The sequence below is a fragment of the Phyllobates terribilis genome, unplaced genomic scaffold (assembly GCF_046119375.1).
Source record: "Phyllobates terribilis strain yellow unplaced genomic scaffold, ASM4611937v1 Scaffold_1__5_contigs__length_1240528914, whole genome shotgun sequence".
NCBI lineage: Eukaryota > Metazoa > Chordata > Amphibia > Anura > Dendrobatidae > Phyllobates > Phyllobates terribilis.
In genome coordinates this window covers 202,352,960-202,418,418 of record NW_027362761.1, presented here as the reverse complement: position 1 = coordinate 202,418,418, position 65,459 = coordinate 202,352,960, and the positions used below count along the sequence as shown (strand labels likewise).

The 65,459-nt window shown below is 44.2% G+C and overlaps 1 protein-coding gene across 1 annotated transcript; it reads left to right on the top strand.

Annotated features, from left to right (window-relative positions):
• Nucleotides 1–21,570: 21,570 nt before the first annotated feature.
• On the top strand, nt 21,571–62,150 carry UBQLN1 (ubiquilin 1). Its single transcript, XM_073670917.1, has 11 exons — nt 21,571–22,080; nt 39,027–39,178; nt 39,266–39,387; nt 41,011–41,273; nt 42,749–42,907; nt 43,822–44,062; nt 44,523–44,665; nt 54,731–54,814; nt 56,203–56,318; nt 57,031–57,196; nt 60,986–62,150. The coding sequence occupies exons 1-11, from the start codon at nt 21,961–21,963 to the stop codon at nt 61,130–61,132; spliced, it is 1,713 nt and encodes a 570-aa protein (XP_073527018.1). The 5' UTR covers nt 21,571–21,960; the 3' UTR covers nt 61,133–62,150.
• Nucleotides 62,151–65,459: the final 3,309 nt, after the last annotated feature.

The window sequence follows — 65,459 nt, the reverse complement described above, 5'->3', positions numbered from 1 at the left end:
GTTTGCCATCACTGATCTAGGGACTCGCAGAAAAAAAGTACCTTGTTAGACAAATCTTAAAAAAAAAAAATTTAATAGATATTTTTTAAAAAATATATAATTATGATATCTTTAAAACAACAAACCAAATTATCAGTGCACAATTCAAAGATGAAGGGGATTATGTCTGGCCCTATTATGACACTTCCTTACCCTACCTTTACCGTGGAGGTTGGCACCCTATATCCTGCGCAATGGTGCCCCTGCTTTTCATCAGCTAGCCCTCCTCACCTTGTAGTGACAAAAAAAATTCTAGGGGTCTATTAAAGTGAAAAGAGTGCAAAAAATTGAGGTAGAGGCATACTAATTTTCAATGGTAATGGTAGGAAAAATACATACATCAGCAGCCCTGATCAGTGCAATTTAGCTGCAGATGCAACAGTAAAAAGAAAAAAACAGTGCTGAACAATTTAGGAATAATCCTTTATAAGATTCATAAAATATATCAAACCAGTAGCATGGTATATATCAAGCTTATAGCAAAAAAATATAGAAAAGTCATATTATTCACTGGATTGCAAGATGTCAGAATCATATCCAATCAATGACATAACTCTTAGCCATTGTTAAAGTGCATTGCCTAACCAACTCATATTACAACTTGACGCGTTTCTCCTTTCACAAGGTTCATCAGGAGTAGTCAATCAGGCAGAGTTGATATTTATATATCAAGTTACTTATCTGAATCCTTCACTTGTTATGACCCATATGCATCTTAGACCCCGTCCCGTGGTAGCGCTCTCCTGGAGTCTGAGGAGAATATCTGAGGAGATATCTGCCTATTGGGAATGCGGGGGATTCTCCTCAGACTCCTGGAGAGCTCTACTATGGGACGGGGTCTAAGATGCATATGGGTCATAACAAGTGAAGGATCCAGATAAGTAACTTTTGATATATAAACCTCAACTCTGCCTGATTGACTACTCCCGATGAACCTTGTGAAAGTAGCTCCAGCGCTGTGTCCTGTCTGCTAGCAGCTTATGTCAGCATCTGAGGTGCAGTGTGCGCTCTCAGACGCTGATGTGAGCTGCCGGCATATTCACTCATCTCCATGCCGGGATTATGGGCGTAGAGAAGAATGAATATGCATTATCTTTAGTAGCGGGCACTGTCATCAGGAGTCGCTGCTCAGCGCTCCTCCGTGCCAGCTACTAAAGAGAATGAATATTCCCTCTTCTCCACGCCCATGGGAGTGGAGAAGGCTGAATATTCATGTCCCTTTAGCAGCGGGCACACAAGGTAGCTGCAGCAGCGGCTACTGCGTGTGCACCGCTGCTCCGCCGCTGCAACCTCCCTCCCCCCCAATACTCGCCTATCCTCCTCGTTCCCCCGCTGCTTCGGGGCCCTCCCGGTTCACGGGCCCCATAGCAGTGGTGTGGCCTGCCTTCATTGGCGATACGCCACTGCCTCTCCCTTCACTGCTAATTTAATTTCTCCTTCCCCCATGACGGCACCACGGGGAGAGAGGGGATCTGCCCTTCAAGGACAGGAAACCTACAGATAAAAGGGCGGTACCTCTCTCCCGCATCAGTTGGTTTCCTGTCCTTGACGGGATCCTACAGTCCGGAGGAGGCATACCTGCGGGGTGCCAGAAGATGGACGTCGTGGGATGCCAGGCCCGGCCAGTCCGATCCAGGCAGCAGGAGTCCCCTGCCTCGGCTGGTGCGGTGTCATGATGCGCCACCGCTGGGGTCAGTGGGCCCTTAGGGTGTGCGGAGGAGGGTCCGGACGAAGAGGCAGGGCCTGTCGGGGCCGTCGAGGACTGTGCTGGACCCCCCTGGTTGCGGAGGTGAGAGCGCGGCGCAGCCCGGCGGCGTGCATTTCAACTTCTGGGTCTGCGCAGGGCGCCCCTGGATGACGCGGCGCCGCAATGCATGACTGGGTAGCCAGTCTGCGCAGGAGCGGGCGTCCCTCCCCCCGCTCGCGCGCCGGGCGCCCCTGAATGATGCAACGTTGCAATGCATGACTGGGCAGCCAGACTGCGCAGGAGGGGGCGTCTGGTCACCACAGGATGGGAGGGACTCCCAGTGCCTTAAAAAGACAGCGAAGGATGCCAGTAGTTGCTCATCAGAGCTCTGGCACGCTGTGTAAAAAGAAAAAAAAAGTATATATTCATATATATTTAATAATGACTGACCAGGAGCTACCTGAGGAGCAAGAGCTACCTCCTCAGTCGCCACCACCACCGCCAACCCAACGAAAGAAGAGACGGGACACCAGGACCGGAACAGTGGAAGCGCGCGCTCCGGCAGATCGTCGCAGCGCAGCAAGGACTCCACCTCGGCATCTTCCAGGAGGACTCCGTCTACAAAGATGGCTCCACCTCCTGAACCGGTACCCGCTCTTCCGTCTGGTTGGTAAGTGAGCTTCGTGAAAGTCCACTTTGTAACTAGGGGCCCTTGCTCTCTCTCTCTTTTGTCTCCTATAGGGAAAAAAGAGTATAGGGAAAACAAAAAATAGGACTTGTGCACTATGCACTGAAACCTTGCCCACTACGTGGGATAAGAGACTCTGCCGCTCCTGCATTGAGCAGACTATATGCGAGGGAACCCCGAGATTTGCCTCTGAACTTAGAGACCTGATTAAATCGCAGGTCGAAAACACCATTAAATCTTTTCAGGGGGGCAAAAGGTTAAGGAAAACTAAAAACATATCCCCCGAGTCCGGGTCTAGCAGTTCTGAGGATGGCGGAGATTCGGACACTTCCACCTCTTCCTCCTCCTCATCTACAGATAGGGAAACAGCTCTGTCCTCCTCTATCGAGGAAACAGCCTCTTCAAGGCTGTCAGATCTACCATGGGATTAACAGATCCCCGGCCCAAAAAATCCATACAAGACGTGATGTTCAGTGGTCTAGAACAAAAAAAAAAAAGAGATCTTTTCCACTCAACGAACATGTTCACTAGCTGATTAAGAAAGAGTGGAAAAGACCGGAGAGGAAGGGCTTCCTTTCCCCTAAACGAAAGTACCCGTTTGAGGACCCAGTATGTTCCTTTTGGGAGAAAGCACCAAAACTAGATGTCGCCATAGCCAAGGCCTCAAAGAAATACTCCCTTCCATTTGAGGACATGGGCTTCTTAAAAGACCCCATGGATAAAAAGGCAGACACCTTCCTAAAGGGTTCCTGGGAAGCTGCTGGGGGGGAGGTTAAAACCTGCGATAGCTGCCACGTGTACAGCCAGGTCACTAATGGTCTGGCTGGATCAGCTTGAATCACAACTGAGGCAAAAAACATCGAGAGACACAATCCTTGAATCTATCCCGATAATGAAAGGGGCAGCGGCCTTCCTGGCTGACGCCTCGGCTAACTTCGTCAGGTTAGGTGCTGGAGCAGCAGGGCTTGCTAACGCGGCTAGACGAGCCCTCTGGCTCAAATGTTGGCCCGGGGATGTGCAGACTAAGTCTAGGTTGTGCTCCATCCCCTGTGAGGGCGAGTTTCTATTTGGGCCCGCCCTTGATTATATCTTGGATAAGGCAGGGGACAATAAGAAGCGGTTTCCTATCCTGTCTAACACTACTTACAGGAAACCTTTTCGGAGTAGAAGGTTTATACGTAGGAAGCCCCCTAAAGAACAGGATAGGTGGGAAGACAGGAGAAGGAAGACCAAGGGATTCCTATTTAACAAGCTCTCCAGTGAGAACAGAAAGGCCCCCCAATGAAGATTTGCCCCGGGTGGGGGGAAGGCTATCAAGTTTTCTCCCGGCCTGGGAGCTAATATCCAACAGCTCATGGATTCTGAGCCTAATACAATCGGGCCGGAAACTCCAGTTCCTCAAATTCCCTCAGCAAAACTTTGTTATAACCACCGAAAGGTCTTCAAACGAGGAGCAACTGGCCTTGGAGCAGGAAATCCAGGGACTGGTAGGGAAGGCAGTCCTTAAGGAGGTCCCGGGGGGGGGGGGGGGGCATGGGCTTCTATTCTCCATTTATTCCTGAGAAAAAAACCAGATGGGACATACAGGACGATTGTGAATCTAAAAAAACTGAACAAACTGTTGAAGGTGGAAGCCTTCAAAATGGAAACAATAAAATCTTCAGTAAGAATGCTGTTTCCCGGTTGTTTCATGGCCGTCCTGGACTTAAAAGACGCTTATTATCACGTCCCGATACGCAAAGACTACCGGAAGTTTCTAAGGGTAGCAGTTCCTATGGGTGGAGTGGTCAAACACTACCAATATACAGCCCTCCCATTCGGCATCGCCATAGCCCCAAGGGTCTTCACCAAAATTGTTGCAGAGGTGATGGCTCATCTAAGGGAACAGAACACCCTGGTCGTCCCATACCTAGACGACTTCCTGATAATAGGCAGCTCCTTCCTAGACTGTAAATCCCATCTGAAAAAGGTCATGGATTCCTTGACTCGCTTAGGATGGCTTTTGAATCTAGAAAAATCCAAAACCAAACCATGCCAAATACAGGAATATCTAGGCATCTTGCTGGATTCAAAAGATCAGGAGTGTCATCTCCCCGAAGGGAAAATTCAAAAAATCTTAGGCCAGATATCGCGGGCAAAGTCCCACCCGTCTATATCCCTTCGGAAAGCCATGTCCCTGCTAGGTTCCCTGACAGTATGCTTTCCGTCCGTCCAATGGGCTCAAATACATACCAGGACCCTTCAGTGGGAAATCCTAGAGGCAGAAAAAGCCCTAAAAGGGCGTTTAGAAGGGCTTTTAACGCTATCTGCAAAAACCACACTTTCCCTAGAGTGGTGGGGGAACATAGACAATCTAGCCCGGGGGATTCCTTGGACAATCCCAACACCGCAAATCTTGACCACAGATACAAGTCCCAGTGGCTGAGGGGCTCATCTCAACAATCTGGTAGCTCAGAGGGTCTGGACAGAACGCCTAAAACTAATGTCCTCAAACATGAAGGAGATCCTAGCAGTAGAGCGGGCACTCCGGGAATTCATGCATGCACTACAGGGACATCACATGAGGGTCTTTTCAGACAACCAAGTATTAGTGGCATACCTGAACCACCAGGGGGGTACACGGTCCCATTCCCTAATGCAGACAACAGAGGTCATCTTTCACTTAGCCGAGGAGAACTTACAATCCCTATCCGCTCTACACATAAAAGGGATAGAAAATCGCACCGCAGACTTTCTGAGTCGGACACAGCTGAAGCAGGGCGAGTGGGAATTAAGTCAAGCAGTTTTTTGGCAGATTGTAGAAAGGTGGGGCCGGCCCTCCATAGATCTGTTCGCCAACAATCAGAACAAAAAAACACGCTCTTTTCGCTCCCTAGATCCCAAAGGGAACTCCGTAGCCGTGGATGCCTTCATGATCCCATGGAATTACCCTGTAGCTTACGCTTTTCCTCCGACCGCTCTGATTCCAGCTGTTCTGGGGAAAATCAGAGAAGAGGAAGCGAGGGTAATCTTGATAGCCCCCTTTTGGCCAAAGAGGGCATGGTTTTCATGGCTGAGGAGGTTATCAATCTCTGACCCATGGGTTCTTCCGGAGCTCCCGGACCTTCTTTCTCAGGGTCCGGTCCTCCATCCTCGGGCGTCAAGCTTACACTTGACAGCCTGGAATTTGAGAGGGCTCTTCTGAAAGACAAAGGTTTCTCCCCAAATCTTATCACCACACTACTTCAAAGTAGAAAACCAGTCACCACCAAACTGTATGGGAAAACCTGGAAGAAATTACTTTCAGTCTCAGGTTCCAGGTTGGGTGGGGAGGTTCCATTGACGGCCATCCTGGAATTTTTACAGAGGGGGTTGGAGCAGGGCCTGGCCACAAGTACCTTAAAAGTTCAAGTTGCGGCCCTGGGAGCGCTCTATAATTTTGACCTGGCTAGGGATAGATGGGTATCTAGGTTTATTAAGGCATCAGCTAGATCCCGACCCATCCCATCCCGAAATACTACACCCTGGGACTTAAACTTGGTCCTTTCAGCTTTAACAGAGGCCCCCTGTGAACCCCTGTCGGAAGCATCCCTAAAAATTCTGTCCCTAAAGACAGCACTCTTGGTAGCTCTCACATCCGCACGTAGAGTTAGTGATATTCAGGCTCTATCGGCAGGCTCCCCCTTCACACAAATCTTGGAGGATAGGGTTATTCCGAAAACCGACCCTGCCTATCTACCAAAAGTGGCGTCAAGATTTCACAGGTCCCAGGAAATCACCCTTCCTTCTTTCTGCCCTAACCCTAGGAACACGAAAGAGAAGGTCTTGCATACACTAGACGTCAGAAGATGCCTAATCCAATATCTAGAGGCGACACAAGAGTGTAGGCAGGATAGTTCTCTTTGTTTGCTTTCAGGGCCCTCGTAAGGGGAAGAAAGCTTCTAAGGGCACGCTGGCCAGATGGATAAGGGAGGCCATCACACTATCTTACTGCTCACAGGGAGTAGCTGGCCCAGAGAAACTGAAGGCCCACTCAACAAGAGCGGTGGCAACCTCCTGGGCGGAGAAGGCCGGTGCTACGATAGAGCAGATATGTAGAGCAGCAACCTGGTCTTCCCCCTCTACCTTCTTTAATCACTACCGGCTAGACTTAACCTCTTCTTCGGACCTTACTTTCGGGAGACTGGTTCTGGAAGCTGTGGTCCCCCCTAATGAGTCACTTCTCTGTAATTCTCTCCGTGGTGCCGTCATGGGGGAAGGAGAAAGACGTAATTACTTACCGGTAACGGGATTTCTCAGAGCCCATGACGGCACCCGTACATTCCCTCCCTTCACGTGTGGGTGCGCACACTTATTAGTTACTTGTTGTAGCCACGTGGTGTGTCTGACGAGGTCTTAATTTGTAAAATCAAGAAGATGCTATTCACCAGAGGAGACATACGCTTTTCTTGCCTCCAACCCAGATTCAGGCAGTGAGGAAACTCGAGCATTTTTCAGGCTGCGCCCCCCCCCCCCGGCGGTCTGCAAAGGGCCTAACAATTTCCCAAATCAATGGGAACAGTGCTCAAATGGCATGGGGACAGTATGGGTAAGACCCCTGGAAGCATTTCTGACTCCCAGGTCACTGCTGCCAACAATGGTGTCAGAGGTATTACGCCACTTTTACGGACTCACAATAAAACCTACCAAAACGAAACCAAAATGGATTTTCCTGGGAAATATGTTAAGGAACATCCTTTCCAGGGTAATGACTTGCATATAAGGCAAAATAAATATACAAAAACAAAAATGATCCTCCACACCTTGGGCTATGTTCACACGTAGAATTTTTGATGCGTTTTTGCACTTTTGTATTGCTTTCAACTGTGACAAATGCATTCACTGGGAAATGTCATTTTAACATTTTACAACCTTATCTGGCCATGTGGTGTATGAGACATGATCAGACACATCCTGTTTCATTATGAAGGAGGGACTCTGAAAGTCACAAAGCCTATTTTTATAGGGCCATCAGGCGAACTTTACTATTCTTAAAGGGCCAGCAGTCGGCTATACTTTGCTGTTCCCATTACTAAAGATTGGGTCTCTTATACTGTTATTGCGTATGCAGTGAGTGGCAGGTCTGCCCAAAATTTGGACGCACCCCAATACCCATTTGAAAATTTGGACACACCCCAATACCCCTTTGAAAATTTGGATGCACCCCAATACCCCTTTGAAGAGACTTAGAGAAGGGCCTCCTGAAAACAATGTTCCCATTATTAGGAAGTGGGTCTCCCATTGTGTTTGCCTATTCAGTGAATGCAAGGGTTGCCAAAAATGGGGAGGCACTCCAATGCCCCTTGGAAGAGACGAGAAGGTCAGAGGGCCTCCTGAAAACAATGTTCCCATTATTAGGAAGTGGGTCTCCCATTGTGTTTGCCTATTCAGTGAATGCAAGGGTTGCCAAAAATGGGAAGGCACTCCAATGCCCCTTGGAAGAGACGTAGAGGGCCTCATGAAAAAATGTTCTCATTATTATGTAGTGCGTCTCCCATTGTGTTGGCCTATGCAGTGAATGAAAGGGCTGCCAATAAATGGGAGGCACTCCAGTGCCCCTTGGAAGAGACGTGGAGGAGGGCCTGATAAAAAAAAATGTTCCCATTAGAAAGGAGAGGGTCTCCTATACTTGTAATGCCCATGCACTAAGTGTATGGGCTGACAAACATTTACCCCTGGGGGGTATACATGAACATACTGTATAAAAAAATTTTTTTACGGGCATCATAAAGACCCTTTAAATAAATTATGCGGGTGTTGCATCACAGACCATGGTCACCCTGGTGATATGGTGGTGGAGGATGAGGAGAAGGAGGAGGACAAGAGCAAATAGCCAAAATCAGGAAGCGTATACCTATGTGTGGGTGTGAAAAGGTGCATGGGAAATACACTTCCCAAAAAAAAGACACTGGATTTGAGTTTGTTACGCTGCTATCATTCGGTGGTGTTGAGCAGTCTGGCCCAATCCAGCCCTTGTTCATTTTTATAAGAGTCAGCCTGTCAGCATTTTCAGTTGACAGGCGGATGCGCTTATCAGTTATAACTGCAGCACCAGCAGCACTAAAAACCCGCTCTGATAAAACGCTAGCGGCAGGGCAGGCCAGGATCTCCAAGGCGTAGAGAGCCAGTTCATTCCACATATCCAGCTTGGACACCCAATAATTATAAGGCACAGAGGAATCACGGAGGACGTTGGTACGGTCGGCAAGATACTCCCTCAGCATCTTCCCAAACTTTGCACTCCTTGTGCGAGTACCCCGTGCCTCAGGGCCTGTGCGATGGGAGGGGCTGAGAAAATTCTCCCAGAACTTTGACAGTGTTCCCTTGCCTCTGCTGGATTGGAGTTCTCTCTCTCGCCTGTAGTCCTAGGTTGTCCAATGAATTGTGACCTCTGCCGCCAGCATTTTCAGATGGGAATTTTTTTAATTGTTCCGCAACAAGGGCCTTCTGGTACTGCCCCATTTTTGTAGACCTGTCCGCCTCAGGAATAAGAGATAGAAAGTTCTCCTTGTAGCGTGGGTCTAGAAGTATCACCAACCAGTAATGACTGTAACCCAAAATTTTGAGAACGCGAGGGTCATGGAAAAGGCAGCGCAACATAAACTCAGCCATGCGTGCCATACTGCTAACAGGCAAGACTTCCGTGTCCTCACCAAGAGGACGAGTGACCATGCTCTCCTCTTCCTCCTCTCTGTCCTCAGGCCATCCACGCAGAACAGATGGTATGACAGTTGTGCAGGTAGTACCGGCTATAGCGCATGAAACTAGCTCCTGTTCTTCCTCCTCCTCCTCTTCCTCATTGTCACCCAATCCACATTGGGAAGAGATGAGGCTGGGCTTTGTGTAATCACCCTGTATGGTTCCTTGCTCCATCTCATCGTGCTCCGCCTGCAATGAGTCCTCTTTGTGAGCAGAGAGCGTTTTAGAAGACAGAGAAGCGGTATGGTGAGGCTAATTATGGCGTCATCGCCACTCACCATCTTGGTGGAGTCCTCAAAGTTTTGGAGGATGGTACATATGTCTGACATCCATGTCCACTCCTGAGGTCTTATGTGTGGAGTCTGAACTGAATACCGACGGTTTTGTTGATGCTGGTACTCAATAACTGCCCTCTTCTGCTCACAAATCCTTCCCAACATCTGCAGTGTAGAGATCCAACGCGTGGGGACATCACACACCAGTCTGTGAGCCGGAATCTGCAAACGCTGCTGAAACATGGCAAGGGCGGCGAAAGCTGTAGGTGAATTTCTAAAATGGGCACACAGGCAGCGTACTTTAACAAGCAGATCCGGCAGCTCCGGGTAGCATTTGAGAAACCGCTGAACCACGAGGTTAAGCACATGGGCCAGGCATGGTACGTGTGTGAGCTAGCCTTGACTCAGAGCCACCACCAGGTTCCGGCCATTGTCACACACGACCATGCCTGGCTGTAGGTTCAGCAGTGTGAGCCACAGATCTGCCTGCTCTTTCAGAGCTGTCCACAACTCTTCAGCATTGTGCGGTTTGTCACCTAAGCATATGAGCTTCAGCACAGCCTGTTGCCGCTTGGCTGAGGCAGTGCTTCCAGCTTGTGACTGATGTGGTCATTTCAGCGATGGATGCTGAAGAGGAGGAGGTGCCGAAGCTGTAGACTGTGGGGGCAACCCTGATTTATCTAGGGCCTGCAATCCTTGGCGTCAGGAGGACGTGTTCCGTCCCAAGGTCCGACTGGGTCCCAGCTTCCACTATGTTAACCCAGTGTGCCGTCGGCAAGATGTACCGTCCCTGCCCACAAGCACTTGTCCACGTGTCCATGGTTAGGTGGACTTTCCCGGTAACTGCGTTGTTGAGGGCAGGGCTAATGTTTTGGGACACGTGCTTGTGTAATGCGGGGACGGCACATAGGGAGAAATAGTGGCGGCTGGGAACCAAGTACCGAGGGACGGCTGCCGCCATCAGGTTGTGGAATGCTTCCGTCTCACCGAGCCTAAAAGGCAACATTTTGAGCGCAAGGAGTCGCGAAATGTGGGAATTTAGTAGTGTGGCTTGTGGGGCGTTGGCTGCGTATTTGCGCTTGCGTTTGAAGGACTTGGGTATGGACAACTGAACGCTGCGCTGGGACGTGGACGTGCTTCCTGATGCTGCTGCGAGAGTGTGCAATGGCAGGTGCAGGGCAGGAGGCATCTTTGCATGCACCATGGACCATGGCATGCTTCTTTGCATGCACAACAGCAGAAGAAGCATTGGTGCCACCCGCAGACACTGTTCCTGGACCCTGGGGTTCAGCCCACAAAGTCGGGTGCTTTGCTGCCATGTGCCTGATCATGCTGGTGGTGGTCAGGCTGGTAGTTTTGCTACCCCTGCTGATGCTGGCCTGGCAGGTGGTGCAAATGACCTTTTTGGGTTATCGGCAGAATCTTTAAAAAACAACCTGACTCGGGAAGACCTAACAGTTGTACTGGTAACTTCCTTTGTGTTGGTGTTACGGGGAACGGTTGCCTGCCTTCTGTCTGTGGCCACCACACTGCTTTTTCCTGCCTGTTGGGGTGCTCTGCCTCCCTCCCCCTGTGTGCTGCTGTCCTCGCTCTGCATGTCCTCCTGCCAGGTTGGGTCAGTTACTATATCATCCACCACCTCGTCTTCCACTTCCGCACCCTGGTCCTCCTCCTGACTTTCTCGCAATTGTGTCTCATCATTGTCCACCTCTTGTGATACTTTCCCACCGTCGCCTTCATGTGATCCTGGCTACTCAAATATTTGGGTATCGCTACATGCGATTTCCTCTTGCCCCGCTTCAAGTGGACCAGGCGAAGGGCCCGAATCTACACACCTTGGTCAAAATTGTTGGTACCCTTCGTTTAATTAAAGAAAAACCCATAATGGTCACAGAAATAACTTGAATCTGACAAAAGTAATAATAAATTAAAAATCTATGAAAAGGAACAAATTAAAGTCAGTCATTGCTTTTCAACCCTGCTTCCACAGAATTTAAAAAAAAATTAAACTCATGAAATGGGCTTGGCCAGAAATAATGGTACCCCTGAAAATAATGTGACAAAAGGGACATGTTTCATCAAGTTGTGTCCACTAATTAGCATCACAGGTGTCTACAATCTTGTAGTCAGTGGGCCTGTAGATAGGGCTACAGATACTCACTGTGCTGTTTGGTGACACGGTGTGTACCACACTCAACATGGACCAGAGGACGCAAAGGAAAGAGTCTCAGGAGATTAGAAAGAAAATTATACACAATCATGTTAAAGGTAAAGGTTATAAGACCATCTCCAAGCAGCTTGATGTTCCTGTGACTACAGTTGCACATATTATTCAGAAATTTAAGATCCATGGGACTGTAGCCAACCTCCCTGGACGTGGCCGCAGGAGGAAAATTGAAGACAAATCAAAGAGATGGATAATACGAATGGTAACAAAAGAGCCCAGGATAACTTCTGAAGAGATTAAAGGTGAACTTCAAGCTCCAGCAACATCAGTGTCAGATCGCACCATCCGTCGTTGTTTGGTCCAAAGTGGACTTCATGGGAGACGGCCAAGGAGAACACCATTGTTGAAAAAAAATCATAAAAAAGCCACACTGGAATTTGCCAAACTATATGTTGACAAGCCACAAAGCTTCTGGTAGAATGTTCTATGGACAGATGAGACAAAAATGGAAGTTTTTGGCAAGGCACATCAGCTCTATGTTCACAGACGGAAAAATGAAGCATATCAAGAAAAGAACACTGTCCTTACTGTGAAACATGGAGGAGGCTCTGTTATGTTCTGGGGCTGCTTTGCTGCATCTGGCACAGGGTGTCTTTAATCTGTGCAGGGTACAATGAAATCTCAAGACTATCAAGGGATTCTAGAGAAAAATGTGCTGCCCAGTGTCAGAAAGCTTGGTCAGTCGTAAGTCATGGGTCTTGCAACAGGATAATGACCCAAAACACACAGCTAAAAACACCCAAGAATGGCTAAGAGGAAAACATTGGACTATTCTGAAGTGGCCTTCTATGAGCCCTGACCTAAATCCTATTGAGCATCTTTGGAAAGAGTAGAAACGTGCCGTCTGGAAAAGGCAACCTTCAAACATGAGACAACTGGAGCAGTTTGCTCATGAGGAGTGGGCCAAAATACCTGTCGAGAGGTGGAGAAGTCTTATTGACAGTTACAGGAATCGTTTGATTGCAGTGATTGCCACAAAAGGTTGTTTAACAAAATATTAAGTTAAGGGTACCATCATTTCTGTCCAGGCTATTTCATGAGTTTAATTGTTTTAAAAATTCTGTGGAAGCAGGGTTGAAAAGCAATGTCTGACTTTCATTTGTTCATTTTCATAGATTTTTAATTTATTACTTTTGTCAGATTCAAGTTATTTCTGTGACCATTGTGGGTTTTTCTTTCATTAAATGAGGGGTACCAACAATTTTGACCACGTGTGTATAAATGGAAAAGTGAACAGCTCTTCAGAGTGCCCAAGTGTGGGATCAGTTGTCTCTGGGTACTCGGCATGGTGGGAGGAAGGAGGTTCAGGGTGAGGAATATGCGGTCCAGACTCGCGGCTTCTGAGACTTGACCGTGTGGAAAACTGGGTGGTGGTGGTGGCGGCTAAGTGACTGGAAGCATTATCTGCTATCCAACCAATAACCTTTTCACACTGCTCTGTATTCAATAGTGGTGTTCTGCGGTCCCCTATTAATTGGCACAGGAAGGTTGAGCGAGAAAATGTGGGTGCTTGTTGTGGCACAATTTCAGCTCTCCCGCGGCCTCAGCCTCTGCATGCACCATCACCATCAAGTCCAGTTCCCTGGCCCTTGCATCGTGCCTTGCCCATTTTAAATGGAGGACAATATCTTCCACGCTCACTACAAATGGATGAATTTGGAGCAAACGTATATGTGATCCGTGTGATGGACAAACCACAGTTTTAAATAGCTGGATTTCTAGCGCTCTACTATGGAAAGGACCTGGCTGTATTCTGCAGTGCCAACAAGCAAATGACGCAGAAAAACGGTGTTCTCTGGATTGCTTTTTAAGCAAATAATGAGGATTAAGATCCAAAAAATAATTATTCCTGCCCTCTGAGACCTGGGCCTATTTCTAGAAATATCTAATAGCAGCAGCAGACAAAACTGGAATGGAGCCTCTTGTGCTATATGCACTGCAGTCTGCTATATACCCTGCCTGCCTGCCTATATACACAGCCTGCCTGATATCTCTGCAGATGGATTAGTCCTCAGAAGGACTGTTTGTTGAGATGGATATGTGTCTCTAATATAGTTTGGTACACCTACACTAACTAGAAACAAGCAAATCTCTCCCTAGCTCAGCAGCACCTCTCCCTACACTGTCTGATTCCGGAGTGACTGTGACGTGCATGGCGGCGCCAGGTCTGATATAGACCTGATGATGCTGTGCGGCCAGCCAATCAATGTAATGCCACAACCAACATGGCTACGGCATTACAGTGTGTGACAGGAAATCCCTGCATTTTCATTGGCTCTGTAAAAAGCGCCAAACATGCAGGGAGGAGACCTGAGCAACCCCGGAAATACTCGGCGAGCGCCGAGCATCTCGAGCAGTGAGATGCTCGGGCGAGCACCGAGCAGAAGAGAGCATGCTCGCTCATCACTATTGACAATATTTTAATCATCTGGACGGAGTCTGAGCAACAGCTGAAGACGTTCCATGAACACTTTAATCAATTTCATCCCATCATCAACCTAACACCAAACTACTGCTGTATTGAAATTAACTTTTTGGACACCATCATTAAGCTACAAAACAATGCAATAGACACGTCCCTGTAGCAGAAACCGATTTATAGTCCAACATACCTTAAATGGGACAGTTTTCATCTAAAACACATAAACTCTTGTTTATAGCCAAGCCATCCGATATAATCGGATATGTTCCAACCTAGTGGATAGAGACAAACACCTTGGTGGCCTCAGAAAGACCATTTTTGAACCAAACCTGATTACAATAGCCACCAGAATATCAAGGAATCATCTTTTACATTAAAAAACTAAACAAGAAAGCAACTAGGTGCCTCTAGTAGTCACCTACAATCCAAACCTGGAAGCGGTAAGTGGAGCAGCACGGAAACTACAACCCTTACTACAAAAAGATGCCTGATTACAATTCATATTTCCAGAACCCCCACTTTTGTGTTTGAGACTATGTGCCCACGATGCAGAAATGCTCCGGATTTTTCCTGAGCGTTTCTGCATCTCCCTGGCAGAAAAAAATGCATGCGGATTGTATATGCGGATTGTACATGCGGATTGTAAATGCGTTTTTCCTGCCAGGGACATGTGGATGTGAAGCGTTCTTCACTTGCGTTTCCGCATGCGGGTTGTCAAGCGCTTTCCAAGCAATTTTAGCATCAGTTGGAAAGTGCTTGAAAACTTGGTCACACTATATAAATCCATGCAAACGGCACGGATTTATATACTGTGACCGAAAGAATGTTTAAAAATAAAAAATAAATCTATACTTACCTTCCGATGGCCCCCGCAGTCTTGCTTCGCTCGGTCCTGGCTGCCGGCAGATCGCGGTACACTACACTGAAGGACCTGCCGACGTCAGCGTCGCTTGACCTGTCACATGACTATGACGTCAGCGCAGGTCCTCCAGTCCATCGCGATCTGCCGGCAAGTGTAGACAAGGAGACCGGGGGCCATCAGACTGTAAATATAATATTTATTTTTTATTTTATTTATTTTTTTACAGTTTTTATGGTACCCGGGTGCGGAGGAGAGTCTGCTGTCCTCCCCACCCGGGTATCATCCACACATTGAACGCATGGATTCCGCATGTGCTTATCTAGTAAAGCGGAATCCATGCATTCTAATGCAAGTCAATGGCGGCGAAAACGACGCGCTTCTGCAAAATAATTGGTAGTGCTGCGTTTTTTTACGCAATGATAATCCGCAGTGGAAATTTCCGCAGCATGTGCACAGCACATGTGGCTTATCATTGGGGAACATGGCAGGCCTTCTACCATGCGTTAAGTGTTTCTGCAGCGTTTTTGCCGCTGCGGAAATGCTTAAAAAACGCATCGTGGGCACACAGCCTTAGGCAGCCCCAAAATCTAAGAAGCATCATTGTCAGAAGCTCCCTGTCATCTCCACCAGCTACAGGAACCCTTCCCTGCAACCAGAAAAAGTGTAAAACCTGATCATTCATAATGACCATGGACAAGATAAAGATCCCCAACTGCCATCAGGACAAGATCCCAGGTACTTTCAGCTGCATCACATCTAATGTGGTGTACTTAATTATATGTACCAAATGTCCAGGTGGGGGTCTGTATGTAGGGGAGACAGGGCAAAAACTTAGAACAAGGATGAATTCTTATCGCCACACAATAAAAGAAAAAAGACTAGATCTACCTGAAGCCAAGCATTTTTGTATCCCTAATCACAGCATCATGGACCTGAATTTACTGGTATTAAAAGGTCATTTCAAATCCCAGAGAAACAGAAAAATTTGGGAATACAAACTCATTACAACCTTTGCCACTCTTAGTGCAGGAATGAATGTGTCGCATGGATATATGTCATTCTACATCAACTAAGGAATGTGCTCCTCAGACCTGTGGGGTCATCACAACCATGGGCAAGACTTCAATCACAAGACAATAAAACTTTCACACTCCTTATCTATGAACTGCTCCAAAATTTACGGCCACAACTCTTTCTCCCCCCTCCCATACTCATATCTGCTTTACGTCACTTGTCTCATCTATTGCATTATTCTCATGCCCTGCTGTGTATAAATATGTGATTCTTCAGCTTTTGTATTATTCTATGCCTGAAAAAGAGACCTGAGTAGTCTCAAAAGCTTGCAATTTGTTACCATCTTTTCAGTTAGCCATTAAAAGGTATCAACCACTGAGTACTCTTAAATCTTAATATTTTAAAACCTCATATACAAATTATAATACATAGTATCGTGAATGGGTCCCAAGGCAAGACATAAAGTGCATATAGGGCTTTTAATGAGATAACTATCAAGATAAATACATTTGGTTATAAATTTTGTTTTGTTAGGGAAGATTTATTAAGATTTGATTGAGAATTTGTATAGGTAGTAATGTCAGTCATTACATGTCTCACACTAGTAATGTCCCTTTTGTTTAAAATAAGCTCTGGAAGCAGATTATCAGGGAGATCTGTGTTTAGCTCATTTACATTGTATATACTGTGTGTGTGTGTGTGTATATATATATATATATATATATATATATATATATATATATATATATATATATATATATATATATATATATATATATATATAATATAATATAAATATATATATATAATATATATATATACACACACACTGCTCAAAAAAATAAAGGGAGCACTTAAACAACAGAATATAACTCCAAGTAAATCAAACTTCTGTGAAATCAAACTGTCCACTTAGGAAGCAACACTGATTGACAATCAATTTCACATGCTGTTGTGCAAATGGAATAGACAATAGATGGAAATTATTGGCAATTATCAAGACACACTCAATAAAGGAGTGGTTCTGCAGTTGGGGACCACAGACCACATCTCAGTACCAATGCGTTCTGGCTGATGTTTTGGTCACTTTTGAATGTTGGTTGTGCTTTCACACTCGTGGTAGCATGAGACGGACTCTACAACCCACAGAAGTTGTTCAGGTAGTGCAGCTCATCCAGGATGGCACATCAATGCGACCTGTGGCAAGAAGGTTTGCTGTGTCTGTCAGCGTAGTGTCCAGGGGCTGGAGGCGCTACCAGGAGACAGGTCAGTACACCAGGAGACGTGGAGGGGGCCGTAGGAGGGCAACAACCCAGCAGCAGGACCGATACCTCTGCCTTTGTGCAAGGAGGAACAGGAGGAGCACTGCCAGAGCCCTGCAAAATTACCTCCAGCAGGCCACAAATGTGCATGTGTCTGCACAAACAGTTATAAACTGACTCCATGAGAGTGGTATGAGGGCCTGACGTCAACAGATGGGGGTTGTGCTCACAGCCCAACATCGTGCAGGACGCTTGGCATTTGCCACAGAACACCAGGATTGGCAAAGTCGCCACTGGTGCCCTGTGCGCTTCACAGATGAAAGCAGGTTCACACTGAGCACATGTGACAGAGTCTGGAGACGCCATGGAGAGCGATCTGCTGCCTGCAACATCCTTCAGCATGACCGGTTTGGCAGTCGGTCAGTAATGGTGTGGGGTGGCATTTCTTTGGAGGGCCGCACAGTCCTCCATGTGCTCGCCAGAGGTAGCCTGACTGTCATTAGGTACCGAGGTGAGATCCTCAGACCCCTTGTGAGACCATATGCTGGTGCGGTTGGCCCTGGGTTCCTCCTAATGCAGGACAATGCCAGACCTCATGTGGCTGGAGTGTGTCAGCAGTTCCTGCAAGATGAAGGCATTGAAGCTATGGACTGGCCCGCCCGTTCCCCAGACCTGAATTCGATTGCGCACATCTGGGACATCATGTCTCGCTCCATCCACCAACGTCACATTGCTCCACAGACTGTCCAGGAGTTGGCAGATGCTTTAGTCCAGGTCTGGGAGAAGATCCCACAGGAGACCATCCGCAACCTCATCAGGAGCATGCCCAGGCGTTGTAGGGAGGTCATACAGGCACATGGAGGCCACACACAACACTGAGCCTCATTTTGACTTGTTTTAAGGACATTACATCAAAGTTGGATCAGCCTGTAGACATAATTTTATCATATCATCAGATGTCAAAGTATCATTTTATTTGGCTCTCTATGGCGGCTTATGAGGGCTGATCCTACTGAGAGATTCCCTTTAATTTCTTTATTTTTGAATGGTCAAAAGGGGTGGATTTAAACTTTTTTTTTTAAAACATTGTTTTTTGAATTTTTTTTTTAGTCCTTTTAGAGGACTTCACTCTGCATTTGTTTGATGCTTGTAAAATATAACGCAGTACTACTCCTACGAAGTCCAGCATGTCGCTAAGCTTCGCATAAGGACTAAGATGGCAGCCAAAAGGCTTTCAGCAGGCCTCTGCTTGCCATGGTAGCCAATCGGCTTTCCGCGATTGTGTCACGGGGGGTGGGGGTGGCGATGGGAGTCAGTGCACAAGCTCACCTGCAATCATCCCAATTACAAAACAGCTGTCAGTGATGGAGTTACAAGGCAGATGCCGGCAATGTAACACAGGCAACAGTATGAAGCGGACTCGGCCCTCTTCAAGCTGTGGTGAACATGTTACAGGTTGTTAAGGGGTGAGAAGTCTGGCTTATCCCTTTAAGAAAGGTTTAAAGGGGTTTTCTAGGATAACGCTGCCGATCTGGCCAATTATTTCAAAGAAAAAATTGACCATATACGACATCAAATTTTCTCCCAATCCCCAAACGTTATGCATGCTCTCTCCCGCCACACTGTATCTTGCTCACTTTCTGACTTCGAACCAGTCACGGAAGATGAAGTGATCAGGCTCCTTGCATCTTCTCGCCCTACCACCTGCACCAGTGACCCTATTCCCTCATCTCCTTCAGTCCCTTGCTCCAGCTGTCACCACTGACCTAGCTAAAATTTTCAACCTCTCCCTCTCATCTGGTATCTTTCCCTCTTCTTTTAAACATGCCAGCATACATCCATTACTTAAAAAACCATCCCTTGACCAGAACTGCACGGCCAACTACAGACCTATTTCCAATCTTCCCTTTATCTCTAAACTCCTGGAACGCCTGGTCCATTCCCATCTAATCCGCTATCTTTCAGACAACTCTCTTCTTGACCCTTTACAATCTGGTTTCCGCTCTTTACATTCTACTGAAACTGCCCTCACTAAAGTCTCTAATGATCTACTAACAGCTAAATCTAATGGTCACTGCTCCCTGCTGATTCTCCTGGATCTCTCTGCAGCATTCGACACTGTGGATCACCAGCTCCTCCTCACTATGCTCCGCACTATTGGCCTCAAGGACACTGTTCTCTCCTGGTTCTCCTATCTCTCTGACCGCTCCTTCACTGTGTCTTTCGCGGGCTCCTCCTCCTCTCTCCTTCCCCTTACTGTCGGGGTTCCTCAAGGATCAGTCCTTGGCACCCTTCTTTTCTCCTTATACACCGCTCCCATTGGACAAACAATCAGCAGATTCGGTTTCCAGTACCATCTCTATGCTGATGACACTCAATTATACACCTCTGCTCTGGACATCACCCCTGCATTACTACAAAAGACCAGTGATTGTCTTTCTGCTGTGTCTAACATTATGTCCTCCCTCTGCCTAAAACTGAATCTGTCAAAAACTGAACTACTCGTCTTTCCTCCCTCCACTACCCTACCTGTGCCCGATATTGCCATTTCCGTTTGTGGCTCAACCATTACTCCCCACCAACAAGCCCGCTGTCTTGGGGTCATTTTTGACTCAGATCTTTCTTTTACTCCTCACATCAAATCACTCGCTCGTTCATGTCATCTACACCTCAAAAATATCTCAAGAATCAGGACTTTTCTCACCTTTGACTCGGCAAAAACTCTTACCGTAGCTCTTATTCATTCCTGTCTGGAGTACTGCAACTCTCTACTTATCGGGCTCCCTCTTACTAAACTCTCGCCTCTCCAATCCGTCCTTAATGCAGCAGCCAGGATCATATTCCTCGCCAACCGCTACTCCGATGCCTCTTCCATGTGCCAGTCATTGCATTGGTTACCCATCCAATATAGAATTCAATTTAAACTTATCACGCTTACCCACAAAGCGCTCCATGCTTCAGTACCCCCCTACATCTCCTCCCTTGTCTCAGTCTACCACCCTACACTTGCCCTCCGTTCTGCCAGTGACTTAAAACTAAAATCCTCCATAATCCGAACTTCCCACTCCCGTCTCTAAGATTTCTCGCGTGCTGCGCCAATTCTTTGGAATGCACTACCCAGGACAATTTGATTAATTCCCCATACCCACAGTTTCAAGCGGACCCTAAAAACCCATTTCTTTAGACTGGCGTATCGCCTCTACACACTACCTGTCCATCCCAGTTGTCCGTCCCAGTTTTCCCCCATATTAAAATCTTCAATTTCAGGTTCATACCAACCATGTACTTAATAGCCTCGGTCAGGACTGTACAAATACTGGCTGGCGACCAGTCCATGTATTATTTATCCTATTTAGTATATTAAGGCTGCATCATACAATATATGTACATTCTACCTTTTGTGTCTCCCCCCATTTCCTCATAGACTGTAAGCTTGCGAGCAGGGCCCTCACTCCTTTCGATATGAGATATGCTTATTTTGTATGGTCTGTATAAGTCCCCCTTAAAAATTTGTAAAGTGCTGCGGAATATGTTGGCGCTATAAAAATAAACATTATTATTATTTGTGGAAAGGCTTGTATAAAATAACAAAATACAGCCATTATTCAACCTCCCCAGGTCCAGTGACAGCTCCCCATTGCTGGTTCAGTTTTTATTTACAGGCTGCAAGGGTGTTGTCAGAACTACAGAGCATACGACCACTGCAGCCAATCACTAGGCTCTGCTTGTACCATCTACATCAGGGTTCCCCAACTCCAGTCCTCAAGGCCCACCAACAGGTCATGTTTTCAGGATTTCCTTAGTATTGCACAGGTGATGGAATTATTGCCTGTGCAGGTGATGGAATTATCACCTGTGTAATACTAAGGAAATCCTGAAAACATGACCTGTTGGTGGGCCTTGAGGACTGGAGTTGGGGAACCCTGATCTACATAGTCCCTAAGATCAGTGATTGGCTGCAGCGGTGACGTAGCTGTAGTCGTGATGTCACCACTAAATACTGAGCCAGGGGTACTGACATGTGACATGAGGAGGATGCATCCCAGCAGTGTCTTTCACAGGCCTTTCCTCACATAAACATGTACACTGGAAACCCCCTCTAAACTGTAGCACTTAGGTCAGGCATATACGTCACGTTCTGTTTTAGCTCTCATAGGTAGGGCTGGTGCTCTCCACACTAACTACAGCCTGCAGGCATATTATACTGCAGCTGTTACTAAATGAGAACAGAAAATTAACTTTTTCCATATTGTATACTTTTTTTTTTTACAACCAACAAAATGGCCGCGGCATCCCTGAGCGGCGACACATCAGGCAGTGTGAGCAGAGAACCCTCCAGTGCTGCTGGAGCTGAGCCGTTGTGTTCTAGCAGTTTCTAAGGCAGTGCTTACGTCATCAAAGCGCGCCAGAGAGCGGTCAGCTTTTACTCGGAGAATATGGCAGCGTAACGTTAGTGCGTCGTCAGGACTGCCGTGCTTACCGCTCACCGCTCGGAGAGTGCCCTGAGAGCCCGTATCACGGAGCACACCTGCCAGCTGCTCACCGGCTCCCAGAGTTCCCGGCGGTGACGTCGCAGTGACGCTGTGGTATGAGGAAGCGCTCTTAGTGCGGCCTGAGTTTCGCCAGCAGCACCGCCCGAGAGCCGGTGAGGATCCTCACACATGTACAGCAGCTGAGCCCCGCACCGCCAGGCTCCTTCTCCCGCCTCGTACATAGCGCTGTGTGCGCGGCTCTTCTACATTCTCGCTCTACAGTCCTATTGACGCCATGTCGGACCCCCCGACTTCTTCCACCTCTTCTGACTCCCCCCGGATCATTAAAGTGACCGTAAAGACCCCTAAGGAGAAGGAAGAGTTCGCTGTCCCGGAGACCAGCAGTGTCCGAGAGGTAAGGGATCAGTGATGGTGGATCCCACCTGGTAGTGGTTGGATCGGTGACGGTGGATCCCACCTGGTAGTGGTTGGATCGGTGACGGTGGATCCCACCTGGTAGTGGTTGGATCGGTGACGGTGGATCCCACCTGGTAGTGGTTGGATCGGTGACGGCGGATCCCACCTGGTAGTGGTTGGATCGGTGACGGCGGATCCCTCCTGGTAGTGGTTGGGTCAGCGGCGGCGGCGGGTCCCACCTGGCGGCGGTTGGGTCGGCGACGGCAGATCTGATGCCTACAATGATTGGAGCTCTTAACTCATACTTTATATTTATTATTTGTTTTTTATAACCCTTTATCAGACATGTTACAAAATCCAGGTTGAAAGTGCTTGTTATACATATTAGGTAGTCGATGAGCTGGACAACATTGTCATCCCCATTACTCAGTTTATAAGTAAAGGGATTTGTAATCTTTGAACTGTGACCTCGCTGATAGGAAGCAGTGTTAACATTGGTGTAAATTATGTAAGTCACCTGATATGCACTGACTGCTGTCTCCACCAGAGACTTTGTCAGTTTATTAAAATGATTTTTTCATACAAGGATTGGTGATTTCTGACCATGGCAGCCAATCGGCCTGTACGATCAGCATGGCGCACAATGCTTGGCATAAGACTTTATGGACAGGACTGTAAACACAGGACTGCAGCAGCTGGGACCTGGAATTGGGGAAATGTATGTAATTGTTGTCCAATGTTTTAACTCCAGGGACAGATCTTCATGGGTGCAAAATTTAGAAATAAAATGATCTAAATTTTCCATGATGGTGGCACTTTGACGTTCCATCCGAATGACAGAACGGTGATAGGCAGTCACACAACCTATTGTCACATTCACTTGTGATTAGACAGGATCAGGGAGCAATCGTGTCGCAGTGGAGCAGAATTAACATTTGCCAAGAATCGAGTATTCTCTAAATAACAAAATAAGCATTACTTAAAGAAGCTCTCTGGGATTTGTCCTCTTTGCTAACATAGGTACTTCTCATCCATAGTCTCTTATTTTATTTCATCTCACCTCCATTATATCTCTACATTCCCACTTCATCATAACAAGTTGGGTCATGTGATCTCCAATCTCACAACCAGTCCAGTATATGCGCTAATTTAAAGGCAAGATGCCAGTCTGTGACTTACCGAATAATATAATCGCCTATCAAATCTCTCCTGGCAGCTCTCAGACTCCACCACCCTCTCTGTCCCTCAGGATGTCCCCATGCAGCTAAAGATATGGGTGAACACAGTATTGTGTGTGGCCTCCACGTGCCTCTATGACCTCCCTACAATGCCCGGGCATGCTCCGGATGATTGTTGCGGATGGTCTACTGTGGGATCTCCTCCAGGATGGCACATCAATGCGAGCTGTAGCAAGAAGGTTTGCTGTGTCTGTCAGCGTAGTGTCCAGAGGCTGGAGGCGCTACCAGGAGACAGGCCAGTACACCAGGAGACGTGGAGGGGGCCGTAGGATGGCAACAACCCAGCAGCAGGACTGCATTGATGTGCCATCCTGGAGGAGATCCCACAGGAGACCATCCGCAACCTCATCAGGAGCATGCCCAGGCGTTGTAGGGAGGTCATACAGGCACGTGGAGGCCACACACAATACTGAGCCTCATTTTGACTTGTTTTAAGGACATTATATCAAAGTTAGATCAGCCTGTAGTGTGTTTTTCCACTTTAATTTTGGGGGTGACTCCAAATCCAGGCCTCCATTGGTTAATAAATTTGACACGCACGCACACACACACACTGAGCTACTTTCGGATTATAAGACACACCCACTCAGCCCCCCCCCCCAAATTTGGGGGAAAAAAAGTTTGTCATAATTGAAAAATACCGTAAGTATCTCCAGGTCGCACCAAAATGGCTTCCTACTGCACATGCTCAGAGGCATCTAACTGAGGACAGGTTTCTGTTAGTGTAACAAGGCTGCGGCCATTTTAATTCTGTAGTTATTACCTCTATAGACAAAACGATTGTGCTTTGCTAATTACATGTATTTAGAACCTGATTTATAAATTAGGAGGGCACCATCCAAAGTTTGGGATCTACATGCAGCATGTCCCTAAAGAACCATAAAGTAAAAGAGAGAAGAGGACATGCATGACAGCAGTGATCACCACCAATAATCAAAGTTCAAATAATGTTTACAAAATATCAAAAATTTTTATTCGACACATGGACATACCCACAGAACATGTCCATGTGTCGAATAAAAATTTTTGATATTTTGTAAACATTATTTGAACTTTGATTATTGGTGGTGATCACTGCTGTCATGCATGTCCTCTTCTCTCTTTTACTTCATGTATTTAGAACCTGTTTATAATGACATTTCCTTCAATAATTTTTTTTTTCTATTCCCAGTGAACCCCTTTTAATGGTGGTGCATATATCTGGTATGCTGTATCAGTTGTGCCTAGTTTTACCAATCATACTGACTTGTATAAACCTTGAACATCCGGTCAGTGTGTACTGTGTTACTAAGGCCCATGTCGCCAACACAGTCCTATGATGATGTGACTGTCCACACACAGGGTTGCTTCTGGTGTCACTGAAAACTAAAATATTCAGAACATACTGTTATATGAGTAAAGAGTGCTGATGTGCTGTCAGTTATCTAATGTGTATGGACCCATTAGATCAGGCTTGTTGCCCAATAGCAACTATCAGGTGCCTCACAGTTCGAGAAGCACTGCTTTAGATTAACACTGGTTTTAGAACCCTTTTCTGGGTGCTTATATGTATGAGGAAGGTGTATGGTTCTTGTTCCACTGGGCTTTCAGAGATTTGTCTCTGGGGGCGTGTACTTCTTCCCCTGCATGAGATTGCCCAATCATAAGCAGGCAGCAACACACAGGGGGGAAAAAGAACACGCCCTCCTCTCTTCACTGAACAGCAGAACTGAGTTATCTTTCATTACCAAAACTCCCTTTATAACCAAGCCATATTAAAACTTTTACTATTAATTTCTCCTTAAAAGACACAAGATTGTATATAATATAGTGTAGCTTTTTTGATAAGATGCACAAATAAAAACACGCCAAACCTCTAATTTGTCCTAAATTATAGGATTGTTGAAAATAGAGGGGTTTTGCCTGCTCTGGCCCCTGCTTGTAATGTGTGATGTCATCCAGCGGTGACTTGCTCATACTGACTGTATACAATGGGTAATCCAGTAAGTTCATACTGCTTTACCTTTGCTGAGGCTGACGCACATTGGCCTAGCCTCTTTGGAGTTCTAGATTGGCTACTACCTGGGAGTTGAGGTGATGAGGTGGGCATGACGTCAGGGAGGGGATCGCTTGTTCAGCCATTTTATTTTACATTAGCCTCGTTACCCCGGTGAAGCTCGTAAGGGTGAAACATGTTTGGGAGGCTCCTTTCAAATTTGAAATAGCGCTTAGATAAAAGTATTAATAATCACTGGATGTCAATTGTTATTTAGAAAGATTGGACTGCTGCTATTTTTGTTTGACGACAACAGTCATCCATTAGCTTATTATTGAGGATATGAAGGGTGATCTTTAAAGTACAATTTTTTGGATCATTTATGCAGGTGCAGAATTGGCTGTGTAATCCCTTCACAGTTATGTCATATGTTGGTTGCCTGACTTTGATGCAGGCTCGCAAGCCGAGCCCACATCTTTTCTGGTAGATGATGGCTGAATTATTCAGCCTTCATCTGCTTCTAACTGCCGGCATTTAATAAGCACCGTCAAGGGGGTGCGTCATTCCTTGCGCCCGACGGCATGGCCGCAAAGTGATCGCAGGGCGCCGATGGGTTGTCATGACATCCGAGGATCTGCTGAAGACCCCTGTATCTGTCATTATCGTACTTCTGTGAAAGCCGGCCTGTTGCTGGCATTCATAGGAGACCCTGATTTTTGCAGTAGACAGCAGTACTGTAGTATTGGTGTGTATAGAACAAGCAATCGGATGATCACAGGTTCAAGTCCCCTAAGGGGACTAACAAATACAGTGAATTCTTAAAAATCTGAAAAAATATATAAAAGTTCAAATCACCTCCTTCATAACTGTGCTCAGATGCATCTCTATACAGTAGTTTTAGAGATCGGTGAGAAGATGAAGGCGTTTGATTTTGCACATTTGTTTTGCTGCCTGCTTATGATTGATCATGCTCATGTAGGAGAAGGCCCCAGTGGCTGCTACCTTTGTACTCCTATAAAGCCCAGCATAGGGAATAGTCATTTTGTCCAGGGCGTCTAAAAAAAATTAAATCAATGAACCTAAATGATAAACACCATAAAGAGAAAAGAAAAATCGAACTCTTGAATTGTTTTTTCTTTTCTTTTCTTTCTTTTTTTTTTTTTGTATAAATTGTATGATAAAGCGAGTGGTGTCGTTCAAAACAACAATTCATCCTGCAAAAAACAAATCCTCATGATTTTCAATGAAAAAATAAAAATGTCTACGCTGGACTGCCTCTGAGCACTAACTGACCGGCTGCGGTGTCTACGCTGGACTGCCTCTGAGCACTAACTGACCGGCTGCGGTGTCTACTCTGGACTGCCTCTGAGCGCTAACTGACCGGCTGCGGTGTCTACAGTCGTAGGAGTGAGCGGTACCATGAGTTCTGTGTCAAGTCAACAGTTAAGCATCCTGAGACTATTCATTTAAGGGGTTGCTTTTCCATCCAAGGAAGTGGGCTCACGCACCAATTTTGTCTAAGAACACTGCCCTGAATAAACAAAAGGAATCATCCAAGAGCAACTTCTGCCAACCATCCAGGAGCCATTTGGTGATGGCCAATGCTTTTACCAGCATGATGGAAACCACAAGGTTAAAGTGATAACTAATAGGCTTTATGAACAAAAAATTAAAATTTTGAGTCCCTGGCCAGGTATCTCCCCAGATCTCAATCCCATTGAGAACCTGTGGTCACTCCTCAAAAAGCGGGTGTAAAAAACCCCACAGATAATCTCCAAGCACTGATTAGGCAAGAATGGGTTGCCATCAGTCAGGAATTTCCACAGAAATTGATCTGCAATTTGCCCTTGCATGCAAGTCTTGAAAAATAAGGGTCAACACTATAAATATTTAGTCCTTGTATAAACCTGGTATAATTATCAATAAAAGTTATGAAATGCTTATTATACTCCAGTAACCATAAAAACATCTGACAAGATCTAAATCACTAAACCAGCAAACTGTGGAAACCAGAAGTTGTCAGTTGGAAAATCTTTTGGCCGCAACTGTATACTGGGCTGTCTCTGTGCCGTGGCTGACCCGCTGCGGCGTCTACACTGGGCTGTCTCTGTGCCGTGGCTGACCCGCTGCGGCGTCTACACTGGGCTGTGTCTGTGCCGTGGCTGACCCGCTGCGGCGTCTACACTGGGCTGTGTCTGTGCCGTGGCTGACCCGCTGCGGCGTCTACACTGGGCTGTGTCTGTGCCATGGCTGACCCGCTGCGACGTCTACACTGGGCTGTGTCTGTGCCGTGGCTGACCCGCTGCGGCGTCTACACTGGGCTGTCTCTGTGCCGTGGCTGACCCGCTGCGGCGTCTACACTGGACTGCGATTTTTCTTTAAATATGCTGTAAAATCTCCATGTTTTTAACACTTTTTGGTAAATTGCAGCAAAAAAACACATCGTAAGAACAAAGAGGTTGTACTGCCAAAGTAAAAGTTATTTGGATGTGCTTCAGTCTGATATGAAAATTGAATTGCCTAGCTAGTATTCTTAAAAACACAACCACATCTAAAGCTTTTAGATGTGACGTGTCTCAATTCTGTAAACAGTGATTCATCCATACGTAACTTGCTGAAATGAATGCCATTCACCCTGCTCTCAGTAGTGTCATGTGCTTCTCTGGAAGTTGTTCAAACTGTCAGCTTATGTTGCATGACTTAGACTTTGTCCTCATCGGGTAATTTTTGTCATGCTTAATACTTACATCACCCGTTGTGTGTATACCGTATTTTGCGGACTATAAAACGCACCGGACCATTTTGGAGAGGAAGATAGGAAAGACCTTTTTCCAATAAAATGGTGGTGTATCTTATAATCCCGTTTTACAGTAGGGGCTGCGGTGGAGTGGGGTCACAGGAGGCAGGGTCGCTGCTGCGGAATCTGGCGGCGGCAGGAGTGGGACGATGCTGTGTGGCCCGGGCTGGGAGGAGAGGGTGTCCCGGCACTGCGGGCCTTGGATTTTCAGAAAATGTCGGCGTTGAGCTTAGTCCCTGCACTTTCCTATTGATTTCCCTGCAGTGGGCTTTGGGAAAATGGCCACCAAAGGCATGTGCAGATTGTGATCTCGGCTCTACACAGGCAGAGAAATCGAACCATAGATATCCATAAATTTAAGTTGTGTAATAATGAGAAATGACAAAGGGAAAAGGTATTGAACACATGTAGAAAGAGGTGCAAAAAGCCATTGAAAGTCATGACACCAGCTAAAATCTATCAGGAATTAGAAAGCAAACCTACCACTTAGTGAAAGGTGCCACACGAGACATCTCCTTATGGGTAAAACCAGTGAGCTGTCTCAAGACCTTCGCAACATTATTGTTGCAAAAACATACGGATAGCATTGGTTTCAGAAGAATTTGTAAATTACTGAAGATTCCAGTGAGCACTTTTAGGCTATGTGCCCACGAAGCAGAAATGCTCCGGATTATCATTGGGGAACATGGCAGGCCTTCTACCATGCGTTTTTTTTTAAGCGTTTCTGCAGCGTTTTTGCACACAGCCTTAGGGCCTTATTTCGGAAGTGGAAAGAACATTTAAACCAGCTATGACCAGGTGATTTCCCCCCCCCCCTCAAGATTTCAGACAGAGGAGTGAAAAGAATTATCAGAGTTATTCAAGTGCCAAGGACCACCTGTGGAGAAAGACCTGGAATCAGCAGGTACCGTTACTTCAAAGAAAACCATAAATAATGCACTCCACCTTCATGGCCTGTATGCACGCTCACCACTCAAGACTCCATTGCTGAACAAAAAGCATGTTCAATCGTGTTTGCGCAATAACATTTAGACAAGCATGTGAAATACTGGGAAAATTGGATGGGTTATTGACATTTGGTGAGAATTTCATGTCCCTAGCACCTCTGGAAATAGATTTACTTAGAAAACTGGTGTTGTGTTCAATGCTTCTCACCTGGTATGTGTATTGGAACAACACCAAAAAACAGATAAAAGGCAAACATGGGCCAGACAAAATGTGGTGCTTCTACAAACTCCACGGTGGCAAGTAACAGGTGTGGGCAATATGAAAATCACACCTGAAACCAGATGAAATGGGGAGAAGTTGACAATAATTGCATTGTGTATCTGTGTGTGCCACACTAAGCATGGAGAACAGAAAGTGGAGAAAATAACTGTCTGAGGACTTGTTACCTTGGGATTTTGGTTCTCAAGTCCATTTCCAGAGATCTTGATGTTCGTTTGTCCACTGTGCGCAACATAATCTATAAGTTTTACACTGTAGCTAACTTCCCTGGATGTGGACAGCAGAGAAAAATTTATGAAGGGTTGCAATGCAGGATAGTCCAGATTGTGGAAAAGCAGCCCCAATCAAGCTCCAAAGAAATTCAAGCTGTCTTGTAGGCTCAGGTGGCATCAGTATCAGCGCAAACTATCCGTTGACATTGGAATGAAATGAAACACTATGGCTGGAGACGCAGGAGGACCCCACTGCTGACACAGACATAAAAAAGCTAGACTGCAGTTTGCCAAAATGTATGTAAGTAAGCGAAAATCGTTCTTTTTGGTAAAGCGCACATCATTCTACAGTTTGCCGAAAACGTAATGAGGTCTACAAAGAAAAGAACACATTACCTACAGTCGTCAAATATGCTGGAGGTTCAAAGATGTTTTGGGGTTGTTTTTCTGTCTCTGACTCTAGGTGCCTTGACTGTGCACGGCATCAAAAAATCTGAAGATTACCAAAGGATTTTAGGTCGCAATTTAGTGCCCAGAAAGCTGGGTTTGCTTCTTAGGTCATCGGTCTTCCAGCAGGACAACAACCCCAAACATACTTCAAGAAGCACCTAGAAATGGATGGAAACATAGCTCTGGAGAGTTCTGAAGTGGCCAGCACGGAGTCCGGATCTAAATCCCATTAAACACCCATGGAGAGATCTTAAAATTGCTGTTGGGAGAAGGCGACCTTCAAATATGAGAGACCTGGAGCAGTTTGCAAAAGAAGAGTGGTCCAAAATTTCAGTTGTGAGGTGTAAGAAGCTTGTTGATGGTTATAGGAAATTACATAGTTACATAGTTAGTAAAGCCAAATAAAGACTTGCGTCCATTAAGTTTGACCTGTTAGTTCTGTAATTGCTAAAGTTGATCCAGAGGAGGGCAAAAACCCCAAATGATTTAGCCAATCTTCACCTGAGGAAAAATTCCCTCCCGACTCTGAAACCAGCAGTCAGAATAAATCCCTGTATCAACCTACTATTTTATTTTTAAGTATACGCTGAAATCTGCCTGGTATCTAGAAATGTATCCAGTCCCCGCTTGAACTGGTTTAGTGAATCCGACATTACCGTCTCCTCACTCAGTGAATTCCATATTCTCACTGCTCTTACCGTAAAGAACCCCTTCCTATGCTGGTGCTGAAACCTTTTCTCTTCCAGTCTTAGTGAATGCCCTCTTGTTACCGTAATATCCCTCCTTTTGAACAAATCCCGGGCAAGGTCTCTATACTGTCCCCTAACATATTTGTACACATTTATTATGTCCCCCCTCAACCTTCTCTTTTCCAGGCTGAATAGTCCTAGTTTTGCCAACCTCTCTGGGTATTGCAGTCCCTCCATTCCCCTTATTAATTTTGTTGCCCTCCTTTGTACCTTTTCAAGCTCATTTATATCCTTTCTATATATTGGGGCCCATAACTGAGCACAGTATTCCAAGTGTGGTCTGACCAGTGCTTTGTACAGTGGAAGAACAATGTTCTCATCCTTTGCAGCTATACCTCTTCTGATACATCCCATTACCGTGTTTGCCCTTACAGCAGCGGCCTGACTTTGGGCACTCCAATTTAGTTTGCTATCAATCAAGATGCCCAAGTCCTTCTCCATCTCTGAATTCCCCAATGATTTCCCATTCAGTGAGTACTGGTGTCTTCCATTTTTCCTTCCCATATGTATGACCTTACATTTCTCCTCGTTAAACCTCATTTGCCATTTAATGCTCCACCTACCCAGCTTATCCAAATCCCTCTGTAGGTCTGCACTGTCCTCTTTTGTATTAATTGTTTTACATAACTTTGTGTCATCTGCAAATATTGATATTTTACTATTTATCCCGTTGACTATGTCGTTAATAAAGATATTAAATAACATTGGGCCTAGTACAGACCCCTGTGGTACCCCACTAGTGACGCTTACCCAATCTGAGTATATTCCATTTATAACCACCCTCTGCCTTCTATCCTTTAGCCAGTTAGCTACCCACTTGCAGACATTTTCCCCCAGCCCCATCATTCTCATTTTGTATACCAACCTATTATGTGGCACGCTATCGAACGCTTTTGAGAAGTCGAGATACACGACATCCACTGGTTCCCCCTGATCTACTCGAGAGCTAACCTCCTCGTAGAAGTCAATCAGGTTTGTTTGGCAGGAGCGATTCCTCATGAATCCATGTTGATTCGGGGTTAATAGATTATTAGCGTCAAGATGCTCCATGATTGCCTCATTAATCAAGCCTTCAAAAATTTTGCCCACAACGGACGTCAGACTCACCGGCCGATAGTTTCCGGCGTCACTTTTCGCTCCCTTTTTGAATATTGGCACTACATTCGCGTGTCGCCAATCAAGTGGTACAGACCCAGTCTCAACAGAGTCCTTAAATATAAGATATAACGGTCTGTCTATCACATTACTTAGTTCCCTTAGTACCCGTGGGTGTATGCCATCAGGTCCTGGTGATTTGTTTATTTTAATGTTACTGAGGCGTTTCTGTACCCCAGCTTGGGTTAGATTTGTCATACTTAGTGGAGGATTAAGCTTGTCACTTCTCATTTCTCCTGTTAGTTCTTTTTCCTTTGTGAAAGTTGACGAAAAAAAATTATTTAATAGATTAGCTTTATCCTCATCTTTCTCTATGATTTTACCTTCATCACTTTTTATCGGTCCAATATTATTCGATTTAATCCTTTTACTATTTATATACGTAAAGAACAGTTTGGGATTTGATCTACTTTCCCTAGCAATAAGTCTCTGTTTCCTCCTTCGCTATTTTTATTTGTTTTTTACAGGTTCTCGTTTTTTCCTTGTAACACATTAGTGCCTCCTTGCTGTTTTCCTGTTTTAATCTCTTGAATGCCTCTTTTTTGCTATTTAACGCCCCTTTTACGTTCTTATTCAACCATATTGGTTTCCTCTTATTTCTGGCCCTTTTATTCCCATACGGTATATACCTCTCGCACTGAGTATTCAGAATTCTTTTGAAGGTTTCCCATTTACTATTCGTATTTCCTTGATTAAGAACTTTGTCCCAGTCTATAAGATGAAGGTTTTCTTTCAGCTGATCAAACTTTGCCCTCCTAAAGTTTAATGTTTTAGTTGTTCCCTTATTGATAACCCTACTGAAGGGCATTTTGAAATTGATAATATTATGATCGCTATTACCTAGGTGCCCCCCTATCTGTACCTCAGTTATTCTATCAGGCCTATTAGTCAATATTAAGTCCAACACGGCCTTCCCTCTCGTTGGTTCCTGCACTAGTTGGGAGAGATAATTATCCTTAATATTTGTCAAGAACCTTTTTCCTTTCTGCGATCTACAGGTTTCTGTTTCCCAGTCAATATCCGGGTAGTTGAAATCCCCCATTACAATCACCTCATTATGTTTTGCTACTTTGTCTATTTGTCCTAATAGCAGTTTCTCATTCTCCTCTGTTATATTGGGTGGCTTATAGCAGACCCCCAGTAATATTTTATTATTTTTTGCCCCCTCTATCTCTACCCTCATGGACTCGACCCCCTCTTCTCCCTCTCCTATATCTTCCCTTAGTCTGGGCTTTAGACGTGACTTTACATATAAGCAGACTCCTCCGCCCTTCCCCTGTTTCCGGTCCCTTCTAAATAAACTATAATCTGTTAAATTTACCGCCCAGTCGTAGCTATCGTCTAGCCAAGTCTCTGTTATACCTACGATGTCATACCTCTCCTCCGATATAAGCGCCCGCAGCTCATCCGCCTTATTGGTCAGGCTTCCTGCGTTGGTCAGCATGCAAGATAAAACTTTGGGGTTATTTAGCATCCTATTCTTCTCTAACGATCTAACTGTACTATCCTCTCCACCCTCATTATATTCACTTCTCCCCTTCCCCCTTGCTTGCCTCACATCCCACCTATTTCCTTGGTTCCCCCCCCCCCCCGTCTCTAGTTTAAAAACTCCTCCAACCTATTAGCCATCTTCTTCCCCAGCACCGCTGCACCCTCCCCATTGAGGTGCAGCCCGTCCCTACGGTAGAGCCTGTAGCCGACAGCGAAGTCGGCCCAGTTCTCCATTAACCCAAACCCTTCTGCCTTGCACCAACTCTTTAGCCACTTATTCACCTCCCTAACCTCCCGTTGGCGCTCCTGTGTGGCTCGCGGGATTGGTAGTATTTCTGAGAAAACTACCTTGGAGGTCCTTGCCCTAAGCTTCCTACCTAGATCCCTGAAATCATTTTTAAGGACCCTCCATCTACCACTCACTTTGTCATTGATGCCAATGTGGACCCATGACCGCTGGGTCTTCGCCAGCCCCACCCAGTAACCTGTCAACCCGATCCGCGATGTGCCGGACTCGAGCGCCAGGGAGGCAGCACACCGTTCGGCGATCCCAGTCTTTGTGACAGATTGCCCTGTCTGTCCCCCTAATAATAGAGTCACCCACTACCAGGACCTGTCTAGCCTGCCCTACACTTCCCCCCTCCCCCTCATTACTGGAGCATACACTCCCCCGGCGGTCAGAGGATCTGTCGTGCTCCAATAATGCCGGTTCTGAACCAGCCTTCCTATACTTCTTCCCTCTATCCCTTCTAACTGTTACCCAGCTCCCTGCCTGTTCAGCCTGCGCTTCCCCACTAAGCTCCACCCCCAGTGTTGACCCATTTAGTGTCTGCTCGGTGAGCAGCAAACTCCGTTCCATGTTGTCGATGCTCCTCAGTACCGCTATCTGAGCACTTAGATCCAGGATTTGGGCTTCCAAGTGCACGATATGCTCACATCTCTCGCAGCAGTATGGATCCCTGAGCGGTAGCTCAGGGAATGCATACATTGCGCAAGATGTACACTGCACTGCTCCGGCCAACATGGACGTCATTCTAAATATGGGGATACAGTCAGTATATATGTACAAGTACAAAACACAATTATTTATATATAGGTGTATGGACGGGGATCAATTAGGGATGTGCAAGTGTATCGATTAGATATCGGCGCGGGATCAGTTAAGTATGGACGGGGGATCAATTAAGTATCAATTAAGTATGGACGGGGGATCAGCTGAGTGGGTCAGGTGATTAATTAAGTATGGACGGTGTGTCAATTAACTATGGACTGGGATCAATAAGTATGGACTGGGGAAATAATTAATTGTGGACTAGGGAATCAATCAATTAATTATGGACAGGGGGTTTAATTAAATAGGATGGGGGGTAAAGCAAATAAATAGGTATGGACGGTGGGTCAATTAACTAAGGACTGGGGATCAATAAGTATCAATAATATCAATAAATATGGACTGGGGAAATAATTAATTGTGGTCTGGGGAATCAATCAATTAATTATGGACAGGGGTTAATTAAATATGGTGGGGGATAAGGCAAATAGATAGGGACTGGGGATGAGTAAAAGTGGACAAGGGGAATCTATTAAATAGGACAAGGGGGATCAATCAATTATGGGCTGGGGGGGTCAATCATTTAAATGTGGTCAGGGGGATCACTTTAATATGGACGGGGGTGGTCGGGGATCAATTAAATGAGGACGGGGGGGGTCAATTTAATGTGGTCAGAGGGATCAGTTAAATATGGACGGGGGTGTTCAGGGGAATCAATTTAAATATGGACGGGGGTGATCAATTAAATATGGACGGGGGGGTAATCAATTAAATATGGACTAGGGAATACAATACAATTACAATACAGATACAAATACAGTACAGTACACACTTGGGTTCAGTAGGGCCGCTTATCGCGGCCTCCTGCCCCTCACTCACCTCCTCTAGGGACGCTGCACGCTATCACAGCGCGCTTGTCCCTCCGGTCTCCTCTTACCGGTCCTCCTGATCACCTCCTGGTCACCACCACCTGGCACCCTCCGCTGGCCGGCACTGCACGCTGCCACAGCGCTCTCTTGCGCTCGTCCCTCCGGTCGCCTCCTACTGGTCCTCCCGGTCCGCTCGGTCACCTCCGCCTGGCTCTCCTCCCTTCCCAGGAGCTCTCTCCACACACAGCACAACTCTTGCAGCACACGGCAGGCTCCGCCTCCACCACTTCCTGATTGATTGCAGTTATTTATTCCAAAGGGTGTGCAGCAAAATATTAAGTTTGAGGGTGCCAACAATTTTCTGAACCAGTTTTGGGGTTTTGCGTGAAATGATGTCCAATTTGCCATTTTTTTGTGTTGTTCCAATACACACAAAGGAAATGAGCATGTCTATAACAAATCATGCGTAAATCTTCACTTTTACTAAAATTTTCAAAATTTTGGCAATTGTTCTTGTATTCAGTGAGATATTGATTAAAATCTTTTCAAAGGGGTTGTGCTCATTTATGCAGAGAACTGTATATAATATACCTTTTTTTAAAGGGAGTAATCCATAAGGTCTAGAAGCCTTGTGGGGTTATTTCTGCCTGGTTGCAGTTACTATACTAAAGCAAATCTGATAAATTACTTGCGCTTTCTAATGGCAGAATGATGAAATTTCTTGTAATCATGATAACTATATGAAACAAAAGTGAAAATGTCATTCTGCTTTTCAGACTTATATCTTGTGTACAATATAGCTACATTGATATGCAAAATATAATAGGCATTGTATTGAAATTTACAGGAGTTTTGTTTTTAGGCTTTCTTCAGATGTTTCTTTCATATGTAGCATTGCCTTAAAGGGGAGCTATACCTTCAAGTAACTTTGCAGAATAAACTGCTTTTCTAATTTGTGATGGACTCTGATCTTGTAGGAGAAGACTAGCTGCTATCATAGCTCCCATACACAGACGGATTCCTGCTCTTTTTCCCTTTTGTAGCTCACAAACGACAGGACATAATTATACAGCAATACTGAGTAATGTTGCTGTGAATCCTGCACTAGAATAAGTTAGCTAGAACCAGCATGATCTGTTTCTCACTCTGCTCCCCTCTCCATTGACTTCAAATTGCTATGTAACTTGATACCTCACTGTGTCGGCAGTCTGTTTTCTCTTAAAGTGGTTTTCCACTTTCAGGAAACTGGACCACCGTACGCTCTAAAGTACAAACAGAGCAGGCTTTCGCTCTTCCTGGGTCCCACCCTTTTGAGCAAGATGGATTTGATATGTGTTTTTTTTTCATAGTTGAGGATAAGGAGACCAGGAAAGTGGCTCATAAGTGGATAAAAAAACAGATTTCTCTGATGTACTTGCACTATTAGTTTATGCAAATTTAGTTGACCGTACAGTCCCATTTATCATATACCACCTACAGAAGAAGGCATAAGTTGCTTTACTCCCATTATTTAAAAAAAAAAAAATGCAGGCAGCAGACAACACTTCTCTAAAAAGAAGCAAAGAGGAATAAAAGGGGTATGCATGAAAGGTCCTCATTGATATTTATGTTTGTGAACTGAACATGTTAATAAAGTAAATAACCCCCAGAAATCTCCCAATCACTAACAATAAAAACATAATTGGCACAGGCAAAGGATGCCATAACTGTCTGATGGGTGCGTCATTCCTCTGGGATCTGCACATTTTCTCAGAACGGGAGTTTCAGCTGTTTCCATAGAAATGAATGGAGAGAGCTAAACACGCTAAGAATGAATAGGGAATATATATAAAAAATGTATAATCTTCATCAGCTATTGACAAGCTATGCAAATATCAGCAACTGACTGGATGGTCACTTGTCCATGTCAGCATGTGTTAGGGTTGTATGGTGATAAGCCCTTGGATGTAAACAAGAATGTACCCATTTACTACCAGCAAACAGATTGTAAAATGGTGAAAAAGTGAACCGAGACATGGTCCAAACCACAGCATACTCTCACTTGTCACCTTTGTGAATCCGCTGTTTTAAAGAGCTGTGTCTCTGTAGCTTTGATTAATGTAAAAGAAACCTGCCATGACAATATAATAATTTTTATTTCTATAGCGCCAACATATTCATTTTAGAGGGGACTTGTACGGACAGTAAAGACATTACTGAATAACACAACTCGGATACCAAAAGGAGTGAGGGCCCTGCTCTTAGGCTGCGTGCCTACTATGCGTTTTTCAAGCGTTTTTGCCGCGGAATTTCCTGCATCAAAAACGCTTGGTAATACGTGCCCCATGGTCTCCAATGATAATCCGCATGTGCTATGCACATGCTGCGGAAATTTCCGCTGCGGATTATCATTGCGGAAAAAAACGCAGCATGTCCATTAATTTTGCGGACACGCGGCGTAATTGCCGCCATTGACTTACATTAAATCGCATAATATCCGTATAAGCACATTTGCACAAGCGGAAATTAAGCGATTTAATGTGTGGCTGGTACCCGGGTCTGGTAGAAGGAGGAGACTCTCATCCAGACCCGGGTACCATAGAACCTGTTAAAAAAAGAATTTAAAATAAAAAATAAAGATAATTGCCTTCTGATGGCCCCCGGCCTCCTCAGCAATGCGTCCGGTGTGTTGTATTGGTCGTGGTGGTGTGAAAGGACCTGCCATGACTTCATTTAGTCATGTGACAGGTCACGTGACTAAATGACGTCATGGCAGGTCCTTTCACACCACCGTGACCAATACAACACACCGGACGCATCGCTGAGAAAACGCCCGGGGCCATCGGAAGGTGAGTATAATCTTTATTTTTTACCATTCTTATTCTTTTTTTTAACTATTAACTTAGTCACACTATACACGCCGGTTGCATGGATTTATATAGTGTGACCAAGTTGTCATGCACTTTCCAAGTGATGCTAAAATCGCTTGGAAAAGAGCTTGGTAACCCGCATGTGGAAATGGTTTTTACCTGGCGGGAAAAACGCATGTAAAAACCACATGCGTTTTTCCTGCCAGGGAGAAGCGGAAAAAATATGCAGCATTTCTGCATCGTGGGCACTTAGCCTTAAGCTTGCAATCTGTGATTTTGTCCTTTAGACTAATGGCATATATATCGACAGTCACTTTGATGCTGATTAAATCCTTAACTTGAGTGTAGAAATCCATTTTGGTGATCCTTAGCAATCTAGCATTGAAATCTTATGCAAACTACGATTGTGGTTGTCCTGATGAAGAAGCTAATATGGTTCGAAACGTGTTGACAGATAAACCACTAACTATTAGATTGGCATCCGTCATTCTTCTTCCTGCAGCAGCGCAGAATCAACCCATTTGTTTTCCATTACCTATGCTGTTATTCCAGGCAAAGCAGCTGCTAATAGTCGGACCCCCCACCTATCTAGTATTATGAATGGCATTTCCTATAGATAAGCTGTGAAGTTTCCGATAACCCCTTTTTTAAGAATTTGTATAAATAAGTAATTACCATGAGATATCTGAAGACTGATCCAACCAACCTTTGTGGGATGGAGGGATAACTTTATGCATATAATAGCCTATAGATATCAATTACTTACAGATCCTATCAGAATTTTTCTTGATCTCTCTCGTCTACATGTTTTTTTCAGCTGCTTGATGCATACCTTTAGCAGATGTATAAAACAATGTAAACCTTTTTAATTATCTTTTTAGTTCAAGGAGGATATATCAAAACGGTTTAAGTCCAGCACGGACCAACTTGTTCTCATATTTGCTGGAAAGATATTGAAAGACCAGGACACCCTCAGTCAGCATGGCATACATGACGGGCTCACTGTGCATCTGGTCATAAAGACACAGAACAGGTATGCGCACATTTATGCTATTATTTCTCCTGCTTTGTGACTGCTGGTGATTTTGTATTTACGCCTTATGTTATTGCCTTCTTGTAGATCCCAAACTGCCGCTGCCACTTCTCAGCCAAGTAGCCCGAGCAGTCCATCATCCACCTCTACGACGACATCCAGCAGTACCACTACTACCACATCTGCCACAAGCACCCCTTTTGGCTTGGGTAAGTCCATATTGATAAATGATATAGGAGCGTCCATGACAGAGTTATGTTGTAGGAATTGTTATGGCAATGCCATGACTTAGCGCAGCAGGGAATGCTCTAAAATAAACAGTTGAACCCCTGCTGCTCCAGCACTTGTGATCCTCTCCGGTTTCTGTTTACTGTGCAGCGATGATCATTGATGATGGAGCATGATCAGGTGCAACAAAGACTGAAGGAGTAGCAATTGCTTAAAGGGGTTGTCCGATCAAAGGTGATAAGTCTGCAGTCACTCTGTGTGATTGCAGACTTATGAATCCCCCAGCACAGGCACTGTGCACTGCTGGGATTTGTTGGTTTCATATGGTATGTATGAGTTATACATGCCTCCAGCCAGTGGGCGCGACCTTGCTCCTTACACTTGTATTGAGCGAGGCCATACCCTGTCTAGTGATGTGGACGGCCAGTGGGTGTGTCTGACTAGAAGGCGCGGCCTCGCTCATTACAAGTGTATGGAGATTGAGGCCACACACAGTGACTGCAGACTTACCACTTTTGACCGGACAACCCCTTTAAAGAGGACTTTTCACCAGTTTGACCATGTTCAACTGGCCACATTAAAGAATAGTGGCTGCAGAGCTGAGTAACACATTATTTTTCATTTTTAATTTCTCATCTCCATTGCTGAAGTTTTAGCCTGTAAAGTTTATATTCTAATTTTCACGAAGACCAAGTGGACTATAGCAGAGATTCTTCTGGTGATGGTTATTTTTTCGCCTGTATGACATTGACTAATCAAAAGCAGGGAAGCGGCATACAGAGGAAAAAAGACAACACTCCCTAGAGAAGATCAGACTTGGCTTTTTCTGTGTGATATGGAAAGACATCTAATGATAAACAGCCCTGCCCTCCTCACTAACTACTGTGATTACTAGTGGGAGAGGAGAGGAGAGTAGAGCAGAGCTATGTGTCATTGTAAACACTGCAGCTCCCATCTCACAGCACTGTCAATGAGTACTGCTAGAATGGTTTGTAATGCACACATCTGTGCTCTGTTCCAATCTCCTCTTGTAATCACAGTAAATGTCAGCAGTTTGATTAGTGAAGGTGACGAGGGCAAGGCTGTGTGTCATTACATGTCTCGCACAGACAAAGCCAAGTCTAACATTCTCTGGGGGCATGTTGGGTTTTTTTTTTGTTTTGTTTTTTATAGCCGCCACCCCCCTTCCCCAGACACAAATCTGTCCTTACGCCCCTTCTGTCTTAGCGCAATGTATAACTTTTACAAGCTTATCTCCGCAACAAAAATGAGAAATTCTAAAGCTAAATCATAGTTTTATTCAGCTCTGCTGCCTCTATTTCATGATGTGCCTAGTTTAACATGTACGAACTGGTGAACGGTCCTCTTTAAATGGGAGAGTAAGTTGGCATGCAGGGCTTTTAGTCTTATGATCAAGCATTTCTTGCTGTTAGGAAAAACCCACTTAGATAGATCTGTTAATGGAGTAGGTTGTAATTGTGGCCTGTATCTGGTGGATATCATTCGTGATGGTTTCTGCTTTGATATGTAAGTAGACAGAGCCCTGATCCTGAGCCGCCACACCATGATATTGACTTTACCTATTATTTTGTCTCCACATTTAGGAGGACTTGGGGGCTTGCCTGGGCTCAGCACCTTAGGCATGAATGCATCAAACTTCTCTGAGTTACAGAGCCAAATGCAGAGACAGCTCATGTCCAATCCTGAGATGATGGTCCAGATCATGGAAAACCCGTTTGTTCAGAGCATGCTGTCTAATCCTGACTTGATGAGACAGTTGATTATGGCCAATCCCCAAATGCAGCAATTAATCCAGAGAAATCCTGAGATCAGTCACATGCTTAATAATCCAGATATCATGCGACAAGTATGTCGTTTTATACTTTTCTGTTTCCTTTGTATGTGCTACGCTATTACCACTTCCGATTGTTTTTATGAAGTCTGGCTGCCAGATGACTAAATCTCCAAACCTTTTTGTCAATCCGTTTGTCATGTTCATAGAGATGAACGGCTGAAGGTGCACTTTTGGGTTTCTGGAAGCAGAAGGTGGCTATGTACCATCACCTATAACTAGATTGTAATTTTTACATATTAGCAAGTGTTTTTTTTACCGTAGATATTCCAACGATAAGCAATATTATATCTTACTTAAAGGGAGCCTATCAGAAAGTTTAACCCCCTCAAACCGTTAATATAATTCTGTAGCCCTTTTAAAAGATAAGCCGGTCAATTCCTGCATGACTCCAAAGCACTACTCAGCGTTTTTTTTAAATGTGTATCTTGAAGTGCACTGGGTCGTGTCTATGCACTTCCAGCTTCTCCGCCTCATGCTGTATTCCCTACCTAGCATTATCCTCCCTTGGATGATTGACAGGTCGTTTGCTCTGGGGCAAGGCTACTAACCTGTAAATCTGCCTGGGGAGGGTTCTACTAGGTTAAGAATACAGCGTGAGGCTGAGAAGCTGTAAGTGCATCATCCCACCCCAATGCACATGCATTCACTAATTCAAATTGTGGTTTCTCAATGGAGAAGCAGTATTTTGGGGTTGTAAAGGGATCAAATGGCTTTTCTTTTAATGGGCTACACAGTCAAATTATGCGGGGTGGAGTTAAAGTTTGATACATTTTCTATAAGGAGACTTGGCGAAAAGCAAATTAGCAAATAGGAAAAATCTTGCTACAAGACAAAACCTCCTGTGTATGCATTTTTCTCTAAAGTAATCCATGAGACTGCATAAGAGTATTTAAAGTGTTGTTTGGCAAACCACAAGCTCGCCATACATTTTAGACTCGTTGGGACTGGCATGACATCTATAGTGTGTAAAATTAGGAAAGGATCAGGCATGTTGTTCAATCCTATGTTCTCAAGGACACTGTCTGGCATCGGATATTCCTTCATCACACTAAAACACATATGCTTTTCTGAGCTGAGTGTGTATTTTTTTTTTTTTTATAAAGTTTCTTATGAATCGTGTAAGGTGTACAGTCCCCCAATTCTCACACTTTCCGAGGCATTAGTCGTGCACTGTGAGGATTATCCGGTGACGTTGACAGGTACTTGACCGAAAGTATGTGATTTGCATACATGCTGTCACATGCCAACTAGCCGTGTGTGGCCTTGCTAAATGCAAGTGTATTGAGCGAGGCCTGACGCAGTCTAGTTGGAATGTGGCCGAAAGTATGCAAATCGCTTACTTGTGGTCACACGACCGCCCGGTGCTGGCATCAGAGACCTCACAGCATGCAGTGCTGCAGACTTGTAGCTTAAGATCGGACAACCACTTTAAGTGCTTTTTGTTGTCTACAATAAACCGTATCAGTCTTATCACTTTTAATTTCCAGACATTAGAACTGGCCAGAAATCCGGCAATGATGCAGGAGATGATGAGGAACCAAGACAGGGCTCTGAGTAATCTTGAAAGCATTCCTGGAGGTTACAATGCTTTGCGCAGAATGTACACAGACATCCAAGAACCAATGCTTAATGCTGCCCAAGAACAGGTATTTTTTAGAAGTATCTTTATTAAGTGTCAATTGAGCCACATAGAGGTGCAAACTTTGGGCTGAAATCTAAAGATGTGAGGTGCTTTATCTTCAGGGCTGACTATATTGTGGGGCGAGTGTATGATTTTGTATATGGGACACTGGAGAGTATTTACAATGATTTAAAGTGGAAATCTTATCTGATTCCTAGCTATCTACTACGTATTTCTGATAGCTTTTATAAGTTACGAATCCTTAAGGATAATCATGAAGGAATGTCTATGGCAGTTCTTCTAAGTGTACACAAGTGTTAGAGAGGCACAGGTAGGGATTATACTTATTAAAAAGTGTATATATATTTTTTTCTTTCCTCATAACCAACATCCTCCATGCCCTTTATCAGTTTTGTGGCCCTTCTTTGTACTTTTTTTAAAATTTTTTTTTATTTTTTAAGCTTGAGTGCATCATTTTCTATGAACTGATGCCCAGAACTGAACTGAATGTAAAGAAAACAAGAATGCAATGATTTGGAAATCACTTCTAGCCATATTTTATGCACAAGTACACCCAGATCCTTCTTTACAAGGGACTCTCCTAGATTTACTCCTGCTAGAACATGTGGTGCTCATATATTATTAGTGCACAGGCGCATAACTTTACATTTCTCAACATTGAACCTCACCTGTCATGTGAATGCTCAGACACTCGAGGTCCGATTCATTAAGGCTTCATTACTCCAGAACTCAGGTGTTAAACATCTTAAAAAGTTGCAAGTTTTTTGGCAAATCAGAATTTCTGTTCTGAAGGCCTGTTATTTTTCAGATCTATCTATTCCTTTATTTCCCTTTTCCCATGATTGTCTCCGTACAGTTGGATCCTTTTGTGGTAGCGGACGTTTTACTCCATGTGAATTTTGCCTCCTTTTGTTCCAGTTTGGCGGCAATCCATTTGCATCCTTAATGAGCAATGCGTCACCAAATGCAGGAAATCAACCATCAAGAACAGAAAACAGAGATCCTTTACCTAATCCTTGGGCCCCGCAGTCTGGCTCTACGGGATCACCATCAACAGGTGAAAATGGAGCTGCTTCGACTGGTAACGGCACAGGGAACAGCACCACTTCAACAACTACAACAAGCGCCACCTTACCAAACCTGTCATCTGGACTAGGAGGTACTGCATAACCTGTCTACCCTTGATATTGGTGAAAGGGTCTTTCTGTAAAACATTGGGTATCCATGGTAAAACGTCTTAAATATTATTGAGCATAATGGGAGTAGGCTGGGTATAGTGCTAAACCATTGGGGTTTTTTTTGTTGTGGAATATGACATTACTTTTTTACCACATTCTGACTATACCTGTCCAGCAATACTGCACATCGAGGTATAAGTATATATTAAAATGATCAGAGGTGAAATAATGTCTGTGATCATCAAAATTATCTTGTAGTATCCTGTAAGGAAGCAAATAAATGTACTGGTTCATAATGAATACCACCATATACAATATGGGTCCATTTCCTTAGAGAGCGCAGCTAAAAGACAGCCGTCAAAGATGATTGCAGTATTTAAAATCACATCTGTGTACAGGTAGTCATTCATTGATGAAATGTTTATGCTTTGTGTCTTGAAGCTGGGATGTTTAATACGCCAGGAATGCAGAGCCTGATGCAGCAGATATCTGAAAATCCTCAACTAATGCAGAACATGTTGTCCGCTCCCTACATGAGAAACATGATGCAGTCGCTTAGTCAAAATCCAGAACTTGCAGCCCAGGTAAGCTTCTCTTGTTTTACAGTTATATGAAAAAGTTTGGGCACCCCTATTAATCTTAAGCTTAATGTTTTATAAAAATTGGTGTTTTTGCAACAGCTATTTCAATTTGATATATGTAATAACTGTTGGACACCGTAATGTTTCTACCTTGAAATGAGGTTTATTGTACTAACAGAAAATGTGCAATCTGCATTCAAACAAAATTTGACAGGTGCATAAGTATGGGCACCCTTATCATTTTCTTGTTTTAAATACTCCTACCTACTTTATACTGACTTACTAATGCACCTTTTTTGGTTTTGTAACCTCATTGAGCTTTGAACTTCATAGCCAGGTGTATGCAATCATGAGAAAAGCTACTTAAAGTGGCCACTTGCAAGTTGTTCTCCTGTTTGAATCTCCTCTGAAGAGTGGCATCATGGGCTCCTCAAAACAACTGTCCAATGATCTGAAAACAAAGATTATTCAACATAGTTGTTCAGGGGAAGGATACAAAAAGCTGTCTCAGAGATTTAATCTGTCCGTTTCCACTGTGAGGAACATAGTAAGGAAATGGAAGAACACAGGGGCAGTTCTTGTTAAGGCCCGAAGTGGCAGGCCAAGAAAAACATCAGAAAGGCAGAGAAGAAGAATGGTGAGATCAGTCAAGGACAATCCTCAGACCACCTCCAGAGAGCTGCAGCATCAACTTGCTGCAGATGGTGTCACTGAGCATCGGTCAACTATACAACGCACTTTGCACAAGGAGAAGCTGTATGGGAGAGTGATGCGAAAGAAGCCGTTTCTGCAAGCACGCCACAAACAGAGTCGGCTGAGGTATGCAAAAGCACATTTGGAGAAGCCAATTTCTTTTTGGAAGAAGGTCCTCTGGACTGATGAAACCAAGATTGAGTTGTTTGGTCATACAAAAAGGCGTTATGCATGGCGGCAAAAAAACACAGCATTCCAAGAAAAACACTTGCTACCCACAGTAAAATTTGGTGGAGGTTCCATCATGCTTTGGGGCTGTGTGGCCAATGCCGGCACCAGGAATCTTGTTAAAGTTGAGGGACACATGGATTCCACTCAGTATCAGCAGATTCTTGACAATAATGTTCAAGAATCAGTGACAAAGTTGAAGTTACGCAGGGGATGGATCTTTCAGCAAGACAATGATCCAAAACACCGCTCCAAATCTACTCGGGCATTCATGCAGAGGAACAATTACAATGTTCTGGAATGGCCATCCCAGTCCCCAGACCTGAATATCATTGAACATCTGTGGGATCATTTGAAGAGGGCTGTCCATGCTCGGCGACCATCAAACTTAACTGAACTGGAATTGTTTTGTAAAGAGGAATGGTCAAAAATGCCTTCATCCAGGAAATCATTAAAAGCTACAGGAAGCGACGAGAGGCTTATTTTTTGCAAAAGGAGGATCTACTAAATATTAATGTCACTTTTCTGGTGAGGTGCCCATACTTACGCTCCTGTCAAATTTTGTTTGAATGCAGATTGCACATTTTCTGTTAGTACAATAAACCTCATTTCAAGGCAGAAACATTACTGTGTCCAACAGTTATTACATATATCAAACTGAAATAGCTGTTGCAAAAACACCAATTTTTATAAAACATTAAGCTTAAGATTAATAGGGGTGCCCAAACTTTTTCATATAACTGTATCTAAAGCTTGCAGCCTTGCTGAGCTTCCCCCTGTTTTATCCAGAGCTTGCAGCCTTGCTGAGCTTCCCCCTGTTTTATCCAGAGCTTGCAGCCTTGCTGAGCTTCCCCCCTGTTTTATCCAGAGCTTGCAGCCTTGCTGAGCTTCCCCCCCTGTTTTATCCAGAGCTTGCAGCCTTGCTGAGCTTCCCCCCTGTTTTATCCAGAGCTTGCAGCCTTGCTGAGCTTCCCCCCTGTTTTATCCAGAGCTTGCAGCCTTGCTGAGCTTCCCCCCTGTTTTATCCAGAGCTTGCAGCCTTGCTGAGCTTCCCCCCTGTTTTATCCAGAGCTTGCAGCCTTGCTGAGCTTCCCCCCTGTTTTATCCAGAGCTTGCAGCCTTGCTGAGCTTCCCCCTGTTTTATCCAGAGCTTGCAGCCTTGCTGAGCTTCCCCCCTGTTTTATCCAGAGCTTGCAGCCTTGCTGAGCTTCCCCCCTGTTTTATCCAGAGCTTGCAGCCCAGGTAAGCTTCTCTTGTTTTATCCAGAGCTTGCAGCCTTGCTGAGCTTCCCCCCCTGTTTTATCCAGAGCTTGCAGCCTTGCTGAGCTTCCCCCCTGTTTTATCCAGAGGTTGCAGCCTTGCTGAGCTTCCCCCCTGTTTTATCCAGAGCTTGCAGCCTTGCTGAGCTTCCCCCCTGTTTTATCCAGAGCTTGCAGCCTTGCTGAGCTTCCCCCTGTTTTATCCAGAGGTTGCAGCCTTGCTGAGCTTCCCCCCTGTTTTATCCAGAGGTTGCAGCCTTGCTGAGCTTCCCCCCTGTTTTATCCAGAGCTTGCAGCCTTGCTGAGCTTCCCCCCCTGTTTTATCCAGAGCTTGCAGCCTTGCTGAGCTTCCCCCCTGTTTTATCCAGAGCTTGCAGCCTTGCTGAGCTTCCCCCCTGTTTTATCCAGAGCTTGCAGCCTTGCTGAGCTTCCCCCCTGTTTTATCCAGAGCTTGCAGCCTTGCTGAGCTTCCCCCTGTTTTATCCAGAGCTTGCAGCCTTGCTGAGCTTCCCCCCTGTTTTATCCAGAGCTTGCAGCCTTGCTGAGCTTCCCCCCTGTTTTATCCAGAGCTTGCAGCCTTGCTGAGCTTCCCCCCTGTTTTATCCAGAGCTTGCAGCTTTGCTGAGCTTCCCCCCCTGTTTTATCCAGAGCTTGCAGCCTTGCTGAGCTTCTCCCTGTTTTATCCAGAGCTTGCAGCTTTGCTGAGCTTCCCCCCTGTTTTATCCAGAGCTTGCAGCCTTGCTGAGCTTCTCCCTGTTTTATCCAGAGCTTGCAGCCTTGCTGAGCTTCTCCCTGTTTTATCCAGAGCTTGCAGCCTTGCTGAGCTTCTCCTGCTTTTTCATTCTTTCATTAGAATAATTGCGGACTAATCACTTAATTGTGACACACTGTAATATTTATGCTTTATTGTGGGTGTCCCTCTGTCTTCAGTCTCCTTGGTCATACTCTGGTTGTATTTCTAATTAATAGTCCTTGTACAAGATACTCTCCAGGCGTCTTGTAGTAGCCATAATTGTGTTACGCGGCTTTTACCAGCCTTTCCAAGTCCAGTGTCGCTTCAGTTGGGAGATTGTAATTAGAGAAAAACTTTTTAAGGAGTAAGGCTGTGTGCCCACGTTGCTTTTTTTAAGCGTTTCCGCAGTGGCAAAAACGCTGCAGAAACGCTTAAAAAACGCATGGTAGAAGGTCTGCCATGTTCCCCAATGATAATCCGCTGCGGATTATCATTGCGGGAAAAAACGCAGCACTACCAATTATTTTGCGGAAGTGCTGCGTTTTCGCCGCCATTGACTTGAATTAGAACGTGCCAATTCCGCAAGACTGCATCTGTACTTGCGTAATTGGTGCGTTTTAATGTACGGATGGTACCCGGGTGTGGAGGAGAGGAGAGTCTCATCCACACCCAGGTACCATTAAAAAAGCTGTTAAAAAAAGAATAAAATAAAAAAATAAATATATACTTACCTTCTGGCGGCCTGCGCTGCGCTCCTCCTTGCTTCCCGGCACTTCGTGATGGAATGAAGGACCTGCGCTGACGTCAGAGTCATGTGACGGGTCACGCGACGCTGACGTCGGCAGGTCCTTCACTCTACCGCTGCCGGCAGCCGGGACCGAGCGAAGCAAGACAGCGCGGGCCATCGGAGGGTAAGTATATATATTTTTTTATTTTTTGACATTCTCTCGGGTCACACTGTATAAACCCATGCCGTTTGCATGGATTTATATAGTGTGACCTAGTTGACAAGCACTTTCCAAGTGATGCTGAAATCGCTTGGAAAGCGCTTAACAAACCCGCATGCGGAAATGCCAGTGAATAACGCTTCACATCCGCTTGTCCCTTGGCAGGAAAACGCATGTACAATCCACATGCGTTTTTTTTCTGCCAGGGAGATGCAGAAACCCTCAGGAAAAATCCGGAACATTTCTGTATCGTGGGCACATAGCCTAAAAGATTCTGAGGCTGCACTAGTAGGTTCTCATGAGAATGTGTTCATTTACTTGGTCAGCCTTGTAATGATAGCATGGTTAAGAGCCATGCCGGTGAGAAACACATGGCCTGAAATTGTATACTTGTTTAAGTGCTGTCAATCAATATTGCTTGCACTATGCTAATGTTTGGATTTTAAAGGGAATCTGTGAGCAAATTTTTGCTATGTAATCCGAGAGAAGCATCATATAGGGAGTGCCTGATTCCATGGATGTATCACTTACTGGACTGGTATTATAGCTTTATAGAATCCCTTTTTTTTTATCTGTTGTAGATGTAGCAGTGCTCATATTGCTGAGCTGTATATAACCCCACCCATACCCGACTGGTAGCTTTCTGTGTACATGATCAGCAAGCTGCCAATCAGTGGTGGGGTTGAGGTTACTGCCGTGCATGTGAGACCTAGTCCTCCAGTGATGACCTCCTGCTGATAAAATACTGATTGTATTGAAACTACAGCACACATCCTAGTAAGTGACATATCCCTAGAATCAGGCTCTTTTTGTCCTATATTATGCTGCTATCAAAATCACAAAAACCTGCTTTAACGCTGAAAACTAATACATTTGGAAGATTTTATAGTACGGATGCTGGTGATTTTCTTGGATGCAAACAATCTTATGGAGATGGATGGAGAAAAGTTATGAGTCAAAGTCACTAAATCCCAATCAAGTTTTTTTTTTTTTTTATGGGGATTCGACAAGTGTGGATTAGAGTTCAAGTCCTCTTTTTCTCTGAAGAGGTTAATTTGCATATTAAATTTCCCAGAGGAGCATTGCACAGCGAATAAGCCTCCTTACCTTGATATGCCAGAGCTGGTATATCACTCTCCACAAGGAGAAACGTTACCCCTTAGACCTCAGTGCAGAGCCACTCATCTAGCAAAATCAGTTCTCATACTTTGCACTGACGAGGGCCAACAGCCCGAAACACCGTGTCTGCAAATTGAGATTCTGATTTGGCTTTTATCCTAAGTCATACTGCACGACTCGTTAACCCCTTTCTGACATATGACCTAATAGTGCGTCATGGTGACCTGGGCCGATTCGACCAATGACTTATTTGGGTCATACAGCGATCGCGCCCGCACACAAGCGGTGCTGGGCGATTCCCGCCGGGTGTCAGCTGATAGCACCGGGTGTCAGCTGTGACTATGTGCAGGGAGCTTTCCCGCACCGCTCCCGGCACATTACCCCCTCAATGCTGCGATCGAAGTCGATCGCAGCATTGCGGTGGCAAGGGGAGGTGATCGGGATACTCACCACCTCCTTCCGGCCTCCAGTGCTGTCTGTCGCGGCTACCCAGATGTTGCCATGACGACCCGATGTCGTCATGACAACATCCGGGTCACCAGACAACAGGAAGATTCTTTGGTCTTGCTCAGCGCATGACCAAACTATCTTCTCCCTCTGCAGTACTGACAGCCTGTATAGCACAGGGATGGTGCTCCATTCCTGTGCTATACAGGCGATCAGAATAAAAAAAAGTGAAAGTCCCAGAGTGGGACACAGAATAAAAGTCCAAAAAGTGTTACAAAAATTAAAAAAAATTGTAAAAATATTTAAAAGAAAAAAAATAATAATAATGATCCACCAAAAATAAAAATATAATGTGCCTATCAATAAATATTATGGAAAAAAAACAATAAAAGTACACGTTTGGTATCGCTGTGTCCGGAATGACCTCACCTATAAAACTGTCCCACTAGTTAACCCCTTTAGTGAACACTGTAAAAAAAAATAAAAATAAAAAACGAAGCAAAAAACAATGCTTTATCATACCGCCAAACAAAAAATGAAATAACACGTGCTCAAAAAGACGAATATAAATAAAAATGGTACCGCTGAAAACATCATCTTGTCCCGCAAAAAACAAGCCGCCATACAGCTCCATCAGCCGAAAAATAAGTTATAGCTCTCAGAATAAAGCGATGCAAAAAAATATTTTTTCCTATAAAATCGCTTTTATTGTGTAAAAGCGCCAAAACATAGAAAAACAATAGAAATGTGGTACCGCTGTAAACGTACTGACCCGAAGAATAACGCTGCCTTATCAATTTTACCACATGCGGAGCAGAATAAAAAAAAATCTGGAATTGCTGTTTTTTGTTTTATTCTGCCTCCCAAAAATCGGAATAGAAAGCGATCAAAAAATGTCAAGTGCCTGAAAATGGCACCAATAAAAACGTCAAGTCATCCCGCAAAAAAACAAGCCTTCACATGACTCTGGGCCAAAATATGGAAAAATTATAGCTCTCAAAATATGGCGATGCAAAAACTAGATTTTGCAAAAAATATTCGTCTTTTATTGTGTGGCAGCTGTCAATCATAAAAACCCAATATGATTCTGGTATCGCTGTAATCGCACCGACCCGAAGAATAAAGTCGTCTAATCACTAATACCGCACGAGGAACGGCGTAATAAATAAACTTTAGGGTTAGGGTTGGGATTTTTTTTAAAAGTAAAAAAAGAAAAGATGACGATATAGCGACTAGTGTTGAGCGCAAGTGCTCGCTACTTGAGTTTGCATCGGGTGCTCAAGTATGCATTGAGTATCGCGGGTGCTCTAGTCTCTGCCCCATATGCTTCGTGGCCAAAAAAACCTCACGGGGATTGCCTGCCATGCACGAGCGATCCCCGCATGTTTTTTTTTTGGGTGTCTAATAACTATGAAACATGTGGGTCGGGGTCTCGAGTATGTCACTCGAGCACGCGCGATACATGGTGCATACCCGTGTACCTGATACAAACTCAAGTAGCGAGCACTTGCGCTCAAGACTAATGACAACTTATTCAATATGATGACCTAATGTTATCAAATTCTGTGTCGTACCTCTGCATTCAAAATGTTCACTATACCCCTTGATAAAATCCTTGAGGGGTGTAGTTTCCAAAATGGGGTCACTTGTGGGGGGTTTCCACTGTTTAGGCACATCAGGGGCTCTCCAAGCACGACATGACGTCCGCTCTCGATTCCAGCCAATTTTGCGTTAGTCACACAATGCTCCTTCCCTTCTGAACTCTGCCGTGCGCCCAAACACTGTATTTTCCCCACATATGGGGTATTGGCGTACTCAGGAGAAATTGCACAACAGTTTTTGGGGTCCATTTTCTCCTCTTACCCTTGTGAAAATAAAAAAAAATTGGGGCTAAAACATTTAAAACATTATTTTTGTGGAAAAAGCTTGATTTTTTTATTTTTATCTTCACGGCTCCATGTTATAAACTTCTGCAAAGCACTTGGGGGTTCAGGGTGCTCACCACACATCTAGATAAGTTCACTGAGGGGTCTAGTTTCCAAAATGGTGTGGCTTGTGGGGTTTCTCCACTGTTTAGGCACATCAGGGGCACATCTGCTAAGTATTCAAGTAAATTTTACATTCAAAAAGTCAAATGGCCCTCCTTCCCTTCCGAACCCTGCCGTGCGCCCAAACAGTTTTCCCCCACATAAGGGGTATCTGCGTGCTCGGGGGAAATTGCACAACAAACTTCGTGGTGCAATTTCTACTGTTACCCTTATGAAAATGCAAAATTGGGGGCTGAAAAAACATTTTTGTGGAAAAAATGTGAATTTTATTTTTACGGCTCAATGTTCTAAACTCCTATGAAGCACCTGGTGGTTCAAGGTGCTCACCACACATCTAGATAAGTTCCCTAAGGGGTCTAGTTTCCAAAATGGTGTCACTTGTGGGGGGTTTCCACTGTTTAGGCACATCAGGGGCTCTCCAAACGCAACATAGCGTCTGCTAATTATTCAAACAAATTTTACATTCAAAAAGTCAAATGGCGCTCCTTCCCTTCCAAACTCTGCCGTGTGCTCAAACAGTGGTTTTCCTCCACATATGGGGTATCTGCGTGCTCAGGGGAAATTGCACAACAAATTTTGGGGTCCATTTTTTTCCTGTTACCCCTGCGAAAATAAAAAAAAAATGGGTCTAAAGTAACATTTTTGTGAAAAAAGTTAAATGTTGATTTTTTTCTTCCACATTCCAAAAATTCCTGTGAAGCACCTGAAGGGTTAATAAAGTTCTTGAATGTGGTTTTGAGCACCTTGAGGGGTGCAGTTTTTAGAATGGTGTCACTTTTGGGTATTTTCTGTCATAAAGACCCCTCAAAGTGACTTCAGATGTTATATGGTGCCTAAAAAAAATGGTTTTGTAAATTTTGTTGGAAAAATGAGAAATCGCTGGTCAACTTTTAACCCTTACAGCTTCCTAATTAAAAAAAATTTTGGTTCCAAAATTGTGCTGATGTATAGTAGACATGTGGGAAATGTTATTTATTAACTCTTTTGTGTGACATATCTCTCTGATTTAAGGGCATAAAAATTCATATTTTGAAAATTGCTAAATTTTCAACATTTTCGCCAAATTTCCATTTTTTTCCACAAATAAACGCAAGTTATATCGAAGAAATTTTCCCACAATCATGAAGTACAATATGTCACGAAAAAACAGTCTCAGAATCAGGGGAATCCATTGAAGCGTTCCAGAGTAATTACTTCATAAAATGACAGTGGTCAGAATTGTAGAAATTGGCCCGGTCATTAACGTGCAAACCATCCTCGGGGGTAAAGGGGTTAAAGGGTCGGTCGATTGTGACTTGTAGGATTACTGCTTCCAATAGGTGGCGCTATAGAGTTCAAGGCCTCTTTTTCTCTGAAGAGACAATTTGCAGATTCTATAATAGAAATCCACAACAGATTTGCAATGTAATATAAAACCTTATTTACATTAAGTGGATTTTCCTGCGGATTCTCAAATCTGCAGAATAAATTTTATATTGCAAAGTTTTCCTTGGCTCCCACTGAACAGCAGCATTGGCCATTGATATAAGATCAGCTGTGGTCCAACTCCGGGCGTCACTGTGATTGATGATCTGCTGATTGATGTCCCTCTTTGCTTGCCGGGCACAACGTTGGCAGCTGTGCCTGGTATTGCAGTTTAGTGCTGCTTAGTTCTATATGAATTTTCCAAAACTCCTTCAATCCGCTGATTGGTGGGGCCCAGTTTCCAGCATCCAAACAGACTGATATGATGCCGGGTCCTAATGATATGCCATTAATAGCAAAGTCCCAGGAAAAATCTCGTGACTTGAGACATTGCAGATTATGTGTTTGCTTTTCTGAGAACGTCTAAATCCAAATCTGCCACATACTGCAGACATGAAAATCCGCAGCAGAAAAAGTTGCTTAATGTCCGTTGGCAACAATGAAAATCCACTACAAAGCTGCCATGTGTGAATGTGATCCATTGAGGACCGTTAATGAGTGGATAAGTGAAAGCTGTGAGCTAATTGGCTATTTATGTTCCACATGTGACTCCAGAGTACTCAAAAGCCCCGATTTATCAAAGCTTTTACAACAGATTTCTGGCATAAAAAGCTTTGAAAAGTTGCCAAAATTTCTCCACAACTCAGAGTTCTGCCCAAATTTTGCCACTTTCGGCATTTTCACCCAAGGTTTGCCCAGCTCTGTCAAAATGGGCAGCGCGCAGCAAATTCATGACAAGCGCAGGCGTTGCTACGCCACAAATCTTACTCCAGTCTTTGACTGGAGTAAGATTGTGGTGTGGCGCACGGAACTTTGCACTTCACCTGATTCATTAAGAAGCATGCACCTGTTAATAAATCAGGGGCATCTGTCTCTACTGTGCCTCCTTATCAAGACCGATGAGAAAAAGCTGGTCTTGATGAATTGGGGCCCTGTTTTTTTACGAACAACTAGAAGGAAGCCAAAGGAATTCTGTTTTTTCTCATTTTAGCAGCATGTTAACTGGCATCTGTCTTAACGGACTACGTTACTGCTCAACTTGCTCATTGCGTACAATTGTTGACAGGTGCCTTTGCTGGTGGTGTTTTTCTGTGTTTTATTACATGATCCATGACTGCTTTGCTTTCTAGATGATGCAGAATAATCCACTCTTTGCTGGAAATCCTCAGCTTCAAGATCAAATGCGACAGCAGTTGCCTACTTTCCTACAGCAAGTACGTTCAAAGTGGTTGTCCTGCCATTAAATATATTCATGATATAGATCATAACAATACAAAAATTGTTCAATTGACATGCTGCAAAAATAAATGATTCATTTTCTTACACTGTATAGTGCCACCTGGTGGTCCAAGTGTTTAGCAATGTGCTGGTGGGCAGGGTTTTCACTCAAAGCATCTCAACATTCCCTGCCTCCTAGACTTATCACTCACTGTCAGTTTACTATAAGTTTCTGGACACTTTTTCAGTAGGAAGAAGACTCATTTTTCAGCTTCACTGTGAGATCAGGTTACATACCCCATCTACTTATAGATGTCTGAGAGAGGAGACGAGACATACTCTGAGACCAGTGAGTGTTTAGCTCACCCCACTGCTGGATCCACAACACTGCTCATTACTTCTATATAATGTCATGATCATATCATGCCGACTGCCTATATTGGGAGTAGAAAAAATGTTAAAAGGGTTATACTGGACTTTTGTTAAAAAAAAAAAAAAAAAATGATGGTGCTAAGAAATTATAGACAGGTAGTTGCTAAGTACCTGTCTGTTCTGTCTGCCGACGTCTATCTCTACCAGCTCAGAGCAGTCACCGGTCACAGACCACTCCGGTCAGCGATTTTGCGCCTTCCGGTAACATCACGACACAGCAGTTTCTTTTCCACTCTGCTCTGTTGACGGGGTGTCCTGCTGATTGACTGCTGGCTCTCCGCTGCATAACTGCAGGGAGCCTTCTGTCAATCAATATGATGTCTGCACTGACTTTTGATTGTGCAGACCGGAAGAGGAAGAGCTGCTCTATTGACATGGGGTTAAATGAAGCAGTAGGAGCTGTCCATGACCGCTCTGAGCCAGCAGGCATTGGTGCCGGGCACAACAACTACTACCCCAATAAGAAAAAGTACAAAAGTCTTGGATTCCCCCTTAAGCTTTTTCAACCTTTGCAAAATTTTTCATTTTCCCTAATGAAAGCTGTAAAAAGAAGCAATTTTTGACATTGTTGATAAATGCCCTTGAATTTCTCTTTCCACCGCTACTGTGCAGATGTATAATCTGATCTTCACGTCAGACTCTTTTCAGTTTGACCCCACTTTTAGATCTCCTGCTATGTTGGCATACTGTAGGGGACAGTTCTAAGAGTATTGACTGCAAGATCAGACTACAAAGGGTTTGTTTGTAGCCTCTTACCATGGAGACACATGGGTCCGCTTTAGAAAGGACAGTACTTTTCATAAATACGATCTACAAATTAGTTTAATTTTTTACTAGATATGTGAAAGCATTAATAGATAGGTTTGTTGCTGCAATCATCTTTGAATGCTAGATGTTTGGCTTAATTTTTCCAATAATCATTAATTATTACTTCTTCCTTTTTTCCTTCTAGATGCAAAATCCTGATACATTATCTGCCATGTCAAACCCCAGAGCAATGCAGGCTTTATTGCAGATCCAGCAGGGCTTGCAGACTCTGGCTAGAGAAGCTCCTTCACTTGTTCCAGGGTAAGAACTAAATAATAATAATAAAATACTGGTTTATAATAAATGGCTTCTCTCCAATGTTATAAAAAATATTTCCAAATGATCTGAATATATTTTGCTTTTTTGAGGAATAAATTAAATTCCCTGACTATCTGATGGCAAACGGAGTATAAATATATGGCTGGTTGTAGTGAATGAGACTCTACAACAGCTTGTGACACGCAGCCATGTGAAATGACCCTTAAAGAGGTTGTCCACTACTAGGACAACCCCTTCTCATTCCAATGTTTGGCCCTATAAAATAAAAGCTTATACTCTCCTCCCGTACCGGGGCCTTACCAGCGGTGCCAGCACTCACTTCCCCGGGGCTTATGTGCGGTTGACACGTGAGCACAGCGCCCAATCACTGCTGGAGTCAGTGTCTCCGCCTTCAGCCATATTAGTAATGAAGGAGATGAGAGAGCAGCCGCAGCTCTCAATTCCTCTTGATAACGTACACGTTCGAAGGAGGAGACACTGACTCCAGCAGTGATTGGGCGCTGGGCTCGCGTGTCAACCGCACATAAGCCCCGGGGAAGTGAGTGCTGGCATGGGAGGAGAGTATAGGTGTTTTTATTTTATAGGGCCAAACCTGGGGAATGAGAAGGGGTTGTCCTAGTAGTGGACTACTTCTTTTAAGTTCTATTTTGTTGATAGAAAGCAAAGTTGTTGTTTTTTTTTCTGTTCTATCTAGGACTACTGGTTTTGGTGGTATTGGAGGCACTGCTAACCCAAATCCTGCACCTGTGACCACTTCAGGGTCAACTGAGAGCGCAAGTCCACTGTCTGGAATATCTGAACCTGGTCACCAGCAGTTTGTACAGCATATGCTTCAGGCCCTTTCGGGTGCTAATACGCAGGCAAGTCATCCGACACACTGTACAAATGTTAGTTTCTTTCGTGTTCAGAAAAAAATAGATATCTATGGACACAAAATGTGCAAACCTATCTCATGAGTTTTGGACCATTTCACAACTACAGAAATATGTCATTAGTAAGTGAGTTAATGTTTAAATCAGGGCTTTGTTGTTTTTTATATATATATTTATTACTGCATACATACAGTAGTCCTGGATAGGATCGGTTACTCTCTTACCTCCAGTTCCAGGTCTTTGAACGGGTTATGCCTCATTTATTGTCTGGGTGTGGAGATGGAAACCTCTCTGGGACTTGTCTGTGTGATCAGTGGAAGTCTTGCTGTATACTGGTTAGACCCTGCTCGCGGCTTACTAGGCCTGGACTTTTGAACGAGCGAGCCTGCTATGTGAAGCCATAACTGGTATATGGACTGTTTATTTTCTGTTCCTCCTGTTCACTATCTTTGCCTGGAAAAGGCTGTTTTGATTTCATTTGGAAAGTTTATGAGCTATAATAAACTTTCAAGTTTGCACCGAGAAACTACTTGCCTGTGTGAACGCTACCAGCATCCTGGAAAGTGAGGATTCCTAATGATTGATTATTTTTTTTTGTCTATTCTGTGGATTAAATATAAAGTTTTATTGTACTCGCGGTAAAATTTCTTTTGTAGCCTTCATGGGGACACTGGTACCCTGGGTTGTATGCTGCCACCTGGAGTCTGACACTAAGGCCACGGCCCCACTATCAGTATTCGGTCAGTATTTTTTCTCAGGAGTGGGTGATAAATGCAGAATTGGTGACTTGTTTCTACTATATCTTTTCTGATTGTTCCTCATCTGGTTTTGACTCCCACTCCTGAGAAAAGGTACTGATAGTGGGGCCTAAGAATACATCTTAGGGGGGAAAAAAAGCTGATTCCTCCCCAACAGGCAACATCTGGGCAGCAGACACCCAGCTATTCAGTTAGTGCAAAAGCCGTGGGAGGAACAAAACCCAAGATCTCCCCTTACAAGGGACGGTGCTGTGTTCCCCTGTAAAGGATACGAGAAAGATTTTACAATGAGTACTAAAAATGTTTATTTCTCGGTCTCTTCATTGGGGACACAGGAACTATGGGACATCCTGAAGCTGTCCCTGGGGTGGGTAAACTAATATCGGTACTGAAGAAAGAAGAATAGAAATCCCTGAGGTTACTACCGGAGCAATTCTGTCTTATAGTACCCTTTTGCTAAGACTTACATCTTTGGATGCAAAGGTAAGAGCTCCACAAAGTTGTGGGCAGAAGACTATGTAGCAGCCCTATGGAATAGAAAAAAGACGCCTTGAGGTGTAAGACCCAGATGGCTTCAACCCCACCGGGGGAGAGAGCCATACCCTGGCAGGAATGCCCTAGTTTAGCCCCATCTTCCAAATTAGCAGATTGAAATCTGAGGACAATGGTAGCCCTGGAGGCAATCTGACTTCTGCCAGAGCATACCAATATGCCCCACAAAGCAACCAAACGTCTGAATGGAGCTGCGAGAGACTGAGCGCTGCACAGCTCTGATTACATCCGACTGTGTAAGAATCTCCCTGGGAGAGATGAAAGAGTGCAATCTCCTCATGAAGGAATGGCAGAGAACACGCTAAGGAGAAAGGAGGGAGCCGAGCTCCAGACCACTCTGTCCTGGAGAAGGGGAGAGACCGGTGAGACCCCCCCTCGAAGCCTCACCTGATGGAAGAGATTGCTAGAGAGGAAAAAAATCACCCTACCGGAAAGCCGAAATGGAAAGCTATCTCTGATTGGCACGAAAGCTGTGGACTGAAGGGTGTCAAAGACCAGATTGAGGTCCCCCACACACATGGGGCTAATACAGTGGCCCCAAGTTCACCCTGCCCTGGCTGGCATTCCTGACCCATGACCTACAAGTCAAGTTCCACTGAATTAGAATAGCCAAGGCAGGAACCTGGCCTTTAGGTATCAAGACAGGCATGCAAAAATTCAAAAGGAGGCGCTCTACGACAGGTTCTCTCACCTATGAACAAAAGACTTTCTAAATGTAATTGTGGAAACGTTACGTCTAAGGCCCCTGTTCCCTAATTCTAGTCAGACAAACCTAATCTGACAGTCCTGAAGCCTTCCGAACTTCAAACCCAATTGTCCTGCCGGTAAACTAAATAGTTAAATTAGGTAGAAGAGTAGATCGTTGGGAAAAGTCTATATGGATACTATGGGTGGTGCCTGAAGCATCTGCAACGAAGAACTGGCGTCCTGGACTCATTCTGAAGAATCCTAAGTTTAGCAGGCATTCAAAGTTTTCAGTCCAAACTGGGGAAAGAGAATCCTGCCATAATGGAGAAAGACAAAGATTCCTCTGGAATGTAGAAGCGCCTTGACCTCCGCCCTGACCTTTCACCTACCAGAGGAAACTCAGAAAAATCAGAGCTGTAAAATCTCCAAGTGCCCTGGTGGTCCAAGCAATGCAATAAAAGTTAACTATCTAAACAACCTACTTTAAGCCTTGAAAGAGACCCACCTGGCCAGCGCTCCCATAGGATGATGGAAGCACGGGGCTCGAGATATACGAGATGAACCAAAGTATTGAGCTACCTGCCTTGAAGTCTGTAACTGTCCTGGAGAAGCTTGAACCTGTGGCTAGGCATTGTGAAGTCTGGGTTCCATCTTCTGCTCTGTAAAATCGCACCACGCCATGGAGGGTGGGGCCCGGTGGGCAGGAGTCAAGGCAAAAGGACCAATCGTCCCAGGTACCTGATTGCCGACTGACTTAAGTTCCATGGTCCTGCCATTCCGACGAGAAGAGGATATAAGCTGACAAGTATAGCCTGTACTCTGTCGCTCCGTGGGTTGAAAGAGTGCCATCATTCTGCTGTTACCTATCCTAACCAATATCCGGGCTTCTGCAAAACACAAAGGGACAAAATTAGTTTCTAACCATGGCCAAGATAGACCCATGTCTGCTTCCGAATGGCACTAAGCTAAACTGAACAGCTGGGTGTCGGCTGCCCAGGCATAGCCTTTTGGGGAGGAGTCAGGTTTTTTTCAAATATGTATTTTTTAGGATCAGCCTCCAGGTGGCAGCATATAACCCACGGTTCACGTGTTGAGATATAAATGTTTTCTTGGCATAACCCATTCAAAAGGAAGCATCTTATCGTAAATAAGTCCGCCAAAGTTTTAAGATTAACAATTTTCAAATTAAACTTGGTTGGGGGCATACCTTGTATCCGAGGCCCCAGTCGGCTGGTGACATGCCCGGATCTCAGTGCTATTCTGGTGCTACAATGCCAGAGGTCAGGGTGGATTCTACTGCATATTTCTGTAGATCCTTGATGCGCTTTATTATATGATCTGCTTTATTTGCAAAGACCAGTTGGCATGTTCTGGCTATTAAAAGGGTTTCCCACTACTTATTTTTTTATATGAAAAAAAGCGAAGCATGGTTTACAGACTTTTCCCTATAGCACTGGCAGGACCCCCATAGGTCTACCAGCTACCTTGTAGAGGTGGGATAATATCTGCCCACTGCAGCCAATCACTGGCCACAGTGGTGAAAAACCCATCACTGGGTACCTGAGCAGTGCTATAGAGAAGCCACAGGGACCCAGTAGTTATTCATTATTTTTATCATGATTATTTTATTTCTGGTGTTTTTTGATGTATAAGAGAGTGTTGGATGTTTAATGCTGCTATATTTTTTTTCAGCTGCATTATTTGAGTAAATCTAAAGGGAATTATGGTGAACCACTGATGGCTGTAATCACTTATTTCTTTTTTTCTCTCATATCTTCAGAATCCGGAAGTCCGATTCCAACAGCAGCTGGACCAGCTCAGTGCAATGGGATTCCTAAACAGAGAAGCAAATTTACAGGCTTTAATAGCAACTGGAGGAGACATCAATGCGGCTATTGAACGACTACTGGGATCCCAACCATCATAGCGACCCTTCTCAACACAGAAAAAAGTGTAATTTATTTTTGATAATGGCTTTTAAGTCCCGATAAACCACCTGCTTTATTTCAGTTTGACTCCTGGAATTCATTGCCCTTACAAACTAATGAATCATTTACGTTTGGATGAAGTGCAGTAGTTATCTGAACTGTGGGAATCCAAGCTTTTTCATTTGAACATATTGCATGTATCACAGGCCATCTCTTCCCTATGCTTTATTGCTTGTGATTTTTCTTTTCTCTCTTTCATCCTTTCTACATTTTTTTTTTTCTTTTTTTTTTTCCAACGCAATTGGCAAACAGGTTTCAACTAACCGTTTAAGTCAAGTCATTTGCTTTAAATTCGTAGCCTTTGGTAGTAATTTATATAGAATACAAAGTAACTATGCCGAAATGAATAAGGTTATAATTAGTGATACAAAATCGCTTTTTGTGACTTCAGCATGTATTTTTGCTAGCATAACGCTGTCCAATCCATACTGCTTGGTTTTCATTTAGCGTTCTACTTTTTCTCTGCCTTCTATACCATAAACATTTGCATTTTTAAGCAGTACGTTTAAGGTAGTCAGAACTGCGCACCCACACACCAGATAAGGTAATCCATTGTATTTAGGAAATTGTGAAGTTAGCAAGACTTTCAGAAAGAACTGTCATGGTGAAGGAGACCGTAGCGGCAATATTCCTATGGACAGAGAGTAGCTTTTAGTGGAAGCATTGTAGAAGAGAACGCATAGGTCATCATCGGCAGCAAGGCCTTTTGTGGTGGCTTCCTTATTATTTTTTTTTAAATATTAAGTCAAGTGAAAACCTGACCCGCAGTCTTGCAGATTTGTATTGACACAAGCAGGTAGCACCACAGTCCACTTCTGTTTCATGTGACTTGATTTCAGGGTGTGAGAAAGTGTCATGTGCTCTAATAATTTTTAACCACATTGTACAAACTGATTATCCTGCGTTTTTATTAGTAGTTCTCTCTCCTGTGCACAGGTAATAAATAAATGCCAACAAGTCTGTTTCCTTGTCTTCTTTTATTTCCTGCCTCACTTTATATCTTTCAGTGTGTTTTTTATTTTATTTACTTTTGCAGCTTCACAATTTTAGATGGAGAGAAGTTTGTTCTACAGAAACTGGAGGAGCTTCACATAGTACTAAAAACCCTTCAAGTTCCTACACGCAGACTTTTATCTTAAAGGGAGTCTGTCACTCCCAAAATGGCAATTAAATTGCCTAAACATTTATATAGGGGGCCTATTTAAATCATACTAGGCATGTATAGTTTAACTTGATATTTTATTAAAAATCAAGTTTTATTTGATATGCAACCTAGGTCGCTACTAAAAATGCCCTAAAAATAAAAGCTTCTAACTGCAAACAGTTTCTCCATATATTTTAAAGGGAGTCTGTCACCCCCATAATGTAAATTAAACTGCCTAAATATTTATAGAGGGGACCTATCCCCTATTTCTCATTCTAGACATGTATAGTTTAACTTAACATTTTATTAAAAATCAACTTGATACACAAGTGAAGTCTAGTGATGAGCGAGCATGCTCGTTACTCGAGATTTACGAGCATTCTCCGGTGTTTTCCGAGTATCTTCAGCGTGCTCGGGTGTTATCTTTTCTTCACTCAGTGCTCATGATTTGCGACTGTGTGACAGCTTTAATGCATGTGAGGAATGCTTGTTTCGTAGGCATTCCTCACATGTACAGTCGCAAATCATGAGCACTGAGTGGCGTAAACATAACACCCGAGCACGCTGAAGTTACTCGGCGAGCACTCGAGCATGCTCGCCGAAAGGGTTAACAGAACATACTCGCTCATGACTAGTGAAGTCCCTTAAGTGTATCCTTGGTGTGGCCTCTACCTTGGTGCACAGTCACGCTTTTACTATTGGTATAATAAAGCCGGTACCTTTTATAGTGATTGACATGTCTCTAAATCAGAAGTTGAACGCTGTGTCAAATCATTTTGCGTGCCTGTTTAATGACACTAGATGAGCGCTCATCATGTGTATGTGGGTACATTCACAATGGCTGCAGACGCAACCTGTCGATTAATGTGAGCAGCCGCGTGCCAGAATGCCGACGACTCCTCACTGAAGCTTCTCGATCACCACACTTCTGGATGCAACGAGCGACAGGTCGCAGACAGGCGGGAGCCAGGTATCAGAGCGTATCCACAACCACATTGTAAAGCCCGCAATGCTGCGCTCATCCAGTGTCAGTGCGCAGGTGCAGACTTGCAAAATTATATGACGCTGCATTCGCTTTCCGCTTCAGAGACACATCAATCACTATAAGGTAGCGACTTCATTATTCAAATAGGAGCCCATGACTGTGCACCAGGGCATAGGCCACACCAAGGTTACACTAAAGCCCCCTCATTGGTGTATCAAGTTGATTTTTTACTAAAATTTTAAATTAAACTATACATGACTAGTATGATTTAAATAGGGGACAGGTCTCCTATGTAAATGTTTAGGCAGTTTACCATTTTGGGGGTGACAGACTCACTTTAAAATATATCGAACAATTGTCTGCAGATAGAAGCTTTTATTTTTTGGGGTGTTTTTTAGTGCAATTTTTTTCATTTATTTTCTACATTCATTTTTCTTAGCTACAGACTACTTAGCATACCATTTTGATTAACCCCCAAAATCGGCACCTATAGTAAATATCACAAACCAAAATGCTTTTCAGTCAAATATTTCATGATTCAGTTAGAATTGACATATGGCAGCAAAAAACGCGGCTGGTAACATCGTATGGAAAACCAACAGGAACCTGGGTATTTTTTGAGGAAGGATTTCCATAGCAACAGATAATCCAGGCACCATTTATTTTAATTTAAAGAGGCAATTCTTGAAAATGCTTCTTTTTTAGGATGAGGTCACACTGTCTATGTTCTGTTCTGAAAAGTGATTGTAAAACTTAGTAGAATGAAAAAAAGCAGATAACACACCATATTTAGCAACACTTAGATCTTAAAACTTCTTAGATCTTAAAACTTCTTAGATCTTAAAATAAGCTTGATTTATCAGTGTTTGATATTTTTGATAAATCTGTCCAGTTTTCTGAAAAAATATTGGCACAGTTTTGGGCACGTCAGATCATGCCCCTTTCCCAGTAAACCATACACTTTTGCCAGAAAAGTCTTAAACAGAACATCTAAAAAAAATTGTTTGTTAAATAAGTACATGATGGCAAAATGCAAGACAAACCCCACAAAATAATACAAAAACTACCCAATAAAAAGACAGGTATCCCCAGTAAAAATAGCCTGCTCAGATAAACATTGAATCCACAATGGGAACATGTTGAGAATTCACATAATGGCCCGAACAATCCTTAAGTGGTATAATACCTGATAATGAGGCAGATAAATGGGACACCTGAGCAGACACCCCCGATGCGCGTTTCACGTCTTCATCTTATTGCTGCTCTAGGTGTTTTGTAGGTGACGAAAGTCATAAAAAGTGTCTAAATACATAATAAATATCGAGCAATTTATGAAAGATGGAATTTTGGCACAAATTACCCCAGAATTCTGGCACATTTCGCTTCATAAATGTATGACTTGTAGCAGAAATGTCTATCCAATAATTATAAATGGGATTTGTGTTCCGATACGTGTACAGGTACTTCTGCAAAGCAATTTTCAATTTTTTCTACATCAAATCAGTTCTGTGTGAATACACCCGAAGAGCTCACATTGACACTGGTAGTACTTTTTTAGTACTGAGCCGCAGAGTCCCAGTGTCTCCTGTCGGCTGTCAGATATGCAGAGATACACGAATACATGGATATATACAGTTGTATGAAAAAGTTTGGGCACCCCTCTTAATCTTAAGCTTAATGTTTTATAAAAATTGGTGTTTTTGCAACAGCTATTTCAGTTTGATATATGTAATAACTGTTGGACACAGTAATGTTTCTGCCTTGAAATGAGGTTTATTGTACTAACAGAAAATGTGCAATCTGCATTCAAACAAAATTTGACAGGAGCATAAGTATGGGCACCTCACCAGAAAAGTGACATTAATATTTAGTAGATCCTCCTTTTGCAAAAATAACAGCCTCTAGTCGCTTCCTGTAGCTTTTAATGATTTCCTGGATCCTGGATGAAGGTATTTTTGACCATTCCTCTTTACAAAACAATTCCAGTTCAGTTAAGTTTGATGGTCGCCGAGCATGGACAGCCCTCTTCAAATGATCCCACAGATGTTCAATGATATTCAGGTCTGGGGACTGGGATGGCCATTCCAGAACATTGTAATTGTTCCTCTGCATGAATGCCCGAGTAGATTTGGAGCGG

What these genes read in the sequence shown, in the direction of transcription:
- UBQLN1 (XM_073670917.1), top strand. Translation starts at nt 21,961, where the DNA reads ATGTCGGACCCCCCGACTTCTTCCACCTCTTCTGACTCCCCCCGGATC. An exon ending in TTAATGCTGCCCAAGAACAG is followed by an intron (nt 42,908 to 43,821) that starts GTATTTTTTAGA and finishes CTTTTGTTCCAG; the next exon opens with TTTGGCGGCAATCCATTTGC. An exon ending in TTTCGGGTGCTAATACGCAG is followed by an intron (nt 57,197 to 60,985) that starts GCAAGTCATCCG and finishes TCATATCTTCAG; the next exon opens with AATCCGGAAGTCCGATTCCA.